This window comes from Pinus tabuliformis, chromosome 3_1 (assembly GCF_031772625.1).
Source record: "Pinus tabuliformis cultivar Carrire ecotype Pingquan chromosome 3_1, CPIR1, whole genome shotgun sequence".
In the NCBI taxonomy this organism is placed as follows: Eukaryota; Viridiplantae; Streptophyta; class Pinopsida; order Pinales; family Pinaceae; genus Pinus; species Pinus tabuliformis.
This window is the reverse complement of record NC_142301.1, coordinates 709,852,824-709,924,912: the sequence shown is the minus strand read 5'-3', so window position 1 is coordinate 709,924,912 and position 72,089 is coordinate 709,852,824. Positions and strand designations below refer to the sequence as shown.

General features: G+C 38.1%; 5 non-coding genes across 5 annotated transcripts; 4 read left to right on the top strand and 1 right to left on the bottom strand.

Annotated features, from left to right (window-relative positions):
- Nucleotides 1-12,156: 12,156 nt before the first annotated feature.
- On the top strand, nucleotides 12,157-12,228 carry TRNAQ-CUG (transfer RNA glutamine (anticodon CUG)). The gene has a single exon. It is a non-coding gene; the product is annotated as a tRNA-Gln (tRNA).
- Nucleotides 12,229-35,689: 23,461 nt separating this feature from the next.
- TRNAQ-CUG (transfer RNA glutamine (anticodon CUG)) lies at nucleotides 35,690-35,761 on the top strand. Its single transcript has one exon. It is a non-coding gene; the product is annotated as a tRNA-Gln (tRNA).
- Nucleotides 35,762-36,013: 252 nt separating this feature from the next.
- Nucleotides 36,014-36,086, top strand: TRNAE-CUC (transfer RNA glutamic acid (anticodon CUC)). The gene has a single exon. It is a non-coding gene; the product is annotated as a tRNA-Glu (tRNA).
- Nucleotides 36,087-36,353: 267 nt separating this feature from the next.
- TRNAG-UCC (transfer RNA glycine (anticodon UCC)) lies at nucleotides 36,354-36,425 on the bottom strand. Its single transcript has one exon. It is a non-coding gene; the product is annotated as a tRNA-Gly (tRNA).
- Nucleotides 36,426-36,810: 385 nt separating this feature from the next.
- LOC149189170 (U6 spliceosomal RNA) lies at nucleotides 36,811-36,913 on the top strand. The gene has a single exon (XR_016256627.1). It is a non-coding gene; the product is annotated as a U6 spliceosomal RNA (small nuclear RNA).
- Nucleotides 36,914-72,089: the final 35,176 nt, after the last annotated feature.

Here is a 72,089-nt window from a genome sequence, read left to right as displayed (position 1 = left end):
GGAACCCATTCCTTGAGAGCCTCTATGAGCCCAAACCGAGGCTTGCATTTTATTTTTAAATTCTTCCTCTACTGGGTATCGAACCTGCTAGGTATCGAACCTGAGACGTACCAATGGCATTTTTCTCTCTATAGTCAGTGTGGTTCAAAGTGTTAACTCAATACCATACAATATTGTACTGTATTCTGTGGGGGAATGTCCTTCTTCTCTGTTGAGTATAAATTGAAAAGAGCCTTGTTATGAAACCAACTCACAAAAAGATAGAAAAGAGAGATAAACGCCTTAGAATTCATCCTCTTTGAGGGGGAAACCTCCTTTACATTACACAAATGAAAAATTCTTGGATGATTCAAATGAAAAAACCTCCTTTCTATATATAGGAGTCTAACTGGTCACAATATAACCAAAGCCAACCTAACAATAATAATATAAGGGCACAAAAATAGCAATAGAGGGCTTCTATGGGGCACAATAATAACAATATGGGGACAATAAGGACACAAAAATAACAATAAGGGATACAATGACAATAGTAATGGGGGAATCACTAGTATTATAGGGACCTAACATGCCCCTCTCCTTCAAAAAAGTGTTGTCCTCAATTCTTGAGTAGTTATGGATGCTTCTATATAAAATTATCATCCTCCCATGTGGAATCTTCAGCGGGTAAGTTCTTCCACTTGATGAGATACTCTGAAAGTGATTGATTTCGTAGCTGTAGAGTTCTTGTTTCTTTGACTACTTTAGGTTCCAATATTATTTTTCCTTCCTCAACAAGTTCTAGCAATATTTTTTGAACTGGGAGCTTGTCACCTACAACTTTCTTTAAGCACGACACATGGAAAACTAGGTGCACTCAGGAAGCTGCAGGAAGCTCCAATTTGTATGCCATAGTACCTATCTTGTGCAACACCTTGTACAAACCATAATACTTTGGTGATAATTTATTATCCTTCTTAGGTTGCGTGAGGGACTTTTGTTTATATGGTTGTAGCTGTAGGAATACCCAATCACCTACATCAAAACTTCTTTTTTTGCGGGGTTGATTTGCCTTCTGTTTCATTCTATTATGTGCCAAGGTGAGGTTATCCTTTAAGAGTTGGAGAACTTGTTGTTGATGCTCGATGTGATCTTCCATTGCTTGAACCTTAGAATTTTCTCTTAAACATGATGTGATGGATGGTGAATGATATCCATAAAGTGCCATAAATGGAGTCATTTTTTTTGCGGTATTGAAGGAATTGTTATACCACCATTCAGCTAGAGGCAACCATTTGACCCATTGTGTCTATTTATCCAATACAAATCAATGAAGATATCCTTCCAACCATTTTTTTACTCTCTCAGTTTTCCCATCAAACTAAGGATGATAAGATGAGATGTGAGCTAATTGAGTACCAAGACAATAAAATAATTTTTTCCAAAAATTTCCAGTGAAAATGGGATCTCTGTTGCTTACAATAATCTTTGGGCTTCCATGTAGCTTTTGAATTGTTTCCATAAATGTAGTAGAAATTGTACTCGCTTTAAATGGATGAGAGAATGCACAAAAGTGTGCATACTTGGTAAGTTTGTCAACTACCACCATGATAACACTCTTCCCTCAGACTTGGGTAAACCTACGATAAAATATGTTGAAACCTCCTCCCAACATTGGCTTGGAATGGATAAAGGTTGTAATAGACCCAGGGTCTTATTTGTTTCAACTTTATTTTGTTGGAAAACCAAACATTCTGCCACAAACTTTCAAATATCTGATTTAAGGCCATCCCAAACAAATTCCTTCTTAACCCTGTGGTAATTTTTTAGAAATCCCGAGTGCCCTCCGAAGCGAGAGGTGTACAATTCCCTAAGAACATTTTGTTTAAGTTGGGAATTCTTACATAGGTATAACCGATCTTTGTACCATAACTAATCATTTTTCCAGGTAAATGTATTAGATGTACTAGGATCTTGTTGTAACTTTTGAATGAGTGCCCACACTTCTTCGTCATTCTTCCATTCATCCCATACTTCATTTATCCAATCTAGTTGGATAATAGAAATGGCACAAAGAAATGCTTCCACATCCTCATCCTTTCTTGAGAGTGCATCTCGCACAACATTTTGCTTCCCTTTTTTGTAGAAGATTTCAAATTCATAACCCAACATATTTGTGACCCATTTTTACTGCTCCTCTGAAGATAATATTTGTTCTAAAAGGTATTTAAGACTATCATGATCTATTTTTACCTTTAAGTGTCTTCCCATTAGATAGGGTTGCCATTTCTTAAGTGCATGTAGTATTTCCAACATTTCCTTCTCATAAATAGCTTTGTGTAAATACTTTTTTCCTTTGATTGGATGACTTTCAAAGGCAATGGGTCTTTCTTCTTTCATTAAAACAACACCAATTCCATTTCATGAGGCATTACATTCCACAATAAAGGTTTTTGTGAAGTCCGATGTAGCTAAGACTGGTGCTTGGCACATTGCCTCTTTAAGATGTTCAAAGGCCTTCGTTGCTTCTAGAGTCCATGAAAATGCATCTTTCTTCAATAATGTTGTTAAAGGTGCTGCTATTCTTCCATAATTCTTAATAAACTTGCGATAATACCCTGTCAACACGAGAAATCCTTGTAGATGCTTTATGGATGTGGGGATTTTCCATTCTTAATGGTTTTAATTTTGCTAGGGTTTACCTTAACACCTTCATGAGATATATGACCCATATATTCCACCTCTTGTACTCCAAAGAAGCATTTGGAGCTTTTTGCATATCATTGTTTCTCCTCCAATAGTTTGAGCACCTTGTCAACTTGTTGAACATGATCCTTCCAAGACTTGTTGTAGATTAGTATATCATCAAAAAATACTAACACAAATTTTCTAAGGAAGGGTTTGAAAATGGAATTAGTCAAACCTTGAAATGTAGAAGGTGCATTGGTAAGGCCAAAAGGCATGACCAAAAATTCATAATGACCCTCATGAGTTCTAAATGTTATTTTTGGCATGTCTTCAGTCTTCATTTTGATTTGATGATATCCTGAACGAAGATCCAACTTGGTGAAGTAAATTGATCCATGCAATTCATCCAATAATTCATCAATGACAAGAATGGGAAATTTATCTTTAATAGTGAGCTTGTTGAGCTCCCTATAATCTGGACACATGCACCGTGATCGTCCTTCATATGAACCAATACTATTGGAGCAAAGAAAGAACTTTGACTAGGTTGAATTATACCAACCTCTAGCATTTCTGCAACCATACGTTCATTTTCACTCTTTTGGGCATAGAGATATCTATAAGGCATGCTGTTTGGAGGAACATTTCCTGGAATCAAATGAATAGCATGATTTTGATCACGAATAGGTGGGAGGTCTTTGGGATCTCAAATACCTTGGAATGATTATACAAGAATTTTTGGAGATCTGGAGAAATAGATGATTTTGATGTGGGAACCTCTAGTGAACATAATTGTGTAATTATGCATCGTTGTTCTTTCTTTAGAAGCTTTGTCATTCCGTTAGAGCTGATTATCTTTCCTAGTTTCCTGTGATACCTCTTAATTCAACTTCTTTTCCTTCTAAAGGAAATTTCATGAAAAGTTCTTGAAAATTAAAAGCTATTGTACCCAAGTATTGTAGCCATTAGACTCCTAGTACAACATCAACACCACCCATTGGAATGGAAAACATTGGGCTATTCAATGCATATTCTCCCATGGATAGCTTGATATTATGGCACTTTCCTGAGCAATTTATGGTTCCTCCACTTGCAACCATCACTTGACACTTTGGTGCTAGATATAGGAAGAAATTCAATTCCTTGGCTATCTTACAATGAATAAAATTATTGGTACTGCCCGAATCAATCAACACTATTACCTTTTTCTTCTTGATATGCCCTTCTAACTTGATAGTTTGAGGAGTGGTAATTCCAGCCAATGCATTACAAGATATGGTTGGATTCATTTCTTCTTTTTCTAGGGTTTGTTCTTGGTGTATATCCTCTTCTTTTGACGTTTCTTGTTCCTTTTCTTCCTCCTCTTCACAATCTATGTAAAATAATTTGTTCCCAGCACACTTATGACCTTTAGTGTATTTTCTATCACAATTGTAACAAAGTCCTTTTGCTCTTTTTCTTCCAATTGTTGTAGTGTCAACATTGTAGGTTGTGGATGGCTAGGGGCAATAACACTTCCATCTTTATGATTGTGAGTGGTAGGATTCCTTGTTGCCATAATTTTTCTGTCCATTTTTTCTTGCCAACCTGAATGCCTTCTCCAATGAATCAAGTTCCTAAACACGAACCGAATGTTGGATGTTATCCTTTAAAGTCACTATAAACACATCAATCCTATGCTCCTCTGGAATATCTCTTACCCTTATATTCAATTTTTGGAAGTCCTCAATGTGCTCCATCATTGAACCCTTTTGTTTGAGATTTATCAATTGGCTAAAAAAAGTGTTGCTTTTTGTATCCTCATAATGTGCTATCATTTCATCTGTAAAAATAGCTCAAGTGACAATTTGCTTATGAGAGAAAAGCCACCGATACCATACAAACTGATTTGGTTCCAAAAATAAGTTGCAATGCGTACCTTTTATGTGTTTTGGACATTATGGAGACCGAAAAATTGCTCCATCTGTAGTATCCATGTTACGTGATCCTTGCCATCAAACTTCTTCATATTGATATTTGGAACATGATAGTTCTTTGATCCAATGTTAGAGTCTATGAAATCATGATTAACATTTATTTTGTTCTCATCATGAGTTTCCTATACTACCATTTTGCCATTAGTAATCATTTCTTGTAGAAACTTTGTCAAATCTATCTTCAAATCTTCCATCTTTGCTTCCACGCCTTTCTTTAAATCATTCATCTTAGCTTCCATGCCATCCATATTAGCTTCCACGTCATTCATCTTAGCTTCTACGCCTTTTTTTAAACCATCCATCTTAGCTTCCACGCCATATATCTTAGCTTCTACATCTTTGTTTAAACCATCCATCATAGCTTCTGTTACTTTTTGTGCGAGTGAAATTTGTTGCACTTAGTCTCGTAATTTTGATATATCATGTTGCATTTCTTCCTGTTCTTCATGAGTCATGCTAGATATTTCATGTTTCTTACTAAGGTGTTTCCATTTTATTTCTTCAGGGCATCAATTACTAATAATAATGCTTCATTATGCCCTTTGAATTCCTTCAAACTATTTTTTTCAAACCAAACTTATGCAAAAATTTAAAAAAACTACACACCTTTTCTCACTTTGTAGGAGCTCGATATTGAATCTGTTGTATCTTTGTAATTTTGGATCTCCAAGGTCCGCAATTTCTTCTTGAGATAACCCTCTGAGTACTCTTTCTAACCCCGCAAGTCTGATCAAGATTGGATTCTCCAATGAAGATTTATGCCAAATCTCCCACAGTGACCTGATTATCAACTGGTTCAATAGGACGATCTTGTACAAAGTTCCACATGTAACTATTTTGACCTCAGGATCTGAAACTGATACACAGAAAACTACAATCCGTCCTATTTCTATAACTTCTTACGAAATTTCAATCTGATGCTCAAAAAAAAAAAAAAAAAAGAGAGTAAAGTTATGACGATTTTCCCTAGGTCACCTATTTGAGATATAATTTGGGATCCTGCAAAAACCCCAACTTCCTTGGATCATATCTCCGAAAATATAGCGAGACAAGATTTGAAATTCAGACCCACTATTCAGAGAGATTTTGGATCAAATGGGTTTTTTTTTTGTCACTTCTGAGATGTCGCAAAAAAAAGTTATATTGAAAATGCCACAATGACCTGTTTGGAGCAGTGAAACCCTAGAATCCAAGCTCTGATACCAAATGTTATGAAACTAGCTCACAAAAAGATAGAAAAGAGAGATAAACACCTTAGAATTCAGCCTCTTCGAGGGGGAAACCTCCTTTACATTACACAAATGAAAAATTCTTGGATGATTCAAATGACAAAACCTCCTTTCTATATATAGGAGTCTAAGGGGTCACAATATAACCAAAGATGACCTAACAATAATAATATAAGGGCACAAAAATAACAATAGTGGGCTTCTATGGGGCACAATAATAACAATATGGGGACAATAGGGGCAGAACAATAACAATAAGGGATACAATGACAATAGTAATGGCGGAAATCACTAGTATTATAGGGACCTAACAGGCCTTATCCTGTGTTGTCTACCCGTAAGGACTTCTATGGTTGCAATAAGGACTTCTCTCATGTATGTTGGGAACTTTGGTAAATCTATATAAGTTTGTGAACAAATTTAATCTCTCTTTCAATGGGAGGGAAACTAGCGTGCCATTCATAACAGATAGAAGTCGTCATTCACGAAAGTTTTGGACATCAAAGCAAACAAAAATCCATTCACATTACAGCGCAAAGAAGCAACTCACATATAGAAGGTTCACATAAGTCATTCACTAAGAGCACACAGAATCCATTCAAATAAAATATGTTTATTCATTGCACAAATTCCCTTACGGGGGTGTGTGTTCCTTATCTCTCGGGTATGTATATGACTAGCTATGATCATCTATTCTCGGCTCACACAAGGATCGACCCCCAAGTATTGAAATTTATAGTTCTAGATGCCCTGAAAATGGGCTCTAGTCATTCAGCTTAGGGAAAACAGAGATATGGCCAACTGGGCCTCGTCATTTCGAGCCAGAAAAGCTTCTCAAACACAAAAAATCATTTGATACAGAGGTCGAAACCATGATCAAGTTAAATTGGTGAAAAATATGGAAATGAAAGAAAACATTTACGTGCAAACCCAGCCGAGGCATCTCCATACCAAAAATTTGGAAGATGGGAGCAAATTTGATATAATAACAACTAGAGTTGTGCTACTTGACTCCTACGATGTAGAAGACACTTGTGCCTACTCGCATTCTTGTGTGTGCAACATATATTATTATATTACTCTCGGAAACTCCATTCTGTCTCGGTAAAGGTCATGCCTATAGGTAGGACCAATTACTCCATAAAATATTGAAAACAACTGCCAAATCCTCAATATTGTCACTTGAACATGTGGACTATAAATAAGCCAATACATACATCAATTATAAACATCTAGTTGTTGAACATAGTGACAATGTTTGTTTACTTTACAAAAATACCTAAATAGGTAAACAACAACAAGTAATTAAAAAATTTACAAAGCAACTTTACAATAAGTCTACCCAAGCTTTGCCTCTCCTAGGCTTATGGGTTCTCTTCTTGCATCATTTTTTCCTTGAAGGTTGCTTTGGATTGTTGCAAGTCCTCTTTGCCACCTCTTTCTGCCCTTGCATTATGTTGCACAATCTCTTTATCCTTCTTTGAATGAAGCTCTGGATGTAACTTCCAACATAATTCAGTGTCATGCCCATGCATCTTCCAATGAGTACAGAAGAAATTTCTCTTGTTTGCCGACATAGAATTTCTCTCATGCGAAGGAGAGTCATTATGTTTGATGCCTATAATTTGATTCATTATTTTAACCATTGTCATATGTTTATCATATACATCCATGCAAGGGTCAAATGCATCACAAAAAGTACAAGGGTACTTATTCCACAAGTATTCCAAACTACCATGCATTGGAAAACACCCATGAGAGTTATACCTGTCTCTAGGGCTGCAACATTGACAAAGTGGAGTGGACGATTCCATGCAAGGTCCATTCAAGCATTCATCTTGCTTGGGAGATAAATGAACATTGTCACAAGGTGGTGACATCTCATCCTTAGATGGCAGATGTGCCTCAAGTCGTTTAGAGCATTCTCTAAACTCCCTTCAACCATATCCCAATCCTTGATACATCGGTCTCTCTTCCACCATGATTGGATTGGTAATAACTTGACCATTTTTATCGAGGCCTCCACCTTCATAACCCATCTTGGAAATCAAATCCATACCTATGCCTTTACTATGTTGCTCAAATGCTACAAAAGAAGTGTTATGCACATAAACAAAAGGAATGGTACTTGAAATGCTAATTACCTCCTTAAACTTATCATTCATGTTTTTGGCTTCTGATGATGACGACAATGATATTTCATATGAATCTAGCCACCCACTCTTATCCACTAGCATATGGTGTGTTTCTTGAAGATGTTTTCAAAATGCACATGCATCATCTTCCACATATGGTCCAAAACCACTATTTGAACCATGACCACATACTGGCTTCATTCTAGAGGTTTATCTTGATGGTACAGGAGTAGAACTTTCAGCAACTTGTTCTTCAAACACATGTTGAAACTAAAGTCACATGTGTCTCTTCTCCTCTTCAACCATCTTTAGCATCCTTCTCAACTCTATGTTCTCCATACGAAGAGCCAAATTCTACTCCTCTAGCTCTTTTGAGAGTCTTTTGTCTGCCCATTCTTGCAACTTTGTCAACTGGTGCTCTGATACCAAAATGATCTAAATTGGAGTAGGTGTTTTCTTCCTCTTTTCTAAAATCAAATAAAAACAAAAATAGGATTGTGTTGACGCTTTGCAAGATAAAATGGGTCTTGAAACAAACAGGATTTTTCAATGTCTCTTCAAGTCATGAATTAGTCTTCACATGCAACTTAACATAAGAAACATAACAACACATAACTCTTGCAGGCATAATGAAGAGATAACAAATTATTTTTTGATGGAGTTCACCCTTCCTGGGCTACATCTCTGGGCCTGCTAACATAGCTAGACCACTCATATATTCAATAGAAAAATGGAGTACATAAATAGTTAGTTGATGGTAAACATGTGGCTATTACCCCTACAAGGTAATTTTCTCATGAAAATAACTCTCACAAACAACAACAACACAAAGAATCTCCTACAAAGATGTCATACTCCAACTGAAATGAGCTAAAATGAGCATGTGGGCACTTCAATTCCACATTGAAGCACATAACAAAACTTCCCTCGACATAACATAATGAGAAAAGTGAACCTAAGCTGAACACTGCAAGTTACAACTGTTGTAGTAGACTTTTGAAGGTGAGAATACCCCTACAAGGCCTTCTCCATGCCCAAACACCTTAAAGAATTGCTTCCAAATCTTGATTAATTGATACACCTTTGGTCTCAAACCTAAAAAATAATACTTATATGTGCTCAAATTAGAAATTAGAGGTCACCAATGGATTCAAAACATCCAAAAACCCCTAAGTGCACTCTTTCTGAGCTCAATTTCGCCAAAAAATCCAAAAGATATGGCTCTCCAAAGCTCCATATGAGACCGTAGACAGAGGAGCCATGGGACAATTCCTTTGGCCTATGACGCACCAGAACATAGGCCTTATTTAACATAGTGATAGGATGCCAAGTATTTATAGTGCCTTTCACTGAATTCATGGAAATGCAATCAATTCTTGATTTTCCATCTCATATATTCTCCTTAACAAAATACTTTAGCCATAAAGAACACATATCAGCATAGACATCCCACATCTTTGGCCAACTGATATTTACATAAAATATTTATGCCATATATTTCTAATTTTTTATTTTGTTTGAAGATTTCAAAAGATATAATTTAATACATTTAGTCCACAGATTGTGCCTTTCTTAACTCTTAATTTTAAAATGGGTACATGTTGACATGATTTTCTAGTTTCCATGACACTCGATTAAGAGTTACTCAACTAAATATATGTTTTTAGAATGTAGGCTTCTGTGATCCATGATTAAAGCATAACCCTTTTGAATAAATCACATAAAAAATTTATGATCGACGCGTTCTGAACCCCTACTCAATTTGAAAATAAATTTGAAACATTTGTTTAATATCGAAGATGTCTTCCAACATGATCATATAAGGATTCCTTTAGGATTATTATAGATGTCTCTTAGATTTTGCAGCTTTTTAAAATATGTTTTGAAAATGAATTCAAAATAGTTGTTTAAACCCAAAGAAGTCCTCCATCGTGACGATATAAGGATTTCTTTAGGATTCTTATATATGTCTCTTAGTTATTGCAGTTTTAATGTTACTAGATTGTGGTGAAGGACAAATATGAAAACCAAGGTGGTTATGTTATGGGATTGATATATTGCGCTGGATGGCTAAATTTAGAAGATATAATTATTTTTTGCTGACTCAAGAGTTGTCACTGAATTGATCAATGGTAAGTCATATTTTGCCTCTCCATTTTTGCACATCTAGATGCATAGAATATGTGGTTTAAAAGACACATTTCTATGGACACTTTTTCTCATGTGTTTTGGGAGATTAGTTCTTCCACTGATGCCCTTTCCAAAAAGGGTCCAATAATGCAGCCTCGAAGAATTTACTATTATGTTTTCAGTCATGGCAATCTGTTGAATGTTGGGACGATTCCTTTTGTGTGAATTAAGTGTTGGTTGGGCACATACAAGGTTGGATGCTCTGTTTTAAAATTAGATCATATGCAGATACATGTGAGATGCATATTGAACCGATTTTGTCAAGGCACTCTTTGTGTGCAATGCTTTTTATATTTTGTATGGTGTAGATGTTTTTGGTTGATAGTGGATGAAAATATTTTTAATGGTATTTAACTACTTTGAAGTATGTAATTTTTGTATTTGGAGGATTTAGATACATCACAAATATAAAAAAATTTATAATTGGTTTTCCTATTTTAATAGATAACATGTAGAGTTTTCTCTCCTTTAGGTTATTTTTCTTTTTAAGTTTTTATTCTATTAAAGAAAATCAAAATAAATTTTAGAGAGTTTATTCTCTTTTCTAAATTGTAATATAATTATTTTACATTTTTTCTTTCTTTGGCACTTTTTTTTTGTGAATTTTGCCGAAATTCCGAAAAGAAATTTGCAAGTATTTATTGCATATATTTTGTCGTGATGATGGATCCTCTTTTGGTATTGAAAAGTCAACAACTTTCGAATACCACTGTGGAAAATCCAAACTCTCTATCTACAAAAGCAAACCACATAAGTGTAAAATGTAAAATATCTTTTGTTTTTTTACATGTAAATGGAATATTGCTAGTGTTTTCTATAGTTCATTGTCTAAATTTCGTTATACAACTGATATGTATGGTTTTTAGATATATTAATCATTATTAAGAGAGAAAATAAAAGTAGTTTATATTATTTGAAGTGAGACGAGGGGCTTTCATGTTCATTGGTCGTATTCTCAATTTGGTTCATATGTGCTTATAGTGAGAAGAAGCAAAGGAATATTTGGATCTAATGTTGAGAGTCTTATTGAAGGGCGCAATTTGATTAGGCCCTATAAATGAGTAGCATTAAGAAGTAGCCAATTTTGGGTATGAACAAACTACTCCCCTTTGAATCCAAAGGATTTCCTCCATTAATCATTGTGTAAATGACATGTACATTGTTTAGTAAGAAAACACGTTAAGAGAAGAATTTATGTTTCCTATGGTTCACATAGTACATTATATATATATATATATATATATATATATATATAGAGAGAGAGAGAGAGAGAGAGAGAGAGAGAGAGAGAGAGAATCACATTTGAGTTACATGATTAATTGTTTGATCGTTGACAAGTTGAGTAAATTGAAAAGCCAAGGTCTAGGTGTGTGACCTTATTTAAGATATGCATGAGCTTTGTTGACAAAGACCATCTTCAAAGAGGCACTCCATGGAAATGGGAGTTATTAGTAAAAGGGCCATGAACAAGGTGACAACGAAAGATAAAAGCACGAGAGCAAAGGTGAAAACAGTACATCAGAGGGAAAAGATAGAAGTGAGGAAAAAGCCTTTTTTTTGGTGTGTATATTTGTGAGGAAGGAAATGGAAATCTAACCCGAATGGCAAAATTTTGCGACAATATTGAGTTATGTTATTTATTGTGCACGATTACGATTACCATTATTATTGGGTGAAGGTTCCAAACCTTCATATGAGAGAGAGGCACTGGTTGGACAGAAGCGCGCGCATTTGGGTTAGAGATGGTGGGATTTTTACAACGGTTAGTTCCACACGATTTTCAAAATTTGCGACACATGAATAGGAATAATTAAGTTTGTAAGATGTGTGGCCAAAACACACTTGTGAATCTGAGAAGTAGTGGTGGCATCAATATGAATTGCAAAATTCGTATGGTCGTGTTGTTTCTGGTGATAGGAATTGGAATTGTTGGGATAATTTATGCTTGGCATTTCATGTGGTTCCATGGTCTAGTGGTGAGGACATTGGACTCTGAATCTAGTAACCCGACTTCAAATCTCGGTGGAACCTCGTTGCTTTGTTTCACAACCAATGGTTGTGTTTTTCTTTTTCTTTTAATGTGGTGCGGTGTGTGGGATGATGAAATAAGATTTGAGCACTTTGTGTTTGTTTTTCTTTTAATGCGGTGTGGTAAGTCCATACTTCTCCTTTTTGGTAGATTGTGGCAAAGAGACAAAGTAGCCAGTCTTTTCCACCTTTCGCAGCCACTCCTTTGGCTAAAGGGTTGTAACTATCCCTTCTTCACTCTGCTCCATCAGTGCGCCAATCGCCAAATGAGGAAATTTTGTTGTATCTGCCAGGTCCTAGTGTTCAAATTTCATTGTCAAAATACAACCAACCACCGATCTTTCAACTGGAACCCATTTTGGAAGAGACGAGATGATGTGTATATTATCAACTTCATCCAAATTGGTAGGTACCTTAGCCTTCCCTTTGCTTGTAGGCACATACTTGGGCCATCATACTGGATGGATAGTATCCTCATCAGGCTTTATTTCTTCGACATATGTTGGAGAGCCTGCTTCCTCCTCGTCACTTTCAATTGTGATTGTTTTGCTCTTTTCTTTCATTGTGAGCGTGCTAAATTTGTTACACAAAAATATCGTCACCATGATTATTTGCAGTCAGTATGGGTCTATCATCACTTGTACTGTCCTCCTAAGCAAGTCTCAGACCTCAGTTCTTCCAATCAAGCTTTGGAAATAAGAGAAAGACATTAAAAATCAATGTAACTCTGGTTCCGCACTTTCTCTCATGGTCACCTGTGGTCCCGCACCTTCTGTGTACAAAAACTGCGGACCTGCCCGCTCTGTCCCTAACGGTGTAGGTGCGGACCCCTGTGAAAGTCAAAAGGCGCAAGTTTTATCTTAAAAAACTCACTTTGGGTTAATTCTAGAGGTTTCTAGAAGGAATTTTGACTTGGATTGTTCGCTCTAAGGTGGTTCATGCATCCCAAAAGAGAAGGAGCTAATCCCTTGATGAGAGGAGCTATCCCTTTGAAGGAGGGCTTTATCCCTTTGAAGGAGGACCTAGTAACCTCCCTCCATTGCACTATAAATACAGGCATTGGGCTGGTTGCTGGAGAGGTTAGAAGCTTAACATTTTTGAGGGTAAATGCTGGTGAAATCAAGACTTCCTAGTTAAGCTTAAGAGGAGAGATCACAAATCTTTTTGGCTTCATTGGGGAGTGAGTGAAACTTGTCAAAGTAGAGGAGACTTCTTGCTGGACCCTGGGAGGAGCTTGTACAGCGTCAAGGCAAAGGTTGTAAAGTTCTTCTTCTTTTGAATTAATACAATCAAACTCATTTTTCTCAACAAGTATCTTATGTTATTTGTTTCATGGACTCCTTGACTTTCATGTTAAATATGTTTTATGCAATTGGCTTTTCAAGTGCTATTTAATTTGTTTGCCTTGTTTGTGTTTGCAGATTCGCGAAAAGGAGCTCATTTGGATCAAAGGAGCGAGGGCATCCACAAGCTTGCGTTGGACCTAAGGTAGGCCCTAAAAACATTTGTTTGCTATTGTTTATCAAAGCATATTTAGAGAAAGATAGTGTCTGGTTGGTTTGCTTGTCATTAGGTCTTCTTTAGATTCTAGGAAGGTCTATCTTGTCCGCAAGATCGACTTATTCCGTGTGACAAAATGGCGACTCCACTGGGGACTTGATTGTTGTCCTTGTTTTTACTTTGACCTGAGAAACTGTATTTTTGTTTCTGTTTTTGGCTTGTTGTGTGTAAAATTAGGTAGAGTTTGTAGATCCAGGGTTATTTTTCGTTTTTCATAGCTTTGGGAGAGGACCGCACCCTATCCGTTTGACACAGTGCATACCTACCTGCAGCTTGGCTTTTAGCACAGAGCGGGACTGCACCTGTGTCAACTGTGGGCCTGCGGACCCTGTTAAAATTTTGAAAAACCCTAAAATTTCCTCTGATTAGTCAGCTTAGTTGTGTTTATAAATTGTTATCCACTGCCCAGACCTGCATATAACTTGTCAGAAGCTTTCCTTGGATTGATTTCATTAGTGTTAGGGTTTTAGGTGAATTTCCTAGGAGTTTTGCTTGTTGGGTTTGTTTTTCATTGTGGTTGTGTAGTGGCTCTGAACTTAGAAGTTGTAGGGACTTCAGATCACCTTAGTGTCTACTAGCCTTCTTATGAGTCTGACCATTTATGAAATCTCCCCTTGTTTGAGGAATTCGCTTTGAGTTTTCTCTTTACAAAACTTTGAAAAGCTTGTGTTTGAAAGTTTGGATTTTCATTTTCAAAAAGAAAACAAAATTGGTTGTTCTTGACTTATTTGTGATTCTGCATAAATTAGTCCTTAGCTTACATCTAGCTAAGTAAAACATCCTTAAAAAATACTTTTAGTAGGCTTTGACTTCAAATAGGTTTTTATAGTTTGTAGATCTCAAAGTTAGTCGTTTGCATTAGTTTTGAGTGTTTTATTAAAAAATATAAAAATCTCTTTTGGAAAAAAGTTTTTTTTTGTAGTGATTGAGTGCTTTGAAACGAAAAAGGGAAATTTTTGTGAAATAACTAGTTGTCTCATTTTTGAGTGCTTTGGAAAGGAAAAGCTCTTCTTTTAATTTGTTTAATTGAGAAAGATTTTTGTTTACAAAGTATTTGCATTCTCAAACTCTTTCTTAGTTTAGAAGTTCATCGAAGAGAAAAAGATTGTTTAGATCATCTTAGGTGCATTTTTTAGTGATTTTGAGTTGAGTCTTCATACCACGAGTTTCATCTCCGCACCTTTGGACTTAAACAAAAACCACTAAAATTAACGCTTAAAGTAAAATTCACCTAGTAACATTTTTATTTCTAGGGCTCTGATACACCAACTTAGCTTAGGCTAGTGTCTTGGAGTAGGAGAGTAATTAACTCTCCAAGACAGTAAAAACAAACAAGTAGCTGTATCTTATGGTAGGGAAGAAATCCAATTGTTGCAATTATGCTCTGGGAAAGCTCCTCTTAAAGGAGAAGCACGAGATCGTGTCCGAACCAGTGTGGGAATCAATCCTTCCTCATTGGGAATGACGCCAAATATTCACGTATTAAAAACGGTAAACCTCGGATTAACCATTGTCGAGGAGCATGGGGTCACTTGTTGGTAAACCTTGGATTATGTCAAGGATCCTTCAAGGGGATTGAGCTTGCTACTCTGCCCTTGTGTGCGTATCGGATCGTAGACTGTTCCCCCAGGTGTATTTGTCTCAGTTGGTAACCTTAGTGGCCATATTCTTTAGGACTCTTCCTGAGGTGACAGTGGTGGGAAGATCCCACTGTACCTGGAGCAGACGTCGGCTAGACTCACTTGGATTTTCTGGGGGGTTCTCTTCACTCAAGACGGTTAAGTGGAGGAACTTGTGCCAGTCTATTCATTAAGCATTTTGCCGGGGTAACTGTTCCAACCGCCATTTCTGTATTGAACTCTGCGACATTGGATTTCATCACCAACTAGTGTTTTCGGTACGGAAAGTTAATGTTTGTGTGTGTTTGATCTCCTAGATTCTTTAGGCGTGTGATTCAAATTTGTTTGGTTCTTTAGAGACTTTAGGTTCTTTTCATTGAGATTTTACTTTGCTTGTGTGTGAAGTAGTTAAAAGTCTTTAACTGTGGCTGAATTACCAAGGCAGTCTCGTAGACTTCGGGGCCAGTCTCCTGAGTTAGTAAACGTGGCTAAGTTATTGAGGAGGTCTTGTAGACTTCGGGGCCAACCTCCTAAGGAAGTACCAAGCCAGCTTGAAGGCTTGAAAGTCCTCGTAACTCCTAGAGACAGTAGAGTTGGGTCACCTGAGGAAGGAGAATCTTCTTTGATAGTACATCCTGATTTTCAACCGTTAGTAGCAGAGTATAATCCACAGTCAGTGTCTGTCTCCGAAATTGCTGGTAGCTTTTCATCTGCTAGTGATATAGGTGAAGAACCTGAAATATCCAAGCTTGAAAGTGAATTTGCTGCTACTCCGACATTGGGGTTTGTTTCTCCAACTTCTAGTGGTCCTGGTTCACCTAGGGTAGAAAGAGTAATCACCCAAGATCTTCCTTCTGGACTTATTGCTATTGAAGAACTTGCTCCGGAAGAAGAAGTAGGCATCCCTATCCCTGAAAATCAACCTGTTATTGAACTAAGGGAGCGTGAATCAATTTTTTACAGTCCACCTAGGAGTAGTTCTTGGTATCTTTCTTTGACTAAATTTCTAGAAAACTCAGGGTTAAGTTTTTCACCACCTCGTGCTCCTTATCACCCAACACCTAGAGGTTTTTATACTCCCGTCAATATGGCAGGGCAGTCATCCATGTTTACTCAATCACCCGAATCTTTTTTGTATGGTGGTCCTTCTGTTCCCTCCGGGTATCAGTCACTTTTTGGTACTTTTTCGGGAGCATCTCCTCAACCCATTGAGCAAGGGTTATTAACTGGAAACAATGGTACTAAGCCGTTGAGCGTAGAAGACATTCTTATGATGTCAGGTTCTATTCCCAATCCTCAACCTCAAGGTGGCCAGTTACCGCCTGGGGGGTAGCCTCAATTAACGCCTGGGGGGCAACCTCAAGGACAGTACATACCTATGGGACAGTACGTTCCTCAAGGTCAACCCCAGACTCAATATGTACCCCAAGGTCAACCCCAGTATCAATTTATACCTCAAGGTCAACCCCAGTATCAGTATCTGCCTCAAGGGTATCAACCCCAAGGTCAATACTCGAACCAAGGTTTCCAACCACCCCAAGGTCAAACGTATGTTCAAGGAACGGGAAATGTACCTTTCAATTATCAATCCTACCCTCAACCCGGTTATGGTCCTCAGTATTCTCAACCTGTTATGGGTCAGTACCCCGGAATGAATATAGTGTGGGATCCATCGCAAACCCAACAGGTGTTGCAGCCAAGTGTACAGTTGTCATCTCAAACTGGACAACCCTTAGTTTCTGGTTCACCCCAACAACCAGTCCAGTCTAACATTCAAACTTCTGTACCTTTGGTAGTTTCTTAGCCTGGGCCTAGTACACCTCATACTCCACCTCAAACGACTGCTACAACTGCCTCAACATCTGTTCAACCTACCCCACCTACTTCTGGAGTATCGACAGCTCTGGTTTCTACTGTTCCTGTATCTACTCCTTAGACATCTTTACCACCGTCTGGATCTACGATTCAAACTTCGGTTCAAATGCCTGTAGGACAACCTGGTTTAAGTACGGTTGTCACAAGTCAACCACAATTCACCTATCAACCGTACCAGGGACAGTACCAATTCGGTTATGTTGTGCAGCAGCCAATTTATCAGTATCAACCGTACCCTGGGTACACTTATCAACAACCTCAACAACCCCAGTACGGTCCGGTTAATCCTGGTTTTCCGGGAGGATACAATATCCCAAACGTGATTCCTATTCCTAGTTATCCTGGATATCCTCCTCCTAGAGCTGGTCTCATGACCCAGAGTTTTAGGGATCCTAATCGGCAGTTACCGTTTATCGCAACTTTGGACTTACCTGACTTGTCGCGCCTAACGAACGATCCCATTAATTATCTTCCGTTTTGGTCGCCAATGCCGAATAAGTTGCCCAGTGACATTCCCAAGTTCGAAGGTAAATCAGGAGAGGACCCGTCGAACCATGTGATGACTTACCACCTTTGGTGTGCGTCTAACTCCATCACAGATGATTCAATCCGTCTTATACTTTTCCAGCGCACTCTAATTGGTCTCACGGCCAAGTGGTACATTGAGCTACCGCGAGGCACTTTTTATAATTTTAGTCAGTTAGCTACCTTGTTTTTAACTCATTTTCAGTTGCCAGTCCGATATGACAATATCACGTAACTGTTAACTTCGTTAAAACAATCGACATCCACTTACATTTCAGATCATATACATGAGTGGAGACGTCGATGACGTTTAGTGAAGGTATTTATTCCGGATCAAATCTTGGCTGAGTGGTTTGTAAAATCTTTGTTGCCAAAGATCACTGAAGAAGTTGCTAAAGCCGGAGTTGTTACTGAGGAGCAAGTAATTGCTCAAGCACAGTACCTTGACTTGGTCTATACTCAGTCAGGTACGTTACACGAAAAAATCCCCGATCTTCCCAAGTAAAATCAAATCGCTGCAGCTCCTTTGGGATCTCATGCCGCCGATGGTATGATTGGTACGGTTAACACTAAAAGTAAGAAGAAGTCTTCCAAGAATTCTTCCCATATCATAACCTTGCCTGACTCCCCAACAGGAGATTCTTCTGCAGATATTTCCGCCGATATTCACGTTGTAGAGTCATCTACAGCCAAATCAAAATCCGGTGGGAAGAAGAAAGGAAAGAAGAAGAATAAAACGGACAAAAGTTCAAAGGAGAAACCTGAAAAGGCGGAATCCAATGATGAAAAGCACAAACCTTGTTATCCTTGTCTCATTTGTGACGATGAACATTTTACAAGAGACTGCCCTCATCGTGGAGAGGTTGCGAAGATTGTCAAGGGTTCCCAAACTCCTGTTGTTTTGAAGGATCCTTTTCCGGCTCAAGATAGTAAGATGATAGGTTCATCCTCAAATGCCAATGAAGAACCCATTCTGATGATGTCCCATGTTAGGATTGCGACTCGATCGCAAGATTATGGTAGTAAAAGTCCTGTTGATGGTAAAGAAGCAGAATCTTCTCATTCTAATCCATCAACCTCAGCTCCCGGTTCCGATCCACTACAGATCGAGAAACCTAATCCATACTTGGTAATCAAACTGCATGCCAAGGGTATACTTCGAAAGTCATCTTTCAATCCACATGCAACAGCGGCTCAGAATTATAACATTGTTGAGGATTTAGCTGTTTCACCCTCAGCAATGTCGGCTTTGGAAGTGCTGCAATCATGCCTAGCACAACGTAAATTACTTTTGTCGGCTATAGGAGCTGTTGATTTTCAGGACCCGAACCTAATAATCTTCGATCTAGAAAATAGTACACCGTGTTTGCCTCATCAAATGGCTTTCCAGATTCCAGTGATAGTAAAAAACAGGCCTATTCATCGGACTGTAATTGATGAGGGAGCCTCAACGTGTATTATGTCGATACAGTGTTGGAGATCGCTTGGTTCTCCTTCGCTAAATCAATCCTCGACGATTATAAAGGCCTTTGATGGCCGTGGGTTTCATCCTTTTGTCATTCTACAGGATTTGCCTATAGGGGTTGAAGGAAAAACCGTTAGTCTAGATGTGGAGGAGGTTGATGCCCCTCTAGATTACAACCTTCTCTTAGGTCGAAGTTGGTCTTACGCTATGACAGCGGTCGTTTCATCGGTCTTTCGAGTAATAAAGTTTCCACATAATGGAAAGATCGTAACAATAGACCAGCTGGCTTACTTTTCATCCAACCCAGCCTCTTCGGAGAGTATTCAGCATGTCGGTAAAACGACTATCCCATATAAGGATGTTGGAGCAGGACTAGTTAAAGATGTCGGTTTACTGGGAACTTTTCCTTTTCCTCCGATCAACGCATCGTCTTCATTTGCAACCATTCATATGATTACATCAGACACCATTGTTTATGATGATCCTTGGATCATTCCTTCTGAATCTGAGATAGACTCATTTGGTAATGCCATGCCTTTGAGTCCATATGAACTTGCCTATGAAGCCGTGCAGTCGTTTGCCGACCCATTTTCAACCGAAAATGACTTAATGAATGTGGTCCGTGAGGAATCACTTTTCACATCATCCTCGGATTTAACTACGTTTTCTGAACTTGTTCACTCTGACGAGCAAATTCGCGAAATCCTATGTGTAGATGATTTACCATGGGAAGATCTCCATCACAGATCTTCGTTTTTACCCTAGATTGATCGTTTTGAAAATGATTTCTCATCAATTTTTATAACTGAATATGTCAAGGAACCTCAGAATACAATGAAACATCCCGATTCATAGTTAAATTTGGGAAACATCTCTCGAACTATTCCTATTGACATTTCGGTTAAGCCCGGAATTGTTGAGAACATTCATATAGGTGCCTCATGTACAGATGACAAAATTCAACTATATAAGGCCCTATTTCAAGAATTCTGCAACGTGTTTGCCTGGTCCTATGAGGAAATGCTAGGAATTGATCCCGCGATTGTTGTTCATGAAATCAACACTTACCCGGACGCTAAACTCGTCCGGCAACGTTTGCGTCAAATTCACCCACGAAAAGCTGTTGCAATTAAAGCAAAAGTTGAAAAATTATTGAAAGCAGGTTTCATTTATCTGATCCCGTTAACGGATTGGGTATCGAATATTGTTCTGGTTAACAAAAAGTAGGGAACAATAAGAATATGTATCGACTATAGGGACATTAATCGAGCCTGTCCAAAGGACAATTGCCCAACTCCCTATATCGATCAAATCATTGATGATTGTGCCAGCAGCGAAATATTCTCCTTTATGGACGGTTTTTCCGGATACAATCAAATCAACATTCTACCTGCCGATCAACCAAAAACGGCGTTCATTTGTCCATGGGGGACATTTGCTTATTGCAAATTACCTTTTGGGCTTAAGAATGCTGGAGCAACTTTTCAAAAGGCGATGTCTTATGTGTTTCATGACATCAAGCACATTGTGCAACTGTATCTCGATGATTTGCCTGCTCATTCATTACATCGAGCTGATCACCTCGTCCATTTACGAGCAATCTTTATGAGGTGTACTAAATTTATAAATATAATAAATGGGCGAATCTCCATGGTATATAGGAAAAATGGAAGGCGATTTTATCAATAATATAATATGTATATATAATTTTTTGGCGAATCTCTCACCAGGCATGGCGAATATTTTACTCAATTATAAAATCTTGTAAGATCTTGTCGAGTCTTTCACTAAATAATAAAACTTTGTAAAGTCCTAGTGAATCTTAGCAAGGCTACATGCTGGTTTAATTCCCCCATTTAAATAGGCTACATTCCAGGTGAATACCATGGGTCAATACCCTGTGCCATTTTGGTGAATACCATGGGTCAATACCATGTGCCATTTTTATTTTTATTAATTCTAATATTAGGGTTAATAATGGTTTTTTGCATGGTATTAATAACAATCTAGTCCATGGTATTTGTCCCATAGTATTTTGGCCATAGGTTTCACCTAAATATAACCCATTTTTTGAGTGTTCGTAAATATAAGGTGACTTATGGAGTAAATATAAAAAAATGTTTTATTTGTTTACCATACCTCTCGTTTATTTATATTTTTATTAATTTACCATACCTCTTTTACAAATATGGTATTTGGCCCATAGGATTCACTTAAATAAAACCTCTTTCTTGAGCCTTCATAAATAGAATGAGGGTTATGGACTAAATATAAAAAGAGGTTTTATTTATTTACGATACGTCTAGTTTATTTATACTTTTATTTATTTACCATACCATTTGAGTAAGTATAAAAAGACGTTTTATTTATTTACCATACCTCCACTTTACTTATATTTTTATTTGTTTACACCGTTACATGTATATAAGGTGACTTATGGAGTAAATATAAAAAATGTTTTATTTATTTACCATACCTCTCATTTATTTATATTTTTATTAATTTACCATACCTCTTCTATAAATATGGTATTTGGCCCATAGGATTCACTTAAATAAAACCTATTCTTGAAAATGGGCAAATGGATTCACTTAAATAAAACCTATTCTTGAAAATGGGCGAATGGAAGGTTGTAAGTCCTAATTTCAAGGGCTAAATTTACCTTTTTTACCCTCTCCCTTAAAATAAGGTGGGCTATTTGAGGTGATTTGTAAAAATGTACTATGATACAAAATATTCTCCCACTAAAAATTTAAAACCCCTTAATTTCGCCAAAGGGCGAACATTCGCCCCTAAAATTATCCCTAAGGTGTAGGCATTATCGTATTCGTTTGAACCCACACAAATGTGTCTTCTGTATAGAAACGGGTCGATTTCTGGGGTTTATAGTTTCAAAAGCCGGCATTCGCATTGATCCCTCGAAGGTCGAAGCTATCATCAAATTGCCTCCTCCTTCGAGTCTTCACCAACTCCAAAGTTTGCAGGGGAAAGCAAACTTTTTACGACGATTCATTCCGAACTACACCGAGGTTACAAAGGGTTTTACCCGGTTGTTGAAGCAGAATACTCCATTCTATTGGGATAAGATAGCTCAGAAATCTTTTGATGCACTCAAACACGCGTTGACCCATGCACCGTTGTTGCATCCTCCCAACTACAACCAGGATTACTTCTTGTATCTCGCCGCCTCTCATTCCACCATTGGAATGGTATTAGTTCAGGAAGATGAATCAGGAACTGAACATGTGATATACTACCTTAGTCGAACTTTATATCCAACTGAGCTAAAATACTCACATGTGGAGAAATTGGCATTGGCAGCCGTTCAAGCTGTCCAACATTTTCGTCACTACATTCTACTACGCAAAACTACGGTAATTTTGGATTGCAACCCTATGATCTACATTTTGACCAAGCAATTGCTAGGGGGAAAGTACTCTAAATGGATCATTATCCTGCAGGAGTTCGACTTGGAATTCGAGAAATCCAAGTCTAAGAAATATTTAGTTTTTGCGGAGTTGATGTGTGACTTCCCGCGTGCTGATACGAAAACTGTGGCTGAGGAGCCCATTGCGGATGAATCCTTGTTTCTAATCAGCACTTTAGATCCGTGGTATGGGAATATCATCGTTTATCTACAAACCCAATCCTTTCGGCCAGAAATTTCACGGTCAGAACGTCGAAAGATTCGTTTCCAGTCCCAACAATTCAGGATTATTGGAGATACTCTTTATCGCCGTGGGGCAGACTCTGTTTTTCGACATTGCTTAACTCACGAGGAAGCTGAAAGGGTTCTAAATGATTGTCACTCTGGAGCATGTGGCAGTCATATGTCTGGGTTTGCCACAGCCCAAAAGATATTGTGCGCTGGCTACTTATGGTCGTCTTTATTTAAAGATTGTATTATGGCGGTCCGAAAATGCCACGACTGCCAAATTTTTTATCGAAAGATGCGCGCTCCACCTGCTCCTCTCCACCCTATAATTGTCGTTGGTCCTTTTGCCAAATGGGGTATCGATTTTATTACATGTAACCCTCACTCAGCCGGGGGGCATGCGTATATCATCCTTGCGGTAGATTATTTTACTAAGTGGGCCAAGGTGATGCCTACATTTGAGGCAGACAGCAAGACAGCTGCAATTTTTGTGTTCAATCATATAATTGCTAGGTTTGGTGTCCCGCAAGTGATAATCACTGATCATGGGCGCCATTTTCGAAACGTTATGATGACCGAACTTACAGGCCAGCTTGGTTTACGTCACGATAGTTCAACCCCTTATTATCCACAAGCGAATGGTCTGGTTGAATCCATCAACAAAGTTTTAATTATCATGATCCGACGAATCATTGGGATTCATCGGTCGAATTGGCACAACATGCTATTTTCAAGGCTTTGGGCGTACCGAACTTCAGTAAAAACATCAACAGGGTTCACTCCTTTCCAACTAGTTTATGGTTTGGAAGCTGTGTTACCCATTGAATGCAAAATCCCGGCACTGCAAATGGCCATCGAGTTACTTCCAGCCACTTCTGAAGAGGAAAAGCGTTTGTTATACTTGGCTCAATTTGATGAGAATCGACGTGATGCTGCATTGGTGATCAAGACTCACGCAAAACAAATGAAATCTCAGTATGATCGAAATGTGACCCCTCGAAATTTTTCGAAAGGAGATCTAGTCTTAGTTTATGATCAAGCTAATGATAAATTAGGCGCTGGAAAATTCGTTCCTATGTGGCATGGTCCCTATATTGTCAAGCGAAAGCTAGCCAAAGGGGCTTATGAATTGGTAGACTTTGACGGGGACTCTTTGGGTAAACCCAGAAATGGCCTTTACTTGAAGAGGTATTATGCTTAAAAGAATGGGTATGGAAATTTTTAGTTAGGATAGTTTTTTCTTTCTAGCTGGTGTGTTTTAGTTTAAACAGTGTGCTTAGCTTAGAGAGTGTTTTTCATCATTATTCCTGCTTATCTTGGTTTTACTCTTGATATTGCAGATGTCGATGCCTCTCCAAACATACATTGTTTTCGCTAATGGTGCTTGTCGTAATACACGGAACATCTCTTCCGCAGCTTGGGTTATCTATTCGCCCTCTGACGAGTTAGTATCTATGCATGGGGTAAGCCTCGGTCAAACAATGAATAACATTGCCAAGTATAGTGCAGTGATTGAGTTATTATCTGAATCTATTTCATTTGGGATTCGGAGTTTGATAGTGAGGTTAGATTCTGAACTCGTTGTATTACAACTTAATAGAGTGTATGCCATTAGAAATCCAGTGTTATTAAGATTATTTTTGAGAGTGCGTCTCTTGGAACGTGAATTTGATTATATTGAATATCAGCATATTCCAAGGTCTTTAAATACATTAGTAGATGCAATTGCTTCTCGAATGTTAAATAGACATTTGCAATAATCATACATGTAAATTTAAAACCATTCCATAATATGATTTACAAGATAAGCCGGTAATAGTGATATATATATATATAGGAGTGTGTCAAAAAATACATCGTCCTCGATCATAGGTTGAAAAACACCTTATGATCGGCAAAAATGATAAGTACAAAAAACAAAAATGTCATATGTGCCCACAATAGGCGATCATCCTATCACTGGTGATGATCTCTATAAGAAACTACTGCACGGGCCACCTTGCAAAGGAACTTCCTAAAAGGTCCCAGGACCCCAATCAGATAGCGCTGAAGTCGACGAGGAATGTTGTCTATAGTGGTCTCAAGAATATCTCTTGTTAAGCGCTCGAGATGACCCTCCAACTCGGCCAAAACCTCTGCTGATTCATCCTGTGGGGCTGGCGCGGGTGCAACTGGTTGCCTCCTCTCGTAAGGCCGGAGAGTGGCTGGTCGTTGTGGACCCACATCTGCATTTGAAATTTTTACTATCAGTTTTGAGACGATGAAAAAAATAACAAAAATTTAAAATAGGAAAAATGTTGAAAAGGATTTTACCTGAGTCATCCCACTGCTCTCCTGGTGGAAGAACCATGTCTGGGTCACCACGAAAATCTATCCCAGCGTAAGGGAAGTCCTGAATAGAAAAGACCTGGTTTTCCAGCCATTGGAAATACTCAGGTTTGAATCGAGCAACCTCTGTCCTCCCGTTCGGGTGACGGGCCATGACTGCGACCCATCGCATCAGTTTGGGCTCTCGAGGAAGCCTAGCTCCAACAGTAAGGTGCTGTGGGATCAGCATAGGAACCCTCTCCAGACCAAAACTCACGACTAAAGCGCCATAACCAAAGGTCTTTAGTCGTTCGTTCTTGGCCCTGGTAAGTTGGCCTTTCACATTGGCCAACACGGCATCGCACCAATTGAAGATGGTGCCTCGAAAGCAATCAACTGCCATACGCATCTGGGATCCGGTGGCAATATGTAATGCTGTAGCTCCGCAAAGTCTGGTGACAATGAATGCAATCACCATGAGCTCAGGACGGGATATCGTCTTTATGTCTATCCCTTTGTCTCTAGCCTGGCTGTTGCAGTACTCTAGCCGGAGGCTATCGACAGACTGGCCACCTGGCCTAGTCCCGTGCAGAGTCAAGTCTTCGCCTCTCTTAGGCAAACCAGTCAAGAAATATATGTCCGCCAGCTCGATTTCGAGCTGGTGGCCACCGATGAAAAAGCACTGGTCTTGTATGCTCCATCTGTCAACCAGCCACTGTAAGAAATCCACCTGAGCCCTCATGCCATGAATGGCCCAGAATTTATACAAGCCGCACGCCCTCAAAGCATCAAGTGAAGGCTGATGATTCCATGCGGCAGCATCCACGTCCTCATGCTCTCGTTCACGCCAATCTAGCATGATGTACTCTCTGCATCAAGTATAAAGACAAATTAAAATGCTAGAAAATATTTTGTGTGGTCCATTTTTGAGAATTTTTGGGTTAAAAACCCTTGCGGCAGGGACCGCACCCTCCAGGTTAGACACAGTGCGTGGGACCGCTCTTTGTCTACACGGAAGGTGTGGACCCCGAGCCTTTTCCCAATGGAGAAAAAGTCGAGGTCCGTGGGCCCGCAATGGTAAACCTGCGAGCCCCCGCGCGCGGGTTTTGTGCCTAAAAACCCTCCCAAAAATGAAATAAATGACGAAAACAAAAATTAAACGGTTAAAAATGAAGAGTGGGATGATGTGGATTACCTGGAGAAGACGGCGTTCGATTCCGACGGTTGGATTTTCCGTAATCTTCACGGGAAGTTTTCTGAGCAAAAGCACTATTTTCTCACCCAAACTCAAACGGTAAAAATGAATTGACAAAAGCCCTTTTTATAAGTTTTTTAAGTAAATAAATTGCAAATTTGTTTATGTTTCACTTTGAAAAGGTATTTTGCGACATTTTTATCCATTTTAAACAGGTATGAGTAATGTTTGTGTTTTTTTGCAGAATAAAGGATTATTCAGGCGAAATCTATCATTTTCAACGGAAAAACATGTAGAGTCATCTTTAAGCTCTTTTCTGACTCCTAAAACATGTAAAGATTGTCAAGTGTTTCTTTTAAACTCGTTAAAACGGAATTAAAAGACGGTCCACTTACAGCTCTTTTCCGACCATAAAAACATGAAAAGATTGCCGGATTTTTGTCATTTCAAATTCGATATCGGTCATAAAATGACGTGTCATTGATCGCTTTTTTTAATTTTTCGGGTCAAGGGCACTAATGATGAAAAGTACTCCTTGGTCGTAAAAGATCAAGCGGTTCTCTCAAGTATTATTTTATACTTTTTCGGGCTTGGGAGACATAAATTTACGAAAAAGGTCAACCCCGGAGTCTTCTAAAGTTTTTTCAGACTCTCTAAAATTGAAAAACGCCGAGTTTCTCCTATACTGGACTCGTTAAAATTTCACAGTAAAGGACCTGTTCAATTACAAACAGGAACAAACCACTCCTTCTTAGGGTTCGAATTTAAACTAAGTTTGACTCATCCGAAGGATGAGCTTATAATCAGGCAAATGTTATCCTCCTCAAGCTTGTCAAAAATAAAGAGGTACTTGCCAGAAATGGTGGGGGAAAAGAGAGAAAAATGAATCTGTTTCATACTTTGTAACCTCTCTTGAACACGACACTTTTATTCACCTGGGTTGGGAAATCCTTTGCCTAATAGTTGATCAAACCACATTGAAAGTCTTCAGCCGGTTTCTGGGTATTAACTTTGGGTCAATTGTCACCAAACCATCTGCCGTGTCGTTATGTGTTCAAGAGGTCACTGCCAATAAGCCATTCATCTGTAAAATATCTTTCATCCATCTTGACCATCCCTGAGACATTCCTTGCATCTAAATTTCTTCAACTTGATCTATGATTTCGTGTTGTGGGCTTGCCTACGACGGATCGCTTTCTATCGACATCAGCTCATTATCTAGAAAGATGATCTAGGAATCGTCAGTACCTTGAAGTCTGCATGCCTCAAAGGAAGGTTTCTCGCCTTTGACGACAGTTTACATCATTGACTTTCGATCAAAGGATTCCATGACATGTTCGACATCAACACATTTATTCACATCTCATGGATTGTACTGGGTACTTTGAGAGCCATTGACATCACTGGTGGTTTCTCTCACACTTGTTAACAATTTACATCATCGACTGGTAATCAAGTGGTTTCTACCATGTTCGACATCAACACATTCATTCGCATGGATAGAATCGTACTGTTTTGGGAAATAGAAATGAAGACCCTGGATCTAGTTTCCACAATCCAGGCTGCGAGGAATTTTGTATTCATTATATAATGGACTATTCATAAACAGATGGCTACGTCCATACTGTGTCCACATGAGTCTATACTTGTGATGTTTTACAAGATCATTCCTGTATCAGAGCAGTAGTTAGTTTTCTAGTCAGTTTTAATCTGAGTATGGGAATGCCTACCTCAGCGATGATATGATCTCATATATATATCTTGCATTGAATGTTTTTACAGGTTCCAACCGGGCTCTCCACAAGATGATCCTCGAAATGATAAAGTACTTCACTCTTCCTAAATGATAAGAAATCCTCATCTACTATAGACTTCGCACTTTAGGGGGCAATCTATTACACAAAAATATCGTCACCATGATTATTTGCAGTCAGTATGGGTCTATCATCACTTGTACTGTCCTCCTAAGCAAGTCTCAGACCTCAGCTCTTCCAATCAAGCTTTTGAAATGAGAGAAAGAAATTAAAAATCAATGTAACTCTGGTTCCGCACTTTCTCTCATGGTCACTTGCGGTCCCGCACCTTCTGTGTACAAAAACTGTGGACCTGCCCGCTTTGTCCCTAACGGTGTAGGTACGGACCCCTGTGAAAGTCAAAAGGCGCAAGTTTTATCTTAAAAAACTCACTTTGGGTTAATTCTATAGGTTTCTAGAGGGAATTTTGACGTGGATTGTTCACTCTGAGGTGGTTCATGCATCCCAAAAGAGAAGGAGCTAATCCCTTGATGAGAGGAGCTATCCCTTTGAAGGAGGGCTTTATCCCTTTGAAGGAGGACCTAGTAACCTCCCTCCATTGCACTATAAATACAGGCATTGGGCTGGTTGCTGGAGAGGTTAGAAGCTGAACATTTTTTAGGGTAAATGCTGGTGAAATCAAGACTTCCTAGTTAAGCTTAAGAGGAGAGATCACACATCTTTTTGGCTTCATTGGGGAGTGAGTGAAACTTGTCAAAGTAAAGGAGACTTCTTGCTGGACCCTGGGAGGAGCTTGTACAGCATCAAGGCAAAGGTTGTAAAGTTCTTCTTCTTTTGAATTAATACAATCAAACTCATTTTTCTCAACAAGTATCTTATGTTATTTGTTTCATGGACTCCTTGACTTTCATGTTAAATATGTTTTATGCAATTGGCTTTTCAGGTGCTATTTAATTTGTTTACCTTGTTTGTGTTTGCAGATTCGTGAAAAGGAGCTCATTTGGATCAAAGGAGCGAGGGCATCCACAAGCTTGCGTTGGACCTAAGGTAGGCCCTAAAAACACTTGTTTGCTATTGTTTATCAAAGCATATTTAGAGAAAGATAGTGTCTAGTTGGTTTGCTTGTCATTAGGTCTTCTTTAGATTCTAGGAAGGTCTATCTTGTCCGCGAGATTGACTTATTTCGTGTGACAAAAGTGCAGATGTCGTGGCGACCTCCTTACTGATTCTGGAATCAGGGGGTCCTTCTTGGTCCGCGGTGTTGGGGTGATTTAGGGAGTTTGGCTACCTACGGTGTGGGATTCTGTGGACTCTTTGTGGTAGAGTTTATTGGCCTAAGGAATGACTCTCGGTATTCCTTTGGCAGTGCCTGAAACCACGGGCTTTCCTTCAATACTTTGTCATTCATCTTGCTCCTTTCGGCCGGAACCCAGGGTGGCCAATTCTTCACAATATGAAACTTTGTGGTATGCCCCTTTGCTTGCTTGATATATATGATTTCAAATTTGAAATTGGTTGTTTGCCCCCCTCGTGGCTCATTAATGCAAATTTGGTGGTTATCCTTATCCCTTAATTGCCCATCATCTGCTCGTCCATGTCTTAAATGGTACATCTTATCATGAACAACACTTGCAACGGTCGCTTTCCATTCCCTCCTTACTGCAACGTAGCCCCTGATGCATGTGTGCATCCTGTGTAGTTGACCGTCCTTGTGCAGCTTTTCTGCAGCCTGTTTCATAGTCCCACACCCTCTTCCAACTGCATGGAGCACTAGGACTGGGCCTTCTACAGATAGTCGGGTGGTCACACTCGTCGTGCGAGCCTTCCTCTTCCCTACTAGCCCGAGCTGCGAGCACCATTCACATTCCTTTAAGTCTGATGGCGTATCGCGGTCTGTGTTTCTGTGTGCCCTATGGTGTAGGCGCAACCATGCTAGCAGGGTCGCGGGTTGTCCTAATAGTGTAGGAGAGCCAGCCATGTCTGGTCCCTTCACTAGCTCTTTCGCATAGCCTATGTGGGTGACTTCTAATTGTAGTTTATAAATTTCTTCATCCAGCCTTGCACTTTTCTCTCGAAGTCTGGCCCCCATTTCTTCTAACTTACAAAGTTGTATTTTGCCATGCCGAATGGCTGCCCATAGCTGCTGGATTCCTTCGCGCAGGTTTTCGTAGGCAGGATGGACTGTAGAGGTAATGGTTCGTCCGATCGTGGAGAGAGTTCCCTTCCTAGCCCAGCGAGCTCTTGTTCCATGCAGATTCAGTTGGGTTGATGGTCATGCAATGTACAACCATACCCTTCGTTGTTGATGGATGACTACCCTGCTCCAACATGGCTACCGCACACATCCTCCAATCCATACCCGGAACCCCCTCCTACATCTCAGCTTCTCTGCACTCCATCTGGGTGCATGCAGTGCTTCTTCCAACACACCAGGCTACTCCTAGGCTACGACTAAGGTGCCAAGGCTGATAAACTACCCCTCTTTTGTGGCGTCGTTATCTGTTGGTCGTTGTCTTTCTTCCATGGTCACGCATCGCAATGATATAATCATCATATTACAGTTAATTGTTGTAACTTCCTGCAATCGAATCTGCCATCGCTCAGTCTCCTCATCTAAATCTAATGTGCAGGAGCTATCGTGCTCCCATGAGATTCTTCCATCATCCGTGGGATTCACCTGATCCTGGTCTTGCGATGTTATCTGATAGATGCAGTCCAACTCATCATCACTCTCCTTGTCGCGCATCGGTTTGGTGTAGCACTGTCCTTCAGTTGGGTCCAATGGAACTATTACCCGCAGTGACTTCTTTTCAAATGTCATCTTTTGTCTTTTTAAATTGGTGACCCTGTTCATGTCTGTGGCCCAATCGATTCCGAGCAATGCAGGGTAAGGATTACTGTCATCAAAAATTTCTATTACCTCGAAGTCAGTCTGCGTACTTACGCCTTCAATGTCCACTATCACCCCTTGCAATTGGCCCATCGGTAAGATCTTTTGTTGGTTGGCCATCCTTAGTTGAATCGGGGACCACTGCAGTGTGGGCTTACCCATGCGTTCCCATGTTTGCTTAGGTAACACGTTCGCATCCAAGCCTAAGTCCAGAATGACCTGGTCCATCTCGTATTTGCCAATTTGCACTGTCATTCTCATCTCTTGTCCGATGCACAAAGAATGTCTTCCTAGTTTCCGGACTACACGCAGCTCACCTGACCTGGCGCACTTAGTGATAAGCTCTTGTATTCCTTTAACAGCTTTACTGTCATGCAATAGCTTCATGCAAGTTTCTAAAAAGGTAGTAATCATGGAGGGATCCAGTCCTGGCTCAATTTGGTCCCTCCTACCTGGAGTATAGATTTCCATGAAGCTCTTCTGAGCTTCCTTAGGCATCCTCTTCCCTTGTTCCATCTCAGAGTCAGGTTCCTTTGTAGGGGCGTTGTGCCCCTTCACATCTTCTGCAAGCTCTTTCCGCGCATCGCCTCGTGTGGTTATGCCACTCCTTAATACCATTTTTTTACTAAGGTCCGCTTCGCGTGGTTCCGATCTCATCATTTGGACATTTTGAGTTGGGGTGGGCTGTAACACTCCCTTCTCATGCATCTGGGCAATTAACGTTGGACAATCTACCATTTCATGATCAAACTGCTCACAATATGGACAAGAGATCCTGGTCGGGTTAGTGTAGTCGCGAGCATAGTGTCCTGGCCCTCCACAATTATAATAGATCAGTTGTCCGCGGCCCTGCCCGGGCCCCATTCCTCTTCCTTGGCCACATCCTTGAAATCCTCCGCGTGGCCCTACGGCTAGGTCAAAACCTCGCACTTCAGTCTGCACTCGGTAGGCTGGGGTCCTTTCCATCATTAATTCATAACTTCGACACGTTCACTCATCGTGACCCACTGATTGACAAAATTTGTAGTACAACTGTTGCAGGGTCTGGGTATACTTCTGCAATAGGTGGCAGTTATCCATTGCATGTTTTTCACCCACTTGAAAAATCGCACACCAAAGCGCAAGTGCCGCACTTGGTCCTACTTGTACCTCTAATTTTAATGGCATCGGGCCACCCCTGCCAGATAGTTCGTAAAGACGAGGCAATGGTCTTTGTCGTGCGCTTGACTTTTTCATTTAATGCATCCTACCTCTGTATGTGCCTCCGATTGGGTCACCCTTTCTTGCTTCAAACTTTGCATCTCTAAGCTCAGGTTTTGTAGTTGTGCATGGATCTACTGAAATCCCAACCCTGGATCCTGTATTGGGGTTTCATGCAATCTCATCGCGGTTTCTAATGCTTCGGCTTGGGTTGAGATATTTTGTTGTGATAGCGCCATCCCTAGATGTGGTGTCAAGGACGCCACAAACCACGCGCAGTGCTGCGCATCCGCAAATGTCATGTTAGCCTCGTGGATTGTACTCTTTAATCTCTTATCCAAATCCCACGGGTTTTCACCCCGTAGCATCGCTATATCTTTGAACCCAATGACCGACTGTGTCTCTGATTTTGGTCAACCAAATTATTTATCCAAGGTGTCCTAGATCGCCATTATTCCCGCATTCGGATGATCGCTTGAGTACTTTATACACCACGTCAACGCGCGGTCCTGCAGTGTGCTAACTAGTGTAGCCTTTTTTATGTTATCATCCGTTATGCCTTGGGCTTCCCATACAGCCTTTACCACAAGCCAGAACTAAACTGGTTCCTCATTTCCTGCACCCTTAAATACCAGCAACTTGACTGCGCTCGCCATCCCAACCTTCGGTGGTGGCAAAGGTGGAGGTGGAGTGGTGAAGATGGCATGGGTGAAGATGGATTTGACGTCGGAGAAATAGGTGATGGCATAGATTGAGGTGGTATTAGTGGAAAGCGCTACATAATCAACCGGGACGCACTTCTTAGAGAGAACCTCGCGAGCTCCTCCTCACTCTCTCGCAAAATAGAAATTAGTGGATTGTTCTCTAATCCTTCGGTTCCTCGGTAGCCTCTTCCACTCCGCGTTATGCTAGACATTAATAAATGCGCATAATTTGTTTTTCACACAACAACATCTTCATACAAGTGTTCAACGATTTAATATACTTACCCCGGAGTCCTTGGAGAAAGCGCCTTTCTGCTTCACTATAGCTCACGGTTGTGTCTATCAAGAACTTAGTAATAAACCCTCCTATTACCCGCTCCAACCAATGATCTACTGCGCATGCGATTTTATCTACGGATGCTTCTAGCTTGCGCACCAATTCTGGAGTCCACACAATAGGTTGATCTAGTCTGCACCTTCCCACATTATCAGCTAACCTCATGATCCACTCGTACAACTCTATCAAGAATGTTATGAAGAATATTTCGTGGATATCTGTGTATATGTAACAATCCAACCACCCTTCCTCCGATATTCGTGGGTTTCTGTTTTCCTGAACCACAAACTTGTGAAGCTTCTGATCTAGCCAATATTCAAGCTCTTTCTTTGTGGGGTTCCAGTGTTCCAATGTCAAACATCCCTTAGGTAGATCCCAGTCCCAACAATGGAACCATTTGTTGGTTTATATGGGCCTAACCCAGGTTCAGAAGAGTTATTTAGCCAAACAAATCCCGCAACTACCGGCCCTTTCAGCAACAACTTGTAGAGTGCAGACTGAGGTATCACCCGAGGTAGTAGGGGAGGGTGTTGGAACTAGGTTTCCACATCCGTGAAATATATCCCAATATATTTACAACTAAAATACATAGATAAGACTCAATAAAGTATGTTTACCTAATAAACTTATGTAACACAATTTTAGCCTAAATAATCCCATCGAACAAAATAATTGCTTTCGTATGTGGAGGAAAAAACATAGACTAAAGACAAAAAGTGATGTTTAAATTGTAACCATTGCAATGGGTTTGTTCTAACACACCAATGTATCTTATTATAAACCTAATCTTCTAACACACAAATGTATATTATTATAAACCTAATCTAAATCAGTTTTTAGTAAACATAAGATATACATAATGATTTGAGTACATTGACAATTATGAAGACCGAAACTAGTTACATTTTCCAACATGATTGACCTCAACCACTTGAAATATAGCATATTTCATGGTGAAAAGTGCCTCATTAGAGATTACGTCATCAAGCCTAGGAAATTTAGTGCCCTAATAAAGCCTAGTTCTATACAAGGCTTCAAGTTAGGGGTTGTTAAAGGTTTACCATCTCCTATTGTTGATCATACCTTTAAGTAGACCTTTTCTTTATTCTTGCATTCCTAGATACACTCTTGTTGAACTATGTATTGAAACGGTAGGCCTCAAGTACTCTCTTCATAAAATATATTGAAAAGTCGACAACTTTCGAATACCACTGTAGAAAATCCAAACTCTCTATCTACAAAAGCAAACCACATAAGTGTAAAATGTAAAATATCTTTTGTTTTTTTACACGTAAATGGAATATTGCTAGTGTTTTCTATAGTTCATTGTCTAAATTTCGTTATACAACCGACATGTATGGTTTTTAGATATATTAATCATTATTAAGGGAGAAAATAAGAGTAGTTTATATTATTTGAAGTGAGACGAGGGGCTTTCATGTTCATTGGTCGTATTCTAAATTTGGTTCATATGTGCTTATAGTGAGAAGAAGCAAAGGAATATTTGGATCTAATGTTGAGAGTCTTATTGAAGGGTGCAATTTGATTAGGCCGTATAAATGAGTAGCACTAAGAAGTAGCCAATTTTGGGTATGAACAAACTACTCCCCTTTGAATTCAAAGATTTTCATTCATTAATCATTGTGTAAATGACATGTACATTATTTAGTAAGAAAACACATTAAGAGAAGAATTTATGTTTCCTATGGTTCACATAGTACATTATATATATATATATATATATATATATATATATAATCGCATTTGAGTTACATGATTAATTGTTTGATAGTTGAGAAGAAGTTGAGTGAAGTGAAAAGTCAAGGTCTAGGTGCGTGACCTTATTTAAGATATCCATGAGCTTTGTTGACGAAGACCATCTTCAAAGAGGCACTCCATGAAAATGGGAGTTATTGGTAAAAGGGCCATCAACAAGGTGACAAGGAAAGATAAAAGCACGAGAGCAAACCGTACATCAGATGGGAAAGATAGAAGTGAGGAAAAAGCCTTTTTTGTGTGTATATTTTTGATGAACGAAATGGAAATCTAAGCCGAATGGCAAAATTTTGCGATAATATTGGGTTATGTTATTTAGTGTGCACGATTACGATTACCATTATTATTGGGTGAAGGTTCCAAACCTTAATATGAGAGAGAGGCACTCGTTGGACAGAAGCGCATTTGGGATTTTTACAACGGTTAGTTCCACACGATTTTCAAAATTTGCGACACATGAATAGGAATAATTAAGTTTGTAAGATGTGTGGCCAAAACACACTTGTGAATCTGAGAAGTAGTGGTGCCATCAATATCAATTTCTGTTCATTGCAAAATTCGTATGGGAATTGTTGGGATAATTTATGCTTGGCATTTCATGTGGTTCCATGGTCTAGTGGTGAGGACATTGGACTCTGAATCCAGTAACCCGAGTTCAAATCTCGGTGGAACCTCGTTGCTCTGTTTCACAACCAATGGTTGTGTTTTTCTTTTTCTTTTTTTTAATGCGGTGCGAAATAAGATTTGAGCACTTTGTGTTTGTTTTTCTTTTAATGCGGTGCGGTGCGGTGCGGTGGGATGATGAAATAAAATAAGTCCATACTTCTCCTTTTTGGTAGATTGAGGCAACCTATTATTAGAGTAGAGTGAGTGATGGATGTGGCTCTGGGTTTCACAGAAACGTCCATGCACAAAGCGATCACAGCTCCGTTGTAGTCTAGCTGGTTAGGATACTCGGCTCTCACCCGAGAGACCCGGGTTCGAGTCCCGGCAACGGAATTTTACATTGCGGGTTTTAAAAATGTTAATGTTTTTGTTTTTGTATGAGGGAGGACAGAGCTGGAATGGGATTGTTCTTTTTTCATCGCGGCAACGGGGTTTCAAAACTGTTTTTGTATGTATGAGGGAGGACACAGCTGGAATCGGATTTTACTTTTTCCATTGTAACATCGCGGAGCGGAGATCTTCTGGGATTTAAATGTATGTATGTATTTGTATTGGAATCCAATCTAATACAAATCTAAAAATAGGTCAAGGACCTGACGATGCGTCTGCCGGGAGTCGAACCCGGGTCTATTGCTTGGAAGGCAATTATCCTAACCGTTGGACTACAAACGCTTTGCGGCAAACACCTGCGCCTGCTCACCTTCCGCACAAGGAAGGAAGGAAGCTAGCAGGCTATTACTCTAACCCTAACCGTAACCGTTGGACCGCAAACGCTCTCGCTGTAACAATTATGGTAACCGTCTTGCAAACCACAAAATGTAAATGTGAGAGCGCATAGTTGATGATAATACTAAATTCCCACTGAGATTCAAACCCCAAATCTCACGCAAACCAATGAATGAATAATATTATTGATTGGGAGTTAGACACAAACATCATCGGCATCGGCTTCTTGTTATTGGTGACACGTACATACAGAACGTTGCAATTTATTCCCACATGCGTAACGCGAAATACATTTAGACATTGGATAATGAAGTAGAGTGCAGTCTCTAGTGTCTCTTCGGAGACATCCGATAAAATTGGAACGATACAGAGAAGATTAGCATGGCCCCTGCGCAAGGATGACACGCACAAATCGAGAAATGGTCCAAATTTTTTATTATTTATTATTGTTCTTCTTTTATTTATTTATTAATTAATCACAGCTTTTATTTTTTTATTTATTATCGTTTCTCTTTTATTTATTAATTAATCACAGCTTTTTGTTCTTCTTTTATTTATTAATTAATCACAGCGTTTCTTTATTTATTATCGTTTTTCTTTTATTTATTAATTAATCACAGCTTTTCTTTATTTTTATTAATCACAGCGTTTTTTATTATCGTCTTTTATTTATTAATTAATCACAGCTTTTTAATATTCATTAACCCACTTTCTTTTTATTATCGTGTTTTATTTACTAATTAATCACAGCCTTTTAATATCCAGTGAAAATTGATACCACCTTTTTAATATTCACTAGTCACTTTAATTAATGCCCATTTTTCATATGCATGGAATTTCATGCCATTCACCACCCCTTGGCTCATTGCAAGGAATTATGATAACGGAAATGCGCTATGGTGTTTTATTAATTAATGACGCTTTTTAAGATTCATTCATCGAGTTAATTGGTGCCATTTTTTAATATTCATTAATCAACTTCATTAATGTCCATCTTTCATATGCATGCGCTGTCCATTTTGACCACTACTTGGCTCATCGCAAGGAACTATGATAGCTGAAATGTGCTACCAAAATATCCATGCTTTGCTCTCTATGAGGTACTTGGATATTTGAATGACGCATCCATTCCAAGGACGCATGTTTTGGTTGGGGACTCATTCAAGGCTCTCGAGTCTAAAAGGATTCAACAATATCTCATGCTACTCATTTTCCTTCTTCGACCATGGTCAAGGTGTTGTGACCCATCCTCAATGTCTAAGACCTTTTAATGGCATCCATGGGCCAACTATAATTCCAAAGAACCCCTAGAGAGGGCCTCTCTATGGCTTTTAAACCTAAGAGTCGACCTTTAGCGCCTAACGCTAATTAAACCTAAGAATCGACCTTTAGCGCCCAACACTAATTAAACCTAAGAATCGACCTTTAGCGCCCAACGCTAATTAAACCTAAGAATCGACCTTTAGCGCCCAACACTAATTAAACCTAAGAATCGACCTTTAGCGCTTAACGCTAATTAAACCTAAGGCCGAAGACTTGTTTTCCTCCTCTTACCATGGCACTTAAGCTCTATAAAGTTCATTTAGGGCTTAAGGCCCACTCTTGGTTCACAACTGACCTAGACATGCTGCAAATATCACACTCATCATCATCATCCTCATGAGCATCATCCACATCACCATCGTAATATTCATAAAATTTCTCATGATTATCATCATTATTGTCATCGTCGTCGTCGTCGTCGTCATCATCATTGTCATCGTCATTAATTTCTAGATTTCCTTTACCACAATGCAATTCTTGTACCCAACATCATAGATTATTCTATTGGCATACCTTTTGGAGAAAATCAAGAATAGGGGTTTTCTTGCTAGTACCCTTGATAATAATGATTTTTTGATACTCAAAGTGCACCTAGGATGCATGTATGAGCCTCCAACTCATGGTTAAAGGTTATGGTCAAAGTTGGCAACAATTTCCAAGAAATGATCTTTGAAGTTGATTTCTGTGCAAGGTGAATCTTAAAGGCTATAGAACATGGGTTTCTTGGTAGGATGCCCCAAATTGAGTAAGGTGAGGGCCATTTTTCAAAATAAGGCATGATTTGAGATTAATGGTTGGTTGTTTAATTAAGGTTTTCCTAGATTTCATGTTGTGCCCATATTTAAAATAAATAGGCAAATACAAATTATGCTCATATTAGCAAAATAGGCAAAATAAAATTGGCTTATGGTTAGAAATTAGGTTGTAATTTATTCTCAAGATACCTACTTGATTCATATTCTTTCAGATTGAGTAAATGGTATTTTGTAATTTCTTCCCAATTCAAAGATTGGGAAAATGAATTCAACATGCTCTTTTAGTTCAAAGAATTGAGCTCTGTTTATTGTGAACAATAGCTATAATTATCTAATGCTCAAATCTAACCTCATTTTTATAGCAAGAACACTTGAGTTGTTAAGTGAAAGACTAATTCCTATGCCTCATACGGAGGTCTAGAACAAAGAACTAGTCACCGACTTTTGAATCTAGTTTGTTCATCAAAGATTTAATTTCCTTTGGACACAAATGGTTTATAAATTCACTAAATGGCATAGAACAAAAGATCGTACTATAGTCATATTCATGCATATATAAGCAGTCTAGACATGATATTTAGAGCAATTGAATTCTGGTCACACTTAGTATCAATTATGTGAACAAAATGAGAGTGTCTGAGGTTTCCTTCATGAATCGGTTTCTTGATATTTGATTATATTACAAAACGATTCCTTTGCTTTACAAGTAGAATGATTCGTGAGCTTTGATCCCGCACATATTGTGCATGCATCTTGCAAGCTTACGAGCCCTAGGTTGGCATTTAAATGTAATGGAATTTATCTCATATAAATCACCTAACAATGATGATGATAACAATGATAATAATCAAGGAATAATAACGAAAGTGAAGAATGTGATCACAGTGATGAAAAATACTCATTGTTGTTGTTTTTCTCATGGTTATTGATCATTTTTTTCATTGTTATCAACATTATTGATGTTATTGTTAGGGCTCTAAACTGATGCTTATCATTATTAGTCAACCCATTTTTGACCCTATAAACTCTGCTCTTTTTTAAATATTATAATCTTTTCCACGCCATTAATAAGAAAAATCACACCTAAAGGGATACAAGGTAACTTGTTAATTATTTATTATTATTTCCAATGTTTTAATTATTTAAAGGGATTAATTAATTTTTTTTTTCACTACTGGTTCACGGATACCCATGGTCAGTGGATCCGCTACGTCCAGGATCGAACAACGCTAGGGTGGACCCCACCTGAAGGGGATTACCCCCCTCGGCCTATTGACTGACCTGACCCGAAGAGCTTTCGAGTTTCGACCCTGTGACCTCCCATTGGTGAGGCCCTGGCTTGATCAATTGAGCTAACCCTTGGGGCTTGAATTAATATTATTTAGCACTAATTAATCACAGCCTTTTAATATCCATTAATCCAGTGAAAATTGATACCACCTTTTTAATATTCACTAGTCACTTTAATTAATGCCCATTTTTCATATGCATGGAATTTCATGCCATTCACCACCCCTTGGCTCATTGCAAGGAATTATGATAACGGAAATGCGCTATGGTGTTTTATTAATTAATGACGCTTTTTAAGATTCATTCATCGAGTTAATTGGTGCCATTTTTTAATATTCATTAATCAACTTCATTAATGTCCATCTTTCATATGCATGCGCTGTCCATTTTGACCACTACTTGGCTCATCGCAAGGAACTATGATAGCTGAAATGTGCTACCAAAATATCCATGCTTTGCTCTCTATGAGGTACTTGGATATTTGAATGACGCATCCATTCCAAGGACGCATGTTTTGGTTGGGGACTCATTCAAGGCTCTCGAGTCTAAAAGGATTCAACAATATCTCATGCTACTCATTTTCCTTCTTCGACCATGGTCAAGGTGTTGTGACCCATCCTCAATGTCTAAGACCATCCATGGGCCAACTATAATTCCAAAGAACCCCTAGAGAGGGCCTCTGTATGGCTTTTAAACCTAAGAATCGAACTTTAGCGCCTAACGCTAATTAAACCTAAGAATCGACCTTTAGCGCCTAACACTAATTAAACCTAAGAATCGACCTTTAGCGCTTAACGCTAATTAAACCTAAGGCCGAAGACTTGTTTTCCTCCTCTTACCATGGCACTTAAGCTCTATAAAGTTCATTTAGGGCTTAAGGCCCATTCTTGGTTCACAACTGACCTAGACATGCTGCAAATATCACACTCATCATCATCATCCTCATGAGCATCATCCACATCACCATCGTAATATTCATAAAATTTCTCATGATTATCATCATCATTGTCATCGTCGTCGTCGTCGTCATCATCATCATCATCATCATCATCATTGTCATCGTCATTAATTTCTAGATTTCCTTTACCACAATGCAATTCTTGTACCCAACATCATAGATTATTCTATTGGCATACCTTTTGGAGAAAATCAAGAATAGGGGTTTTCTTGCTAGTACCCTTGATAATAATGATTTTTTGATACTCAAAGTGCACCTAGGATGCATGTACGAGCCTCCAACTCATGGTTAAAGGTTATGGTCAAAGTTGGCAACGATTTCCAAGAAATGATCTTTGAAGTTGATTTCTGTGCGAATGAAGGTGAATCTTAAAGGTTATAGAACATGGGTTTCTTGGTAGGATGCCCCAAATTGAGTAAGGTGAGGGCCATTTGACAAAATAAGGCATGATTTGAGATTAATGGTTGGTTATTTAATTAAGGTTTTCCTAGATTTCATGTTGTGCCCATATTTAAAAAAAACAGGCAAATACAAATTATGCTCATATTCGCAGAATAGGCAAAATAAAATTGGCTTATGGTTAGAAATTAGGTTGTAATTTATTCTCAAAGATACCTAATTGATTCATATTCTTTCAGATTGAGTAAATGGTATTTTGTAATTTCTTCCCAATTCCAAGATTGGGAAAATGAATTCAACATCCTCTTTTAGTCCAAAGAATTGAGCTCTATTATTCTGTAATTAGAGGTATGATATTTAATATATGAGGTTGGTTGATTTCCAAAGACATTTCTCATTGGTTGTGACTTGATCTAATTTTCCTCCAAGCACGTTTCATAGGTCGGGAAGGAAACCTCGACCCAAGTAACATCCCATTGTTTTGTATTTTTTTACTTAAATTAGTTTCCAATTTTGATTTGGGTTTTATATTGTAGCATTTAGATCATCTTATTGTAGCACTTGATTTTATCTTTGTAGCTATACAGTTAGGTAAATTGTAGCATTTTATTTTTCCTTTCTTTTTCATATATTTACCCATTTATTTATAGTCTTCATGTTGGTTTGATATGTTGTCTCTTGCATTTTCTTTTGTGCTACTATAATTTAATGCAATTCAGAGTTATTATAGTCATATTTTGATAAATGAATAATCACTTTCTACATGTACAAGAAAAATCAAGGTGAAAAATTGTACTTCAAATCCCTTTGGGAGGTTAGCTGTAAAGAAATTAGCAATCAATTTTATTACGGCCTTTATACTTTTCCTAAACGATACCTTATTTCACATTTCAGTGATATGTTTCAGTTGATTGTGAACAATATCTATAATTATCTAATGCTCAAATCTAACCTCGTTTTTATAGCAAGAACACTTAAGTTGTTAAGTCAAAGACTACTTCCTATGCCTCATAAGGAGGTCTAGAACAAAGAACTAGTCACTGACTTTTGAATCTAGTTTGTTCATCAAAGATTTAATTTCCTTTGGACACAAATGGTTTATAAATTCACTAAATGGCATAGAACACAAGATCATACTATAGTCATATTCGTGCATATATAAGCAATCTAGACATGATATTTAGAGCAATTGAATTCTGGTCACACTTACTATCAGTTATGTGAAGAAAATGAGATCGTCTTAGGTTTCCTTCATGAATCAGTTTCTTCATATTTGATTATATTACAGAATGATTCCTTTGCTTTACAAGTAGAATGATTCGTGAGCTTTGATCCCGCACATATTGTGCATGCATCTTGCAAGTTTATGAGCCTCGAGTCGACATTTAAATATAATGGAATTTATATCATATAAATCACCTAACAATGATGATGATAACAATGATAAAAATCAATGAATAATAACGAAAGTGAAGAATGTGATCACAATGATGAAAAATACTCATTGTTGTTGTTTTTCTCATGGTTATTGATCATTTTTTTCGTTGTTATCAACATTATTGATGTTATTGTCAGGGCTCTAAACTGATGCTATTATCATTATTAGTCAACCCCCTTTTGACCCTATAAACTCTGCGCTTTTTTAAATACTATAATCTTTTCCATGCCATTAATAAGAAAAATCACACCTAAATGGATACAAGGTAACTTGTTAACTATTTATTATTATTTCCAATGTTTTAATTATTTAAAGGGATTAATTAATTTTTTTTTTTCACTACTGGTTCACGGATACCCATGGTCAGTGGATCCGCTACGTCCAGGATCGAACAACGCTAGGGTGGACCCCACCCGAAGGGGGTCACACCCCTCAGCCTATTGACTGACCTGACCCGAAGAGCTTTCGAGTTTCGACCCTATGACCTCCCATTGGTGAGGCCCCGGCTTGATCGATTGAGCTAACCCTTGGGGCTTGAATTAATATTATTTAGCACTAATGATGATTTTAATCCAGGCCTTGTAACCCTCACAACATTCAATAATCCCCATCCATGGTTGATATGGTTGTGGACCTCCAAAGTAAGAAACAAAACATGGGTTTTCTTTCTGGCACCTTTAGGAAGCTCTTGTGTTCATTGGATCAACTCCAAGATTATTGAAGGAAAAATTAGTCACTAGTAAACATCACGGTAAACAAACCTCATTATGGAGCATTTAAATAAGGTAATTGGTCCGATGCAATAGTTCACACAAAGTCACATGACTCCAACGATTTGCAGTTTGTGTAATTTGGGTTAAATTCTAAATTTGCATGGGAATCCACTAAGGTTACCCAACATGATTTATTTTTATATGTATTGATAATTACTATGCCAAACACAGGGTATTCATGGAATACACCTACTTGTTACATTCACCATGTAAAAACTATATAACTCGACCCCTGCATATTGTAAAGATCCATCAGTCTAATAAGTAACTATAGTATAATGTTTTAAATATATATTTTGATTGATCTTATCGCTAGGCACTTTTGCCCCGGTGTAGCCAAGGTTGATATACGAACAAATCAAATCGCTATACAAATGGTTATATGGAGCTAGACCCAATATATATATATATATATATATATAAGTGATAGCTGCATATTGAAACAAGAAAGAAACACAGTAATATATCGAGTTCGTAAAAGAAACAAGTGTTTAAGTGTTTAAGATCTAGACCTAATATATATATATATATATATATTGCATTTTATAAAGTTCGGCGGGTCCGCAATGTTATGGATGATTGGTTTCGCTGATAGCACCGATTGTGATTTGCAATTTGCGATTGCGGGCCTCACCTGAAACATATATACATTGTGTTTAAAAGTCCCGGTGGATCTGTAGAGCAATGGGTGTTGGTTCCGCCGATTGTGATATGTGATGGGCTGGACTTGAAGCATATATATATTATGTTTTATAAGCCCCGACAGGTTCGCGATCATCGCATAACACTTTGCGATATGCAATGGCCGGACCCGATATGGTATATATTATGTTTTATAACTCCAGTGCGTCTGTCATATCGCAAAGCACCTTTGTATATGTATATGGTCCCACCGACTACGATCAGTGATAAAGATCCCGGACTCAATAGTTTATATGCTATGTTTTAAAACTCCGGCGCGTCCGTCTTATTGCAGTTTATTAAGGATTGGGTTGATATAACAATGGAAAGCACTGATTGCAATTTGTGATGGGAAGTCAATGGAGCACTGAACAGGCAGATCCGATAGATTTATTAAACAGAGTTAATTCCTTTCAGTTCTGCTTTGCGTGTTTTGCGTCGATTTCGCTGTGTAAACATAAAAAATTAATGATAAAACTGAATCTGAAGAGGAAGGAAATTGGGTGTATTTTCTGGTGTTTTGGCCAATCAAAACGCATCTCATACATACGTAAGCCAGGTTATGCACAAGTCAAGCACAGTTTATTATGATTAAAGCAGATTAATTATTATTAAGGCATATATAGAGAAACTCGACAGCAGATTAACAGAGCTAAAAGACCAGCAATCATTGTCATGTTCAGTTATTTTCTGTTATTTTATGTTCTTTGAGATGTCTTTACCCTCTGTGTAATATTTTGTAATAATTCTTACTTCAGATAGTTTGAGAAACAATTTTAGTAGTTTGACAGTTTTAGAGATCAGCGACTGTTTCACAATGTATTAAAAGAGGAAAATTTATAGAGAAGTGGGGATTTGTTCGAATTTTGGAGAACCTAGAGACTAAGCCACTGTATTCCTGATATAGTTGTTGATTAATGAAAGAATTAGAAGTTTCCATGAATTGTTGGGTATAATTTTGTAACTTCTCTGTCATGTTTCATCTTATGTTTTCTTCTTTCAAGTATAGTAATGAAGCTGCAGGTCTTTATTTGCTTATGTAGATAAAGTTAAAATCCCTTAAAAGAGCGCTCCTATACTTGAAGTTTTCATCTTCCTTTCTAAGTTATAGATAATAGTTTTTGTGTAAGGCAGCATATTATCTTTAACTTCTCCAAGGGTCACAGATAATAGTTTCTGTGTCAAGCAGCATATTGTCTATGATTCAGTTCTCATTTTCATAATTCTTCTAAGTGACGGATAGTAGGTTCTATGTTAAGCAGCATATTATCTTAAACTTCTCCTTCAAGCTTTCTTCATTCATCATTTATATCTAGCAACAAATGGCATTCTGAGATTTTCTGGTCACATATGTATTAAGGGTTAAAGACCAAGTTTTCCAGGTCCTTCATTTAAGAATACAACAAACAATAAAGTGACAAATAAGTGACAACAAACAATAATCATTAATGTCTTAAGCACAATTTCTTCACAGCTAGGAAATTGGTTTCTTAAGGTACAACACAAGGGATGAATGGAAGAAGGACGAAGAAGTGTGGCCACTCATTCAAAAGTTGTAGAAGAACCCAATTCAAACAATATTGCTAGAACTTGAAGAGGAAGGAAAAATCATATTGGAATCTGGAGCAGTCACAGAAACAAGAACCTGACAGATATGAAATCGATCAATTTCATAGTATCTCATCAAGTGGAAGAACTTACCCATTGAAGATTCCACATGGGAGGACAAGAATTTTATACAGAAGCATCAAGAACTACTCAAGCATTGAGGACAACACTTTTTGAAGGAGAGGGGCATGTTAGGCCCCTATACTACTAGTGTAACTCCTTATTGTTATTAGTACAACCCCCTTATTATATTGTTGTACCCATGTATTCCCCATATTTTTACTAATGTGCCCCATAGAAGCCCACTATTGTTATTATTGTGCCCTTACATTATTATTGTTATGTTGGCTCTAATTATATTATGACCCCTTAGACTCCTATATATAAAAAGGAGGTATTGTCATTTGTATCATCCAAGAATTGTTCATTTGTGTAATGTAAAGGAGGTTGCCCCCTCGAAGAGGCTGAATCTAAGGCTTTTATCTCTCTTTTCTATCTTTTTGTGAGGTGGTTACATAAAAATTATTGAAGGAAGCGTTAGTCACTAGTAAACATCACAGTCAACAAACCTCAATATGGAGCATTTAAATAGGGTAATTGGTCCTATGCAATAGCTCACACAAATTCACATGCTTCCAATGATTTGCAGTTTGTATAATTTGGGTTAAATTCTAAAATTGCATGGGAATCCACTAAGGTTACCCAACATGATTTATTTTTATATGTATTGATAACTACTATGCCAAACACAGGGTATTTGTGGAATCCCCCTGCTTGTAACATTCGCCATGTAAAAACTATATAAAGATCCATCAGTCTGATAAGTAACTATAGTATAATGTTTTAAATATATATTTTGATTGATCTGATTACTCGGCATTTTTGCATTTTCTTATGTATTTTTGAGATAGATTAATAAAAATCCGTTGTCCGTTTTTTTCGTGAGGTGAATTTGGTTTAATCCTGCATGTGATTTAGTTCCTTCTCAAGAAACGTGATGTTGGTTGAGAAGGGCCCAATAATTCAACCATATTTCCCTTGTTTCATTAACTTTGTAATGTAGCTTGGTTTGTATCTCATTTATAGATCATGTATGTAACTCTTTCAATTTATACTTAAGTTGCATATTGATCCTTTTCTCTTTATCTAAATTGCATACTAATAATTTATAACTAGATTTTGTTTGATTCCCTTTCCTTCCATTTATCATCAGAACTATAATTAGATATTCTTGATTTCATAACCCAACTTTTGTTCTAATCCATTAACTCATAATTAGATTTGTGATTCAATGTTTTAGATGCATTGATGCTCTATTTTGGTTAATGCTTCTAATTTATTTACATTTGCAAAAGCAATATTGACCATTGAATGACATGGATAACATGTTGCAACTATTCATGGTTGCATGAACACATTGTTCAATAATTGTGAAATATCATAACTTGTCAAGAAGGACCTTTGTGTTGACACCCCAATGATCATGACATGTCTTATAATTCCTTCCTTTCCTTGCATTTACATTGATGTTTGATAGAAGTGAGATTGCTTAGAAATTATGAGGCATGCCCTCTATAATGAGTATTTGGCATTCAACTAGAATAAAAATGTCGCTGCAAGGTATTAGGAATCATGGATGGGTCGAGGGTCCTTGTATATAGCCAGGTAATGGAGGGTTAACAAGAACCCCTCGCACTAAGCCTTACTTCTTTGTCTCAGGCATCATGGGCGACAACTCCTCAAATCATCACATATGACCTTGGTAGGGCATCAATCACCTATACATGGTATAGGTTAGTTATGAATCAATAATGGGTCTTGAGGAATATACTAGGTCAAGGGATGAAAAAGAGGGTTTTAAAAGCTAAATGAATCTTATTAAGCTCAAGTTGTATGAATAACACCTACAACCCAAGAAGTTAATCAAGCTATAGCACGAGATGCATCCTCAAACCATTAGATGGGACTTTTATGGTGTCTCTTTAGCATATTATCAAAATTGGATACTTGTATTGTTTTTCATCCATCTTGATGCACTCAAAGTGGAAAAAGTTGACGAATCCGCTTACAAGTCCATTTTTATCAGCGGGATCCAGTTTAGCAAATTGGTGTCTGAAACCTTCCAGAAGTGTTTTGAGGCATTAAGCGATATTTTTTGGGGTAAAAATTTTCCACCCTTGGGTGTACCATTTCATATTCACACACATACACCTTTCCAACGACATTAGAATCACCTTAATTGAAGTCCATATGCAAAAGTTATGTCACTCAGAAGTTGACTTTCATATTTTTTCCACAAAAATTTGAGAGGATGCCACGTCAACCTCCATTATTCATTGAAAAGGGGTTATCCATGTGATCACGATGAAGAAGGCTCAAGAATATCCCATATGATAACTTTATTTAAGAGTTCAGGAAGTCAAACCTAACCACTAGTATGCTATCAGGATGTGGGCCACTGGGAGGAAAATGGGTTCCATTCTTTTCGAGTGTACTTTGTTCCATAAACGAGTAGAGTAGCCGAGAGGGGTAGCGAGACAACACATAGAGAGGATTTGTGCATTGTAGTAGCCCATGGGCCACATACCTTAATTCTTTGTACCTGTATCTATTTTCTATTTAGAGAAAGAAAGTAGAGCGATGTCACCTTCTAGTTGGGTTTTCTTTCAAAAGGGATTTCTAGGTTATATTTTGTGTCAATAATGGTTTTTTATTTTTTATTTTTCTACTCCATATTTTATACATGATTATAATATGCATGCATACATAATACACAATAACTTACACATCCAAAAATCTAAAGAGAAATAAAATGTCATTGTAGATTTTGGATTTTTAAGTATAATTTATCAGATATGTTATGACAAACTGTCCAGTGGAATATCCATGAAGATTTATGAATCATATTGGTATCAAATCACATTTTTTTGGGTATATTATGGATATTTGTAGGTGATCTGGATAGGAGAAGCCAGATGTCATAAAACCCTAGTTGCAACCAACAAATCTATGAATAACCTTCACAATCTTCTAGAGGAGAGGTTTTTTGCAGTTGGAAGCACAAGTTGCAGATATAAGCCATAATGTGATTCTCCCAATGGAGACCTTGAAAAATAAGCTTGAGTTATTCGGTGAATATGGGGGTTCTAATGTAGAGGTCTAATAATAATGTATATCAAGAGATCAGGAAGAAATAAAGAATGGGTCAAAGAAAGGACTAGAAAAAGATCAATCTAGTTCGAGTGTTGTGAACCATTCACAATCCCTATTCAAAATTGAAGTGAAGGTCAATATCAAGTCATACGAAGGTGATATCGATACTCTGAAGCTAAATTGCTAATTTCAACAATTAGAAGTTCATTTCAATGATCATCATATACATGAAGAAAATAATATTTCATTTGTGTGACTAAAATTAGAGGGCCATTACCTGTCTTGGTGGGAAATCCACACAGAAACCTTGAGGTTTGACGGAGATATTCTTGTGACTAAGTGGGATGAATTTAAAACTCTCATAAAGTCACAATTTTATCCTATTAGGTATGTAAAGGACTAGTGGATTCGGTGGCACTACTTCATGCAGAAGCAAGGGAAAAGTGTATAGGAGTACACTGCAAAATTTAGAAAGATGGCCATAACGTTCGGTATATCCTTAAAGAACCTAGATGTACTCCTCAAGTAACTAGGGGGTCCACACATCCATTTTCGGAAGAAAATTATGATGTTCAAGCACATATCGGTGGATGAGGCTTGTGTACATGAACAATAGTTGGAGAATAAAGGCTTGAAGAAAGGGAAATCAAGTGGATTGAATCAAAAGTAGCATCCAGATGAAGGATGGGAAGAAGAAATGGAAAGGGGGAAAATATAAAAACATGAGGGCCATAACACATCAGTGCAAAGATATAAACAACCACTACAACCACTTTAACATTGATAGACATATAGAGGAGAGTGTTGGAAGTTGCATCCATAGCTTAACTAGAAGAACAAAAAGAATGATAAGAAGAAGAATCTCATGGCCATTGATTCAAGAAACCAAGTTTGAAGCAACTTGGATGTAGATGAGAATATTGTCTATAATTTAGTGTAAAAGGAGGTGAATTTGACTAGCCTTTAGCAATAGGAATAGAAGGAAAATACCATGTTCTTACATATAAACATATAGGTTATAAATAGTAATACAAATTTTTTGTTTGACTCAAGATCGCAAAGTAATATCATTGCAATAGAGCTGGTAAAAAAATTGGGATTGGAATTTCATGATCATCTAAGCCCATATCCATGGAAAATTTTAGGGGCTAATACTTGCAGGTGGACTAGTTTTCCATGAGTTCAAAAAAAAAAAAAAACAAACAAACAAAACAAAGCAAAAAAACAAAAAAAAATCGCCAATTTCCACTTTTTTTAAAGGTTCTCCCAAATTTAACAATATAAATTTATTTTACCTTAAAAATTGCCAACATTATATAGAAACTATATGTAAAATCATTATAAATCTGAATAATTTTACAAATATATCAAAAAACATTTTATAGTTTTCATATTAGGGCCTAGTGAGGTTCGCCAATGTTTTTAAACTTCAAGATAATTTTCCATCCTTAAAATTTTCCCTGCCCATATCCATTGGGATGGGTAAATAAGGATGCAGAGACAAAGGTAACAAAAAATGAAAAATTAGTTTTGCTTCTAATTTTATTAATGAAATAGAACTATATGTAGTCCCTTGATGCATACAGAGTGGTATTTGAAAGTCTCTGCATGTACATGAGGGATGAAATATTCATGCAGAGAGACAACCAATACTGACTCGTCAAGGATGGAAAATTATTCACCATCAACGCGCATAAAGTCAAGTCAAAACTTTCACTAGGAAGTTCCAACTAAGACAAGAAACTCATCAGTTATAGGCAGAATTATGTCTTACTTTTTTTAAGAGAAAAATAGTTTGTAGAAGATTCAATAAGAGAAAATGAATCCATGGAGGGGTGTAATAAGAAATAAAAAAAGAAACTGGAAGAGTTTCTACATGAATACAAGGATGTGTTCCAAGAGCCTATAGGGATACCACTCAAGAGGGAAGTGGAGTACAAGATCTATCTATTGTTGGACTCCCCATAGCTAAACATTAGGTTGTAAATGAATTTTTTTATAGAAGCAAGTGGCGTGAAGAATCAATTGCAACAACTACTAGAACAATGTGTCATTTGACCAAGTACATCACCATGTGGGTCACCCATCATAATTGTGCCGAAGAAGGATGGGACTTGGTGAATGTGTATAGATTACATGGTGTTGAACAATATTACGCTCAAGAATAGGCACCCCCTTCCTAGAATAAATGATATGTTGGATAAGTGCAACAGGTAAAATACTTCACCAAATTAGACTTAAAGTTTGGATATCACTAGGTTTGAGTCAGAGAGAAAGATACCTCAGAGACCGCCTTTAAAACTAGGAAAGGCTTATCTGAGTGGTTGATGATGCCATTTGACCTATGCAATGCACCAACTACATTTATTAGGTTAATGAATGATATATTGCACACTTTTATTGACCAAGAAGAAAGGAGATTACCCAAGTTTTTGTTGCATTTCTGCAACTTGCTCTCCCACGATACAAGAGTGGTGGCAATCAGCCGAAGAGATGTTAATTGGATCTTGGCCTCGTCTTCCTCGATCTACTGAATCTGTCAATAAACCTCGATTTGTCTAATACAATTGTTTAGTTTCTTTGCATTAAATCCTCCATTATATGTGGGAAATTCAAACATTACATCTAGCTTTAAAAATGGCTTCTTAGATGTATTCCTATGATGCATGTTAAAGTGATGAGAAGAAGAATAAAAAGAATTGTCACTAGAGGATGGAGAGGATGGTTCAAGAGGCTTTCCTTTTCCACCTTCATGGTTTACTAATGCATGGTAATCTGGTTCTTTCTTCCCAAGATTGATTGTCTTCTCATATACTGCAAACAACTTGTCAACTTTCTCTGATAGTGAAGAAGATATTGTGATAATTTTTCTCTTCCTCCATTCGAGCTTCCTCATATGCCATGTTTCATCTTCGTGGTGCATGCCCTGCTTCAGGATCAAAGGATTCGAGTTTTCCTTCTCCTCTTTGGAGCTTGTTCCTGGTTAACATTCACTTATGCAACTCGCATCAAGAAGACTTTCTCTGATACCAAACTTGATCTAGATAGTTTAACTTCAAGGATGCATGGAAAATTGCATATAAAAGATCATGTAACCAAGTAACTTAAACACATGAAAAAGAAGTATAAATCATAAAGAAACCATGATATCAAAGACACACAAATGAAATGAATATGGATTTCACCCAATGTCGGCCACGTCTTCGGCCCCTGCTCAAAGTGTGGAGTCCTTCTTCCATTAAATGGCAGAAAAATGAATTACAATAAACTTTAGATAAATGACCCTTATAACTCCAATTTTTGTCATGGACAAAAAATGTAAAGCTCAAATGCAGAAAAAGACATCACCATTGGATTCGTGGTGCGCAATCGTGTCAAACGACTATAAACTTGACCATATTTTAAGCAAGTGATCTCTGGAGCTTCAAGGAATATTTAGATTCCCTCAATATTCCCTACAAGAATATTCTCCAAAGATTCCTTCAGAATATTTCTCAGTTTACGTGCCCACCTAGGTGCAGTTTTGTCTTGGGTGCTCCTGGTTCCACCTGCAAAAATGATCCGTTACTCCTCAGCCCCACCACCTCCTCCTCCATTCGGTCGAATGACAATGGTTTAAATAACATTATGTGGGCAAAGTTATCAAAACAAGTCGTTGCCTTGTTGGAAAATGGCGACAAATATGGCGGGGATGGGTCGGGTTCAAAACTCGTTGCACCCATATATGGTTCGAAGTCGTTGTTAATACACGATATTTTTTTTTAAAGGTTGACAGTTGTTTGAATTTTGGGGCCTCCCATTGGTAGGCCGACCCACATGGGTAGGGTAAGTTTGAACCCCTTCATATTCTTCCACGTGGTGTTGTTTTCTTGTTGGGAGCACTTGGGTCTCTCATAGCCCTACCCATTATATGTGTTGTTTATATGATTCTGTTGTTTGACCGGTGTGTCGGCCAGGTCTGTCAGTGAGTAGCCCTCCCATCCTATTTAATAATATTTTATTCAATGTTGTTGGCCATTGGGGGGTGGCGAGGGTGGCAGCCCATCATCCCAAATATATATATATATATATATATATATATAGATATATATATTATGCAATAATGGACAAAATTTCAAATCTGGTTTTTAAGGGTCGATGGGCAAATTAAAGAGGTGAAAAATTCACTCTTTCTGACCGTTGTTTTCCATGTGTCGTCCCTTCACCGAATTGTTGCCTCATTAGTGACTGCCACTTGGCCTAGTTTGACTGGAACATTGAATGACTATATCTTGAGCATACAAACTCGTAGTTGACTGTCATTCACACCATTGGAATCAAGGTGAGGAGCTTTATGATTTGGTCCTAGTTTCACTTCCATCTGATGACTTTGATTTTTGATATTTTTCAAGGCCACTTCTATTTCTGGAGCCACCTGGATCATTTTCCTTTCAACCCAATATTCCAAAGGTAATGCTACTGTTGTTTTGCATTTTTCTACCTCTTTTGTAAAATTGTATCCTTTTTCAACTCTTCTTGAGCATATGGCATCAAATCCTCTACAAAATGTAGGACTTTTTCCTCTTCCTAAACTAGCATGGAAGGATCATAGAGTTTCATATTATCAACATTGACAACTAAGTAAAGGCACATGTATGGTGGTATACTAATTCTATAGGTTATTGAATTTATAAGCAAAATGAAGTAGAATACATTTTCTACCTAATAAATACTTCCTAATGATTTTTCAAATAGTATTTTTATTCCACTATTGTCATTCAATAGTTATACTCAGAAAATATCAAATGTAGATGCAACGAAATTAGTATAGATCATAGAAAGAAAACCATGCACAATAGACACGAAAATTTTCACCTGGGAATCCCAACCATGGGAGAAAACCCAACAATATTTTCATGAGGAGAAATTATCATTTTTAGCAAGGTTGCAAAGCAGTTATTTGTCTAGAAATATGTGCCAATATACAAGTCAAAATATCAATCAAACCTAATCAAAACAATTGTTAGTCAATGATGGTCAAAAGTTTTCTTGGTTAAATTCATCCCTATAGTCAATGGTCACAAGTCCTGTGGTCAAATATTCTTGTGCAACCGAAATTTAGACTACAATCAACTAGTACGTGCAGTCAAACTTCTATGGTCAAACAACTTAGTCAATGTTTGGTCAAAAGTTTCATTCAAACTCAATAAAAGTAGCTCAGTCAATCCTCCATACATTTGGCTATAAAAGGTTGGTCAAATTTAGTCTTCACTCGCATGTGCGACTAGAACAAGAGAGATAAAAATGATAAAGATATTTCCTAACAAAATATTTCTTCTTGGACACATTTCTCCTCCACTAGTAAAGATTCAAGTGAGTTTGCTATGTTGATAATTTTCCTCTCACATGTATATCTATTTATATATATCTTTAATGTGGATTAGGCCCTATTAGGAAACCCCTGAGCATAAGGAGATCCATCATAAATGGAACCAACATGTCAACCCAACATTAGACTATAAAATTTTACCCTACAAATGGGTGAAAACCCCCATTAGGTAAACAAATCAAACCTACTCTATAAAAAATATATCACTGTGTCTCTGATCCAGATGGATTTTGGTGGCCACACTCCTATCCCACTTGGACCCCCACCACAGTCTCTTTCAGCTTTTCAATTTCCTTAATTGTAACACAATTTACTATTTTTGGAAAATTTTCGGGTCCTGAACTTCCAGAGCCGTTTTGAGGCCCTAATTGACGTTTTTTCTGGCAAAATGGCTTTAGTTAATTGCTAGCAATTGCATCAGAAGTTGTAGTCCTTAGGGATATCTTTCCAACGAGGTATCATACATATCAAACAAAGATAATATGACCAAGTTACAACCCCGGGAAGTTGGCTGCCCATCTAACCCCAACGAGGCCCATAAACTCTTGGTGTTACATATCCTCGGGCTAGGGTTTTGGTTGTTTAAGCTTTTCTCTTACTGTTCAATAATGAAAAGGCCCTTGAGCCTCATTGTAACTTAGTTCAGAGGCATGTAGCCGCCACGTCTCTTCTCAGAGATAAGTTATCATCGCCTGAGCTAGTCTTCTTTCCATTCTGTTTGTAAGCACTCAGTATTTGATATTAATGAAATGAAGTGTTTTTCTTCTGTATCTTTGTGTTTGTGATTATATCTGTAAGTTGTTGCATTCCTTTTTAAATCTGGATCAGTGGTATAAGAGCGGTTTGCTCTTTCTCTATTTTTCTTTACATGTCCCCAACAAGGTAAGGGTAAAGGAGTTAGGGCTTGATTTGGTTGAACCATTGGAGGATCAACCTTGAAAAACTCGATGGCCTCCCATGGCGGATGAAAAGAAAGACAAGGGGGTAGGGGATCCTATCAAAATCTTGCTCGAAGAATCCATCAAGTGACAAAGGAATGCGATGATCGACACCTTTGCCTAGATTCTTCAGCGGCTACCCAGGGGCAACACATCTACTTCTAGTAGCTACTCTGGAAGAGCCACATCCTTTAAGCTACAAGTTAACTTTGACATTCCCATATTTGAGGGTCAGATGATGCGAATGTCATAGATAAATGGTTAAATTTACTAGAATGATATTTTTTTGTTCATGATTTTTCGAGCTAGGAAAAGATCACTTTTGCACTTCTCAAAGCCAACCCCCATGTCAAGGACTGGTGGGAAACCTACTACGATCAGAAGGATGAAAGTACAACCTCACTATTTTCAGCCACATCCACTTGGAATTTATTTTGGGATGTCATCAAGGAGCAGTACTACCCTGTCAGAAGCTATGAGGATAAATACATAAAGTGGACCATGATGCGGCAGGGAAGGGACCAAGACATGGTGAAGTTTACCAATATTTTTCATACCCTTTGCACAAAGTTAGGTACTAAGGATTCTGAGCAGCATTTGGTACTCAAATACTGTGGCTGCCTACATAGGTACATCCAAGATGAGATGGAGTTCTTGGACATCTCCTTGCTTGGCATGGCATACAGAGACATTGTCAAGATTGAGCAGAAGTTTAAATAGAAGAAGTGAGACTTTGGATCTGCGAATCTGAAGCAACGGAAAGATTCCCCAAACAACAGAACAAGGGACCAAGCCAAGACGGGGTGACCTAAGACGACCCGTCGAAGCTGTAAGAAAATAACACCACCACGAAGTCAAAGAAGGACACAGGAAAGTGGTGCGAGTTCCATAAGAGCCCCACTCACAACACAAGTGAGTGACGGGCCAAGCAATCGCTAGTGTCCGAGTTGAAGGCTGCAGACTCAGATGCATGTTCCGACTCTAAGTCAAAACTCAACAAGAGGAATGAAAAAGGGAAGCAGATTATTGATGCAGAGCCCAACACCACTGTTGCCACCACCAAGATCTAGAAGGATGAGCCCGAAGATTCAGAGGAAGGGGAACGTCTCTTCCACTCATAGATGTGGGTGAATGGTTCACTGCTGCAATTCATTATCGACAGTGGGAACCAAAAGAACCTCATTTCAACAGAGGTCGTGAAGCGGCTGAGCCTACTAACCATACCACACCTCAACTGTACAACATTGGGTGGCTTCACCAAGGACGAGATCTCTGTGTCAGCCAGCAGTGCCGCCTTTCCTATGGCATCAATCCCTCCACAGATAAGGTATTATGTGATGTTTCTCCTCTCGATGTTGTGATGTATTATTAGGACAAACATACTTGTGGAAGTGACATGATGTATATGAGTCTAGACCTCGCTCTGTGATTATTTCTTTGGGTAACACGTTATACAGGATACTGGAGGTAGCCCCACCTATCGCCACCTCTTTGATCTCTATTAAGAAATGAAGATCATCTCCCAGACTAGGAATTTTTTTTCTTTATGATTTGCTCTCAAAGTAAGGGGAAGATCGTAGCCACATCCATGGCCCCTGGGAAGTGTTCCTCCACGTAGCAGAAGCAGGTGAACACGGTCATGAAACAATACAGGGACATCTTCTCCTCACCCACAGGGGTACTATTGCATTGTCAGGTCAAGCATTCGTTCAATCTGACTCCCGAAGAACCTCTACCCAATGGGCCAATATATCACTGCTCCATTTTGGAAAATGCCAAGTACAAGTAGCGACATGATCAAACATCAGGTGCCACACAAGTTTTAGGTGGGCGACAAAGTCTGGTTGCATTTGCAGAAAGAACGCCTTACAACAGCCCATCAGAAGCTCATACCACTCTGATATGGTCCTTACACCATTACTAAGGTTGTGGGAAACAATGCTTTGGAGCACAATGTTCCCCCATTCATTTGCTTGCACCGATTGTTTAATGTGGACTGCCCTTGACCACGCTTCCCACCATTATTGGACACATCAGAGATTGCAGAACATCTCACGAGGGACCAAGTTCAGCAAAATTTTCCTCATCTCATGGAGACACTCAACACAATGGGGACCATTATTTACAATGGGGGGGGGGGGGGGGGGGGGGAATGATCCAGGTAGATGTTGGTGGCCACCTGCCTATCCCACTTGGACCCCCACCACTGTCTCTTTCAGTTTTTCAATTTCCTTAATTGTAGCACAATTTATTATTTTTGGTAGTTTTTTGGGTCCTGAACTTCTGGAGCCGTTTCGAGGCCCTAAATGACATTTTTTTTTGGCAAAATGGCTTTTGCAATCACTATATCAATCATTTCAACAGTTGTAGTCCTCAGAGAGCTCTTTCCAACAAGGTATCATATGTGTCAAACAGAGATAATATGACCAAGTTACGACCCCGGGAAGTTGGTTGCCCAACTAACCCCAACAGGGCCCATAAATTCTTGGTGTTACATCTCCTCGAGTTAGGGTTTTGGTTGTTTAGGGTTTTCTCTTATTGTTCAATAATAAAAGGCCCTTGAGCCTCATTTTAACTCAATTCAGAGGCATGTAGCCGCCACATCTCTTCTCAGAGATAAGCTATCATCGCCCGAGCTAGTCTTCTTTCCATTATGTTTGTAAGCATACTTTAGTATTTGATATTAATGAAATGAAGTGTTTTTCTGCCGCATCTATATGTTTATGATTATGTCTGTAAGTTGTTTCATTCATGTTTAAATCTGGATCAATCTCGAAGCATAATATGAGCATCCTAGGCCATTATCCCCTGACCAAATCAACATGGCCCAGACAAATCGACATGGTGTTTTGGGGAAAAGAATTCTCCTAGGCCATTCACCCCTAGCCAAATCAGCATGGCGATATGGGTGAATGTATCATCCCCCCACTAGTAAAATCAACATGACCCCATAGGAGAATGACTTCCCAATGTTGTAAAAAAATCAACATTTCTTCTCAGTGAGGGAGATATTTTTCATCACACCAAGTTTATCTCGGAAGTATACAAAATTCCCTCCCTAGACAAAGTCTTTATGAGAATTTCCACAATCTACTCGTATGTGGATATGTATTGGAGCTTCATTTACACCTTATGCACCATGTCTCAAATGAAGTTATATTTTATCTCAATATGCTTTGACCTGTCATGAAATAATCGATTCTCCAAAAACTTAATACAACTTTGATTATCACAATATATCAAGGTCATTTATATCGCTTGATTAAATAGCCCTACAAGTAGCTTCTAAATCCACACTACTTCCTAACTTGTGGAATTGGCTGTGATATACTCTTTTTATGTTTTATTGAGTGTGATAGAAGTATCATTCCTACTAAACGAATATATCATAGTTGATTCCAAATTGAAGCAACACCTTGAGGTGCTCTTTCTATCCTCCACACTCTTAGCCCAATCATAATTTGTATACCCCTACATCCTTCGACACCTAAGGAATATCTGAGACCATATCCAATTGTACCATGAAGATACCTCAACACATGTTTCACTACAACCCAATGTACATGCCTCTACTCAACCATATATTGGCTCAGTGTGTTCACTGCAAAGAAAATATGTGGCATGGTGTTCACCAGGTAGATCAAGGATCCAATCAATTTCCTATACATTGTGGGATCCACCAAATCTAAATATGAAGTGTAATCATATCGAATATCCTCAAGATTTTCACTATGTACTTCCCTTGTCTAAGAAATATCTCACCATATCTCTACCACACCTCCAATCCTAAGAAATAATGCATTAAGAAAGATCCTTCATCTTAAACTTTGAATCCAAATCCCTCTTGCAACTAAAAATGAGCCTCTTTTCCCTACTAAGGAACATATCATCAACATACATCGCCAATGTCAAGCCAGGCTTGGGTAACTCCAAAAATGAATGATTTTAATTAAGAGAAATTATTGATACATAAATTGAGAGAGAGACTCTTGGAATTCATATTCCAGTGTCTCCTCACCTTCTCATTTTCTTATTTACAATTTTCCCAATCCCAAGGATTAGGTGTCAACATTACGCCCCTCAATCTGAAGGGATGTTAATGAGTCCAAGCATCATTCTAAATCTTTCAAACTTTTCTCTTCCAAGTGATTTGGTGAAGATGTTTGGAATATGCTCGTTTGTGGAATAATGGCTTAGGTGAATAGTATTGGCCTCAACATGATGTTGAATCAAATGATATTTTGTATTTATGTGCCTGGTTTGATCATGGAACTTTGGGTTATTCGTGAATTTTATTGTAGAAGTATTGTCAATTAAAACAAGAGTAGAATGCCCTTTTTTATCCTAAAAATATTCAAGAATTTTTCTGAGCCACATAATTTCCTTCGTTGCTTCTACAACTACCACATATTCTACCTCAGTTGTGGAATTTGTTGGAAATGACTATTTGCATGACCTCTAGGAGACGAATTATGATCTAAGTCTCATAACATAACCTGAAGTAGAATTTATCTCCATCAAAATTTGAATCAAAGTACCCAATTAAGTTGAAGTCATCCACTTGTGTATACTTGAGTCAAAAGTATTGACTTCCCTTCATGTACCTCAGAACTCTTTTTGTAGTAGACCAATTACCCTCACAAGGATTTTTCATAAAACTAGAGAGGGTTCCAACAACAAATGAAATGTTTTGTCTGGTAGTATTTAGGTAGTTAATACTTCCTACAATCCAATGCACTTCTTTTGATATAGGAATATAAACTTTGGATGTTGGGTTACTTCAATACCCAAATAATAGTGACATATCCCAAAATTGTCATATCAAAACATTTCCTCAATTATTATTTACTGCTGCAATATAATTTTCATTGTTCCCTATCATCAGTAGATCATTTGCATACACCACAAGACATACAACAATTTTCCCAAATTTCTTGACAAACAAAGTTGCATCATCAAGATCATAGTGTTTGAAATTTAGTTTCAGAATATTCTTAGTAAATTTCTCGTACTAGGCTCACGGTGCTTGTTTAAGGCCATACAAGGAGTTGAAAAGCTTATGTTCTTTGTACTCCTATCCCTTCACAATAAATCCTTCTAGTTGAGACATAAAAGCATTCTCTTTCATATCTACATTCAAGAAAATGATTTTTACATCCATTTGATGGACTTTCCAACCATTCTAAGATGCCAAGGCAAAGAGAGTCTAGATGGTAGCCCATTTTTTTGTGGGGGAAAATGTCTCCTCATAATCAACCCCTTCCTTCTGTGCAAATCCTTTTGCCACAATCCTAGCTTTATGCTTGTAAAGTGAGCCATCTAATTTATACTTGTTCTTAAGGACTGACTTGCAACCAATCTGTTTGGTTCCCAATGGACAGTCCATTAGCTTCTAGGTTCGATTCTTTATGAAAGAATGCTACTCTTTCTAAATGTCTCTTTCCATTCATCATGAGAAACAACTTCTTTGAAGGAAGTTGGTTCAAAATCTGTAGACAAATTTAATTCACAATCATAAGAAACATCCATATCAACAAGTGAATCAAAATTTTCTACTGATGAGCCTCATCATTGGGTAACTATATGGACCTTAATTCACCTCCTAGCTTAGTCAAATCAACTCTTCTCACAATTTATTACATGTTTTGATTATATTTTGTTTAATGAGATGAGTCAAAGAGAGATATTATGCCTAGTGGACTAATGTGCATTAAATGCAGGTTTGTGAGAGAAAATCGGGGAATTTTGGAAAGATTAAAGGTTGAAACTTGAATGGGACAAGGAAGAGAGATTGTAGGAGGTAAATCCTCCTCATTTACTCCTCCCTTATTCGAATATTCCTCCATCAATCACACTAGCTCGGAGTACAAGTAGCTATGTCATGAAGATCAAAAGGCAGCCAAGCAAGTGATAGTCAAAGAGTTAGTTCATCTGGAGTTTGGGAGCTAAGACTCCCTAGATTTAAGGATGTCGTTGGAGACTTCAGTTGTATAAATAAAGAGGCCTAGAGCCTTATTATGATTCGAATTTTTGTTGTAAAAACACTAGTTAGTTTTTAGCTCCATACTTGTGGAAGACATTGCTATGTAATTTTCTATTTTGATAATGAGAATGAGTTTTTTCATGATCCAGTACTGAGTTAACTCAGAGGGTTGAATCTTTTGGGTTAGGACCCAACCCTAGCAGCAAAGAATCCTCTTCTTGTATCTGTATGCTTAGATTAGTTTCATAGATTCATGGTGAAATTGTCCTTAGAAGTATTTCATTGCAAGTAGTATAGATTTGATTAGTTTGTTTATTAGTTTGCTTCCATTTGTGCTTCAGTAGTAGGTTAGAGGGGATAAAAGGAGCACCAAAAATCTGTCAATATGTTTCTTGGCCTCACTTATTCCTTTAGGGATCATGATTTGAGGAAAGGACCCCTATGCAGCCCCAAAAAGACAAATTTCTACTTCCCCATAGAATTTCGAGTTTATTGTACTTGAACCAGCATTTGATCAGTTTGCAAGTGTAGGATTTAATTATCATTTCTTCCATTTCCATTCTTATAGTAGATCTCACCAATGATTTCATCTTATTCTACAAATTTTCCTCATGAATGAAGTAGACAGCTAGCCCATTAAACTCTGTTTTTTCTAGCTCATTGAAATTCTTCTTGTTTACATGATTTTTGGGAAAATATCATTGTTTGATGCAGTGCAGGTGTTTTAGAAGTAGAGAAAGATTTCATAGCAAGCAACCTCCTTCCAACTTCATCCATCCATAATCATTCCTTGCTTTCACTAAGACCTTCACCAATTTCATCATTTTACATGGAAACTTCTCCAAGCATGTTGAGCAAATCCAACCATCTCCCAACCTTGGTTTTGAGTTCTGAGTGATCCTAGGCATTTTATCACTCCATTCCATCCGCCAACCACCTTCCTTGAGTCTTCCATCACCTTCAACGCCCATCATTTTTCTCTCGGCCGTATCCTGTAGAAATACAAGGAATCCTGTAAGTTTTTAGGACATCCCGTAGGTTTTCCTGTAGTGGCCTGTTTTGAGGCCGAATTGAGGGAAAACCTCCAGGAAGCCACACAAGGTCACCTAAGGGTCTCCCAAACCTTCCAACCATCCATCAACATCCCTAAGCCACCTGCCACACCACCAAAATACATTAGCTTTCACACTTTTTTCCCATAAAAAAGAATAAAAAGGAAAAAAAAAAACAGATTTATTTCAGTCCTTTACATGCACAGTAATGATGTTTGATGTTTTGAACTTCCATTCTTAGGATAGTAGCATTTCATACATGTTAGCTTGGCATTCTTGTAAAGCATAGTTTCTCAGCAATTAGTTAGGAAATGGTGTGTTTTTAGCATTGGATTTTAGTCCTTTTCATTACTGCAGTAGACAAGATTTCTCCTAGAGTATATTTCTCTCTTTCATCAATAATCAAGCTTCTTCTGAATCCATAGAAGTCTAGCTTGAAAACCCTAGTGGTCTCCCGCTAGCTAAGCATTGACAAAACACAGAACCATGACTTTTACTTGTGTATATATCACTGTCGCCTCCAATTTTGTACGAACCTCGGGTTGATAAAGTAAAGTTGGTAGCCCCAAGAGTTGCAGCATTCTTGCTACAATACTAGTGCTCATCATCTACATCATCTCTATTTTTTCTAGTATATCTTCTTGTTCATATATTTCCAACCTCGTCAAGATGAACACTTTCAAGTATCTTAGAGAGCCATTTTGGAAGACCTTTCTGAGATGGCTTAGTTTGTTTAGTTGACTGAGATGGGGTTGAATAAATATTTATCCTTCGATTTCTCTTAATAACATCACTCAAAGTGTCTTCTTGATCATTGGTTGAAGCTTCATGAGGGGGAGAGAGTGCTTCAGAAGGATATTCCACAGATTGATCTAGGAAAGGGATCCCTCCTTCAAGATGTAGAATATCATTATCAAATTCCTAAAATATTTTGCATGCCCGAATTTGTCCAAGCGATTAAGTTGTCACTTAACAACTTTGTTAGTCATGGAAGATTCAAGAAATATCACATATCTAAATACTATAAACTAATTATTTACTTCACCAAACATACGATATGATTTGGAGGTATCTGAGTACTCCAAGAAGATACATTTTCAACTCCTTGCACCAAGTTTGTTTCTCTTTTCATTAGGTATCAAGGCGTAACAAGTGGAACCCCAAAACTTGATATGCCTCACCGAAGGGATATGGCCATACCACATTTCATAGGGAGTTTTGTTTTTGAGAGCATGAGATGGACACCTATTCTTAATAAAAATTGCACATAGAACTGCATCAACCCAGAACATTAGATTTATATTTTGTTTAAACATCATTGAACGTACCATATTTAAGATTGTCATGTTCATTCTTTCAGCTAGACCATTATATTGAGGATTATAAGGAACAATTGTTTGATGTTTGATCCCATGTTGGCAAAGATATTTTTCAAATTCATTTGAAGTATATTCTTTTTCATTATTAGTGTGAATAGAGGCAATATGAGATTGTATATCATTTTCAATCCATGCATGAAAGTTTCAAATGCTTCATATTTGTTCTTCAACATATTTACCCAACGCATTCTGTTGTAATCATCAATAAACATCATCATGTATTTATTACCATTTGTATAAGGAATAAGCATAGGGTCACACAAGTTAGAATGAATCAGTTCAATCTTTCTATGAGCTCTAGAATGAGAATCATGATAAGATTGTTTGTTTTGTTTTCATAAGATACAAGCATCACATTCCTTAAGTTTCCTAGGAATGGTTGGAAAACTAGTAACACCATTTCTCTTCAATAAACAAAGGGTGCCATAGTTCAGATGTCCAAATCTAGCATGTCATAAGAGAGTGGATGGAATTTTACCTTCATCATATTGAGAACTATGTGCAATTTTTTGTGCATGAGCAGATGTTCCTTGCATCTTCAAGAGTCTTTCTTCTTCTATCCCAATCATGACAAGTGAGTTGTTTGATGCTTTTATAACCTCAACCTTGCCATCAAATATGTGAATGGAGTGTCCTTGTTGGTGGATGTGTACCAAGGATAAAAAATTTCTCCACAACTCCAGGAGGTAGATAACATCATGTAGAAGAAATTTAGGGATACTAGGTAGTTTGAGTTTGCTGTTGCCAATCATGAATGGCTTGGGTTTTGACTTGTCTGCAAAGTAGTCTGCTCCATCAACTTTTTCATGGAATTCTTCAAAGACATCTCTTTGAAAGGTCATGTGGCAAGATTCTCTTGAATCAATAAACCATGCATCTTTCAATGAAGCAAGTGAAGCATTAAACAAGTTTTCAGTTACTCCAATATTGCAATGTGCCACAATATAATGAGCATATTCTTGGATCTGGTGATTTTCCTTTCTCTCACATACCAAGAGAGCTTGAATTTTAAAGCATCATGTCCATTTATTTTGCACCATACACAATGAAGATCAAGTCTTCCTCCTTGGTAATGTCTACCCCCCTGCCTCTATTATTCTTCCTTCCAAGTCCTCTTCTACCACCTCTTCCTCTAAAAGAATATTGTGCCTAATTATTTTATTTCTTTGCAAGGCACAAAGCTTCTTCAGAAGAATGAGCAGCTATATTCTTCTTCCCAAAATCTTTTTCTCTTTCAACAAACTTCTCCACAAGAGAGTCAAAGGAAATATCCTTAAGTTTACCACTCGCTTGTAATGATTCAAGATAATCAGGGATATAGAGTCTTGACGATGTTGGGTTGTGTTATATTCTTTCCACGACTAGCCCATGTAGTTAACCGGGGGTTAGAGGGGTGGTGGAGGCCCCCCTTCATTGTGTCAATTGCATAGCGGGGGTGTCACAAGGGGTTTGAGGGGTGCAGGTAACCCCACTCTATGGGGTCCGGGGTAGCGCACTGGAAAATTTTGGTTTTGGAACCTATGTTAGGTTGGGCAGACCCAACTATGGTTTTGTGCATCATTTTCACACATGTTTTTGGACGCGATGGTTTTTGGTCCATGGTATTGGATGCTTCGACATGTATAAATATGTATTATAACATTGAAAGAAACATAATGAAAAATCAAGCTGGTAGTCCCGGTTTTGGGATCCAGGGGACAATCTTTATGTATATGTGTTTTATGTGTTATGCTCTCGCATTGTTTATTTTCTGCGTTTTAGAATTCGTATGCAGGTAATTTCTGTACGGGGTTAAAACCTACATTTTGTATCAAAGTCGTTTTGGCTTCAAGGGGATGCCTTTTTTGCTAAGGGGTTTCGCTCAAACCTGTGGTAGGCCATGTTTAGTGGGAGATCTGCGAAATCAATTCTGGTGGTGAAAGAAGATAGCGAGCAGTGGAAAGATAGAGATCGAGAAATTTAATGGTCAGAGTTTTGAGTTGTGGAAACTCAAGATGGAGGATCTGTTGGTGGATAAAGATCAGTGGATCGCGGTAGATCCAGGTACTAAACCAATGGGAGTGTCTGATGAAGAATGGAAGAAGTTGTATTGGAAGGCAAAGAGCACAATACGATTGTGTGTCTCAGATTCAATATTGCTGAATGTATCAGGGGAAGCTACGATGAAGGCTTTGTGGGAAAAGTTAGGGATTTTGTACCAATCTAAGTCTCTGGTGAATAAATTGTTCCTATGGAAAAAGCTGTATAACCTGAGGATGAAAGATGGAGACTCGGTGATAGAGCATCTAAATGCGTTTAATATTGTGGTAATTTAGTTATCGTTTGTTGATATCAAAATTTTAGATGAAGGTAAGTGCATTAGTTTGTTGTGTTCTCTACCAGATTCGTGGGATAGTCTGGTTATTGCAATAGGTAGCATTGCAACTGCCTTGCAGTTTAATGAAATAGTCTCATCCTTGCCGACGGAGGAAATGAGACAGAAAAATATGGAGAGCTAGAATGGTGATGCCTTGTTTGTACGAGGATGGTCCCAAAACAGAAACAAAAATAAGTCATCGAGTGGGAGGTCTAAATCTAAAGAGACATCTAAATCTCCAGGAAACCCTGTAAAGGTGGTGTGCTAGAAATGCGGAAAGGAAGGGCACTACAAAAGGGACTGTAAATCTAAAGCTCCTGACAAAGGAAATGGATCTGATGATGCTCCTTTTGCAGAGGCGAAAACCACCTCAGATGAAGGTGGGGATGTGTACTTGGCTTCTTCAAGTACACATGTAGATCACAAGGCATGGTTGATTGACTCAGGTGCATCCTTTCACTTCACTCCCCATAGAGAGTAGTTCTGCAAGTATGAGAAATATGATGGTGGTAATGTCTTCTTAGGGAATGACAGGAAGGCTAGAATCGTTGGTCACAGAAAAGTAAAGTTGAAGTTGCAAGGTGGAAGGGTTAGAACACTTCCAAGTGTTATGCATATTCCTGCATTAGCTAGAAATCTGATTTTTGTAAGCAAGCTGGATGATGCAGGTGTAAAAATAGTGTTCAAGAAGGATACCTGCAAGGTGGTTCGAGGAGCACTGGTATTGATGCAAGGAGTTTGGATTGGAACTCTGTAAAAGCTGCAAGGTAGCACTGTTGATGATGGGTGAAATAGTTCTATGGTTCTTGAAAGTGGAGCAGAAAATCTAGTGGTCTCTGGAGAGAAGACCATGTTGTGGCATCAAAGGCTTGGACATATTGGAGAGAAGGACCTTCAAATACTTCATGGTAAAGGTATGGTAGAAGGTATGAGTAATAGCTCTTTGGATTTTTATTTCTGTGAAAATTGTGTATAAGGGAAGCAGAATCGGGTGAGTTTCCCCTCTCGTGGTAAGAGGGTGAAACATATATTAGAGCTTGTGCATAGTGATGTGTTTGGACATGTGAAGGTTCCATCACTGGGTAAGTTTGTGTTATATGTATCATTTATAGATGACTTCTCAAGGAATACATGGATATATTTCCTTAAGAAGAAATATGAAGTCTATGACAGGTTTAAAGAATTCAAGGCTCTGGTGGAAAACTAGACAGAGAAGAAGATAAAGGTGTTGAGGATAGATAACGGTGGAGAGTTTTGCAGTAAGGAATTTGAAGAAGTTTGTAAGAAATGTGGTATAGGATGGTAGAAGACTACTCCATATACACCTCATCAAAATGGAGTTCATAGAGGTGAAAGATGTTATTAAACATGAAGTCCAACCAAAGGAACCTGAGAAGATAGAGTTTGAGTTAAAGGAGGAAGAATTAGACTCTACAGCAGAGGAGGAATCAGAAGATGAAGAGCCACAAACACCGGGTGTGAAATGATTAGTTCGAGAAAGAAGGAAGTCAGAAAGGTATAGTCCATCTACTTTCTATTCAAATTTTGTTATATCTATTACTGATGATGATCCCAAAATTGTGAAGGAAGCAGTAGATTCAGAGGATGGAAAACTCTGGAAAGAGGCCATGGTTGATGAAATGGCATATTTGCACAAAAATTAGGCTTGAGATCTGGTGGAGTTATCGATTGGAAGGAAACCCATTGGAAGCAAATGGGTGTTCAAGAAGAAGACAAATGCATAAGGAAAGGTGGAGAAATAAAAAGCTCAATTGGTAGCAAAAGGTTATTCCCAGGTGCCGGGAATTGATTTTGGTGATAAATTTTCTCCTGTTGCCAAGGTAACTTCTATTAGATTACTTTTATCTGTTGTTTCTGCTTTTGATTTTGACGTAGAATATATGGATGTGAAGACAACATTTCTCCACGGGGATCTGGAAGAGGAGATCTACATGAAGCAACCTGAAGGCTTTGCGGTGAAGGGTAACAAAGCACTAGTATGCAAGTTAAAGAAGTCTCTGTATGGGTTAAAACAGTCACCAAGGATGTGGTATCATAAATTTGATACATTTATACGGGGACTTGGCTTCACCAGAAGCAAAGCAGATCACTATGTGTATTTTAAATTAATTGGTGACCGTGTTATTTATTTGTTCTTATATGTGAATGATATGTTGCTGGTTGGAAATGAAAAAGAATTTATCCAGGATTTGAAGACCCAATTGTCCTCCAAATTCAACATGAAAGATCTTGGTGCTGCAAACTATATTTTGGGCATGGAAATTAAAAGAGATTGGGCAAAGAGGAAGCTCTGGTTAAACTAGAGGAAGTATGTCGAGACAATATTGCAAAGATTTAATATGCATGATAGTAAATCGGTGAAGGTTCTTATTCCTGTAGGTGTAAAGTTATCTACTGAATAGTGTCCCAAGACACAAGAAGAGGAAGAGGACATGTCCCGTGTTCCGTATGCAAGTGAAGTCGGTAGCCTGATGTATGCAATGGTATGTACTAGACCAGACATTGCACATGCAGTGGGAGTATTGAGCAGGTTTATGTCAAAACTAGGAAAGGAGAATTGGACAGCAGTGAAGTGGGTTTTCAGGTATTTGCGTGGCACTAGTGATTATATTTTGTGCTACCAAGGAAGACCAGGATTGGACAGAGTGTTGGATATTCGTGGCTTTGTTGATGCAGATTGGGCTGGAGATCTGGATCAAAGAAGATCTACAAGTGGGTATGTGTTTAACCTCTTTGGAGGTGCAGTCAGTTAGATGAGTAAGAAACAATCTGTAGTGGCACTATCAACTACAGAGGTAGAATACATGGCAGCCACTCATGCAAGCAAGGAAGCAGTTTGGTTGCAGAGATTGTGTTCAAGTATGGGGTTAGTATAGGGAACTATAAGGATAGACTATGACAACCAAAGTGAAATTTTCTTGGCAAAGAACCCTACATATCATTCAAAGACAAAGCACATTGATGTTCAGTATCACTTTGTGAGGGATATGATAGAAGACAAAAAGGTGTTGCTGGTAAAGGTGGACACTTTGAAGAATATTGCAGATGCATTGAAAATATCTATGAGCTCTGAGAAATTCTCTTGGTGTAGAGAAACAATGGGCATTGCAGGGCTGGATAAATGACTAAGCTCTCTTGTGGCCCCCCTTGTGGAAAGAAAACAACAAGTGGGAGAATGTTGGGTTGTGTTATATTCTTTCCACGACTAGCCCACATAGTTAACCGGGGGGTAAGAACGGGGCAGAGCCCCCCCTTTGTTGCGCCGATTGCGTAGCGGGGGTGTCATAGGGGGTTTGAGGGGTGCAAGTAACCCCACTCTGTGGGGTCCGGGGCAGCGCCCTAGAAAATTTTGGTTTTGGAACCTATGTTAGGTTGGGGGGACCCACCTATGGTTTTGTGCATGATTTTTGCACATGTTTTTGGACACAATGGTTTTCGGTCCATGGTATTGGATGCTTCGGCATGTATAAATATGTATTATAACATTAAAAGGAACATAATGAAAAATCAAGCTGGTAGTCTCGGTTTTGGGATCCAGGGGAAAATCTCTGTGTATATGTGTTTTATGTGTTATGCTCTCGCATTGTTTATTTTCTGTGTTTTAGAATTTGTATGCGGGTAATTTTTGCACGGGGTTAAAACCTACAGACGAAAGTTGTGAGAGAAACATATATTTTAACTCTGGTAGCTTCTATATCATGCATAATGGCTCTTATTTCATAGGCTAAGGCAAGGGGATCATCATATTTTAATTCTATATTGAACAGTTTGATCATTAATTGGACTACTTCAAGCTCAGAGTGTGAGTCATATAAGCCTTTTAGCTTCTTTAAGGATTCAAAAGCATTTATAAATGATGTAATATGATGAATCACCTCTTCATTGATTGATTATGCAATCAATGCATAGCCCTTTTTGTTCTTGTTCTCCCATATGGCGAGCTCTTTGTCAGATGTGGGTTTTTCAGGTGGATTTTTGCCTTGTCCTTCACAAATTCCTTTCCAAAGTTCATTAAAAATGGGGTTTTGCTTTATCTTTATGGACCATTCATGGTAATTATCTTTCACAAAGAGAACTACTCTAAATATGGATATGAGTGAATGCATTATTGAAATTTTAAATTGGGCTCTAAATAGTCACAATACTTGAAACAAAAATCTGACATGTCTTTGCAATAATCTTCAAAATAACTCAAAAAACAATGTTGGCTTCTAATCTTAAATATATGAATACAAATAATGCTAGAATTTGACATCAAGTTCTTTATCTTGAACAAGAACATTTAAATATCCATGCTCCATGTATATATAATCCAAATTAACTACATAAATGGTTTAACATATATATAAATGGTTGAAAAGTGCTACTCTCAATGAAAATTTGGCACAAGATCAATGCATACCATACATGAAAAATCATATATATGAAACAAGAACCAAACCATACCAAGCCCCAATCCATATATGGACAATGGCATCAACAAAGAGAGAGGAGACATAGTTTAATGCATGGTAGTCAATAGAGTTTAATGTTACAATGACCATACCCCTTCAATGTAGCAATTACGATTCATTTATTACGACTCATGACCATCAAGACTTTAGAGATGAACCGACCAATTCAATGCAGGTGTAGAGCAATAATAGTATATAATGACCAATTTATAGTGAGCACAACATTCAACGTCAATGACAGTTCAATGCAATTTAATATCTAATGAATATACAATGTTTACAGTGCACATATAGCATAGGAGTTACACACATACAAGGGCTCCATTCCCATGCTATTTCGAGATATCCAAATGCATTATTCAATGATATTCACAAGAAAAGAAACAACTTCAATGCATTTCAATGCATATATATATATATATATATATATATGAACCAACGCAACATATAAAGTACGACATTCAATGTAAAAGGATCAACGCAAATATTTTTCAACAAATAACGTGTCGTTCGAATGTAGAGGGACATAGTAACACCAATGATAGAGTAGGGATAACTTTGAGGAAAATAGTAGGAGTTAACAGTTACATAGCAGAAAAAAATGCTAAATTAGGACCTATAGCTCTGATACCATGTAAGGATGGGCTTGGGTAACTCCATGAAGGAATGATTTTGATCCAGGTCCGGGTGTGAAGAAGGACCCTTCCAAAACGTTTTACTTCCGTGATGTGTTAAAATTGTTTTTAAAAGAACATTAATGAATACACTTGCATACTGTAAAGAAAAGGAACATAACAATCATCAGCACATGAAAACAAAATCCGTTGATAACGGAGTTCGTCCAAGAGGGACTACGTCTCCGGGCCCCGATGTCAAGATGGTGTAGGCTGCTGCATTATGTGTTGTCAATAAAGATGATGTACATAGAGATGATGTCTCAATCATACAAGGAAGAATGCCCTCATGCAGGAGTGGCTCTAAGGGATGTTCCATAACTAGAACTCTCAATCAAATGACTCCTATCAGTATGACACAAAAACAAGCATGGTGCGCATCCCACCAACATGACACAAAAGGGATGTCAAAGCAAAAACACATGCATGACGACAACAAGAGTATCCCAGCAACATACAACAAGGGATCTCAAAACATAACATAATGAGTTATGACAACAAGTACATCACATAAAATATTCCACATCAAATCAAGCAAGGAATCACAACAACATGTAATAAACAAAATCTTGCGTCAACATCGATCATGGATCTGTACAACATAATGCAGAAAGAAGAAGTACATGAACACATCATATACCTCACCACTAAGGACATCTGAAGTAAAGGCTGTTAAAGTGTTGAATCTTGCTGAAACATCGATTTCACAGCATCGATCGCAAGAAGAAGACTATTCACACATGAAGATGGACATCTGCACTAGCACTTAGAAAAGTGACTGAAATAAGAAATGAAAGAAAGACAAATCTAAATACACCATCAAATTTTTGACGTCGAGTAGTGCTGAAACGACTATACAAAATCTGAATTTAGAGAAGTTGAAAATTCGGAGCTCAAGGAATCTTTTAGATTCCCTCGGGATTCCTCAAAAATTCTGTGTCAGGGATGAGCTGAAAATCTGCTGCTCAGATGTCAAATCTGATTTTGCCATTGTGGTCCCCGCGGAA